A 72,089-nucleotide genomic window follows, 5' to 3' on the forward strand; every position below is an offset into this window, starting at 1 on the left:
TGCATTTGTCTGAAACTAATGGACTAATATAAGTGTTGAGCCCTGCCCACAAAGGGTTAACCTGTGTCACCTTTCAGGAGCAGCCAATGAACTCGTCCATTGATGGTTTACATTATTCCTACACATCCAAAAATGCAAACTCTCTGTAGAAATACTGTTGCGACTGTGGAGCATCACTCATTATTCCTTCGTCATAAAATAGAATTTCGAAATTAACACTTAGTTTATTTGATATATACAGACATTTTCATAATAAGCCTCAGTTTTGTTTCTAGTAAAAATGTTTTTATTTACCTAAGCATATAGTTTTAGGTGTTACGACCAAGTAAACCATTGATTTATAATCATTTTAGATAAATCAAACCATTTCGGTACTGATCGAGTAATAAAAATTTTCAAAGTACTAAAGACTGAATCAAAGATGAGAAAAAAAATTAATTTAAAAATACAGAAAACACATAAACAGGGTCAGGGTGTGAAATGGTACTTATCATTGACTAGTCCAAGTTGTTCATTAACGCAAGTCATGCTTGCAGGACCTTTTTTGAAATATGTGTGACTAGTAAAGGCACCATCGATGTCGCTCATTGTGACTTAATTTTTTTTTCTTCAAGTACTGACAAATATTTCCTTAATAATTTTGTAGACAATGATAATGCACAAAATTTATTTTAGTGGCTGATTAAAATGAAACCTGCATGTCCTATAATTTACAAGAGGTATGCAAAATTACTGGGTTTTGACAAAATCTGAGCAACATGAGCAATAAACAATTTTTTTTAGTACAATACCTGAGATGGGCAAGGATAACTAAAATTCAACAACAATATACAATAACATATCATGAAAATTAAGCTGTCCAATAAGTTGATGGACATGATTTCGTATTCATTCATGAATCAATGAGCCGAGGTCTATGCTTAATTTCAATGATACTTTGAACCAATATTTAACACATAATTATTTTGCATTAAACATATGCATTCATATTTCAACTTAAAATTTAAGTCGGGATTCGTATTTAAGCAACGCCGACAGAAAGTCCAGCTTGACCATGTTGACAGTCGCACTTCGGCAATATTTTCCCACGCTTGAACTCGGTGCTTTTTTCGCACCCAGAAACTTTCAGTAAACATATATACTGATAAAAAATGAATTGATATAGGGAAGTTAAAATAATTTCTTACTATATTTTTCAGCAGATTCTATCTTTCATATCTAAGCTTACTTGCTAAGTCCATCACCAACAGCTCGCACCTGTTTCCAGCAACAGCCATCGAGGAACGTCACGAGGCACGATTTCAAGCGCCGGAAGTACGCAGAGTGACAAGCATACAATGCATATAAATTCCACTTACAATGAATATTTCCCCAACTATGCAAGGATATTGTATAAAAACAAATTGAAATTAAATCTTTGAGAAGATTTTAAGCTTCATATTCATTAAATTTCTTGTCTTAACGAAGTTTATGAAATTCTACGTCATCTCATGAATAACGGGCGGAGCAAATGTCACAAAATAGGCCCCGCCTCCCTGTAGGCGTACTTAACAGTGCTGCGCAGGCTGTAATAGGCACTGAATGTCGCGAACAACCTGTCGATTTTAAATCACCTAACAGCTTAACTGAGGCCAAGTCCCTTAAATTTTAATTTGCATACACAAAATATTTGATATCATAAAAACCAGTACATGTATAATGTTAATTATTGAAATGTGTATGTTACCTACATCAATCGTTTTTAAATACTTATCTACAATAACAAATGTAGATCAATTTCGTTAAAATTTTTAGCTCTTTTATTTGATCCGCCTGTTCATTTATGACGCATCCGTGTTCGATGTGCACAGGAAACGTTTCCTAAATTGTATTGTCGATTTAATTTCCGATCATGAAGAAAAGGAAAATATTTGATTATTTTAAAACAAGAGACACGGAGGATGGCAGAAAAAGGTTTGTTTTTTACCCTTACATGTAAGAAATGATATATGCCTGAGTTTTTATTTTTTTTTTTAATTAAAACTTAGAAATAAGATACTGTACAACAGAGCAATGGCCTACAAATGTCGATTTTACAAGTTTCATGAAACTACTCATAAAATCTTGTATGCTTAGAGTTAGATTTTGGCATAGCAATTGCATGGTTACTTTATAAAGGAACCTATTGTTATGATTTTACACAAATTAAATTATGACTGTCCGAAGCTTTTACAATTTTCTCGCACATATTATATATAATCAGACGCACATCCTTTATTCACACACTGATTTTCACGCACACCATTTACTTATATTCGTTTACACAATAATTATGGTCAAATACTACATTGAAAAATCATAACCGATTCAATTCTTTGACTAAGTAATTCAACAAGTTACATTATTGATTAATTATTAAAGTATTTCCATTCATTACATTTATCAAGAATCAAAGTATTCCGGCGTACATTTGATGAACTATTCATTTTCTCGACTTCCAGAAAGAGTCTGAAATCTATATTGACTTTTCATTTCAGACTTTTATGCAAAGGTACAATACACCAGGGCCAGCTTGAAGGAGGCGGGAAACAGTGTGTTTGTATATCGGTTTATTTTCTTGCTGCTTTACGAATTCCACAGACTTCCTTGGAAATTGATAATCATTTAAAAGCAGGGACACATCTGTTTCATAAAATTTCCCAGCAAAACGAATATTTAATGATTACGGATCTTTAGCATGAACTAGTTATAGATGGAATTATACATTCATTATCTATCCTCGATCCAAAAGCGGGTTTGATCTCCTACACCAATGATTATCCCGAATCCCTTGCATTCACCCTGGAGTCAGCTATGAGATTAAGCTTTGAAAAGACAAATGTATGTTTTCTCACAGTTGGAAATTCTCCAAGAAGTACAATTGGAATTCGAAAAGATGGTACTTTGTACACAGTTTTTGATTCTCATAGCAGGGACAATGATGGCAGATGTGTTCCAGACGGAAAAGCTGTTGTACTCCAGTTCTCTAACTTATCAGAGTTGATAATCTATGTGAGAGAAATGGCGGGAAGTTTAAGTCAAATTGATCAACAGTTTGAAATTACCCCAGTCAAGTTTGTCATTGAAGAAGCTAATAGTGAAAGTTTAGACGCTGGCCCTACTAGCCAAAGCACAGATACCGAAGATTTGCCTACAACAAACAAATTTTGTAGATAAGCAAACAGAATATACTCAAGACGACTCTATCATTCAGACACAAGAAATACCTGTTGTCTTACAAACACAAGACGTCGCTGTTGAAGAAACAGAAAACACTTCTGTTATGAGGACTCTGGAAGAACCTTTAGATGTATCACATGTACAGTCTTCTGATTCCCAAACTCAACACGCTCCTGTGGCACAGACACGAAATGTCTCTTTGGAACAAATACAAAGTAATGTATCAGAGGATTGTTCAGATATTAACTTGCCGGACATAAGTTTGTGTGACCATAAAGCCAATGATCAGATGAAGTTTTTCTTTATTGACAAGCGTATGCCTGAACGCAATTTCAAGTTCCCGTCGAAACTCTACAAGGATAAAAGGAAAGCAACCGGGGAAATAAAACGACACTGTCAGCGAGAGTGGTTTAATATTTTCAGTTTTATGGGCTATTCTAAACTACAGGATGGCATTTTCTGCATTGCTTGTCGTTTTTTTCCGGACAGTTCTCATCGATGTGGAAAGAAATTTATAACGGAAGCGTACAGAAACTGGAAGGATGCGAAAGAGGATTTAAAGAACCATGCTGTAACTGAATATCACTTGTCATCAATGGCTAGAATGAGAGCTTTCGTAGATACATACCAAGCTCCTTCAAAACGTGTTGATGCTTCACTAGACGTATGCGCTGCTGAAAGAATAAAACAGAATCGGAAAATTCTAAAGTCGATTACAAAATCACTGATCTTTTGTGGTCGACGCGGAATCGCTTTACTTGGTCACAGAGATGACGACACAGAAAAATCCACTGATTACAACCATGGAAATTTTAAAGAACTTTTAGACTTTCGAATAGACTCTGGGGATCACATTTTAGCAGAAAATTTTGCAAATTGTAAAAAAAAAATACACCTCTAAAACATGCCAAAATGAATTACTGGGGTGTATTAAGAGTTATATCCAAAATGAAATTGTGAAAGAAATAAAACAACAGTCATTTGGACCACACTATGGACTACAATGTGATGAGGTAACTGACATAAGTATCTGGGAACAACTGGGAATCGTCTTGCGTTATACACGTGACAATAACCCTGTGGAACGATTATTTGAATTTGTGCAATGTGAAGGCACAAGTGGGTTAGAAATTTGTGACAATGTCATTAAATCACTTTCATCTGCTGGCATTGATGTGAAATGCTGCCGTTCTCAAACAATGGATGGGGCAGCAAACATGTCCGGAAAATACAATGGTTTTGTTGCAAAATTCCAAGAAGTTTCTCCAAAGGCAACATATCACTACTGCAGTAACCACGATTTGAATCTAGTCCTCTGCAAGAGTTGTCAGGTGCGGGAAGTGTATGTGATGTTGGATGCATTGAAGCAACTTGGAATTATTTTTCATTACTCCCCGAAGAGGAGCAGGCGTCTCGAACAAGCTATAAAGGAAGGCCATCAAAAGATGCCATTACAAAATCAAAAATGAAAATATTTTGTGAAACTCAATGGGTGGAGAAAATAACAACACTGCAGGATTTTGAAGACCTATATGAAGCTTTACTTACTTGTTTGGATGCCATTGGGTTTTCTGAACGCGGATGGGATGGCAAAGCGGTTACAGAGGCATATGGACTTATGAAGCGCATAACAGATTGCACATTTATTGTCAGTTTCCAAACAGTATTGCATTTTTTTGGATATTTGATGGGACTTAGTAAGAAACTACAGGGAACTGAAATGGACGTTATTCAAGCTTACAACATGGTAGAACTTGTAAAGGAAACCTAAAATTTGCAAGAACCAATGAAGCTTATTACAATATCATATATACAAAGTCAGAAAAAATGGCAAGATTAGCTGACATTACAATAGAAATTCCTAGAAGATGTGGTAGACAAACTAACAGAAGTAATATCGAAGCAGAAGATGCCAAAGAATATTTCAAACGTACAGTTTTTATACCGTTTTTGGATAATGTTATTCAGCAAATGGATATGAGGTTTGGTACTCTTGCTAAAGCAGCTCTTCGTGGATTTTACCTACTACCAAACAATCTTAACAAAATCACAGAGGAAACAGTCTCTTCTCTAGTTGATTTCCATAACACTGATTTACCATCCTCTTCTACTTTTTCTCAAGAACTGGAGCTCTGGAAGAGGTTATGGTCTAGCCAGGAAGACCGACCAAACACCATAGCTTCCACACTATCAGACAGAAGAACGTGTTCAACTCTATTCCCAAATGTTACAAAAATTGTACATTTTCTACAGCTAACAGCAGTTTCTTCAAGTGGAGTAGAACGCGGAAACTCAGCTTTAAAATATATCAAACGAGCATCAAGGAGTTCTATGGGAGAGGAAAGATTAAATGCACTTCTTCTTCTTTATGTATGCCAGGACATCAACATTGAAGTCGAATCCGTCGTTGAAATGTATGCCAGGCAGCAGCCACGAAGAATGCTTCTTATCAATCCTCTAGCAGAGAAATAACTATGCAGATTTTTTAAAAATTAATTGTTTTATTCTTATGTGATTTAAGCAATAAACTACAATTCAAGACCCCTGCCTCCTTTACTTAATTACTTGTTCTACCTATTAATGCTAATAAGACTATTTACATGTTGCTTAACTGAATCATTATTTAGTTGCTTACTTTGATAAGCAGATACAATATTACGTGTAACTGGCTAAAAATCAGAACCAACACTTTAAAGCATTAGCGTCAGACTGTTGATCAAACATTAAACATTAAAAATCCGTAATTTATTTTTTTTTTATGGAAAAAATATGAAAAGAAAAATGTTAACACAGTAGACCTCATTTTTACCCTACAAAATCTCTAGAATCCAGGAGCTTCCGGGGGCTTTGCCCCCTGGACCCCCACCAGAGCTTCGCCCTGGACCCACTGGGGGCCTCAAGGCTGCCCACAGACCCCCTGCCTACTTTGTGCGCCCCCCCCCCCAACTTCAAATCCTGGATCCGCGCCTGAAACCTCTCAGTAAATGGCTTCTTGTAAAACGTTTTAAAGACCGAGACAAGTTATCTACACCTGAATATGGGGAACACTTCTAGTATACCGGTCCCTATAAATATGGCGCTAAAATAGGTGCCGCCGAAGGCGGTGTACAATATAATAGGATCGCGTAAGCGATCGACAAAATCGATAAAAAAGGCCACAAATCGCAAAATTGAGCCAAAAATCGTGTTCCTTGTGAAAAATTGGGTTTAAACTGGTTTTTAAACACAGTCTTTTAAATGAGAATTAAAAGGTTTTGTAAAATAACGTACTTGTTTAGTAGATGAAACTCCATTTTGCGTTGTTTAGGACTGTGGTCACATGATCAGCTTTTGACGTAATCTCATAAATATTCATGACGTGCGTCACTTGTGTTTTGACGTAATGAAGACTTATGAAGAAGTAGCTGATAGGACTCAAAGTGAAATGCTACTAAAATTGCAAGATTTTTGTGAGAAATGCAGGGATTTAACAAGTGATAACTAATTACTAGTAATTGGTTGATTGAATTGTGCATCACCATTGATTTGAAAGAAAAAATATTCTGAATATGGACATTAGGAGGTTAGGATATCGAGCTAAGTAAACGGTAAGTCGCTTTTACCAATTACTTGCCAAAACTTAGCGCACAATATCGGGCACGTTTCAACATTAGACCAAGGCTAATTCATCCAAGTTTCGCAAAACTTTCCTGTTCTTCCGGTTCTTTGTAAGCAAAAATTGCATGAATAACTTCAATAAGCCCAAATTGATATAGATGCGAGAATGGGTGAATGTAAAACAGTTACAATATCCGAGCTTTATATACTCTAACCCTAATCCGTAGATCGCATACAATGCCATATTTAATTAACGGTTTGTTTAAGTTTTGCATGTTTCATGCTTTACTCCTATAAGATGGTATATCGGCACGGTTCGACATTAGGCTGATTCATGCAAGTTTTTGGTCACAAAAGGCACTTGGCAGTGCCTTTTGTGAGCAAAAATTACATGAATTAGCCCAAAGTCAGGAAGATTTAAGAGTGGATTTATAAAACAGTTCCAATCTTAAAACAATATACCCTAACCCTAATCACTCGATCGAATGCGTTTTGTTGAAGCGAGGGGAAAATGGCGGTTTGTTTACATTCTGCATAGCAACGGCAATGGAAATAACTGCTCATGCGCAATCGCGTGATTCTGGGGACCGGCATACTAGAAACTTCCCGAATATGGTAAAACTAGATCTCATACGTTCTCACACACAAGAAAAACGATATAACATTCAATATTTTGCTGTTGATATTTATTAAATACATCATCAATATTATTTATAATACTGATCACTATCAATATGACGATCTTGAAAGACTTAGTACCTATAACCTGTGTGCCAAGTTGTATTGAAATCAAACCAAAGTTGTTGGAGGAGTAGCATTTTGAAAATATTTCAAAGACATTTCTATTTTTAGTAACCGTTCATCGAAATCAGAAACCGATACACAGAATTATGTATTTTTAAGGAATGATGCATTATCCATATATATCGTCAACAGAGCCCCGCCCTAGCACCAGAACCCCTGACCCTGGGGCCAAGAATTTCACAATTTTGGTAGAGGGCCCAGTGCTTATTATAATCATGCCAACAGTTTGACTGCTTGATGTCTAAGACATAGAAGATGATTTTAAAGATTACATTAATTTTGATGGTTTTGGCCCCACCCCTCAGGCCCCAGGGAGGCAGGGGCCACGAATTTCACAATTTTTGTTCCCCTTCACCGACAGATGCCAAATGCCAAAATTGGTTGAAATTGGTTCTTTTGTTCCAGAGAGGAAGCTGAAAATGTTCAAAAGTTCACGACCGATGCTCGGCGGACATCGCACGACGACGGACGAAAAAGAGATAGGAATAGGTCACCAGAGTAACTCAGGTGACCTAAAAAATCATGCAACTTATTGTCAACATTTCTCAATCTATAGTGTAAATTGTATTTTCTCTAATTTATTCTTTATATTTGTTATACGTCAATTTCTTTTTATATTTCTTTAAATAAAATGGCTACCACCATCTGATTTCATTAAATGGCTATCATCATCTGATTAGATCATCTTTTCCTCACTGCTCGGTTAAGGCCCAACGATAAAGATTAACGTTAAGGATAAATTCAGGGTGTAAGGTTGAGGTTAACGGTTATAAGCTAAAATTTTATATGAAGGTGTCGGATTATATTTGTTGTATAGGGATTAAAATTTCAGTTAACGTGTTAGGTTACAGGTTTATTTTTTTATTGTTTATCTAGTAATTTACAATCGTTTATTTTTTTTCCTTAAGAGGGGGAGGGGGGGGGCACAGATTATCTGAATTAGCTTGTTTGATCTGGCTCCGGGGCCATAAAACTTAGACAAGCTGACCTTTGATCTCAGTCTCACCTTAACAAAAGGGATATATAGAGGAAAAAAATGAGACTGTAATCAAACATGAGCTCATCCAAGTTTTATGGCCCCGGGGCCAGGGCTTTTGGCTCAGATGAGCTAACAGGAGGGGATGGATGAGGAGCACCGCAATTATGACTTATTCAGTCATTACCTTTTGTGGGGGTGTATTTTGTTTCTTGTTTTTTTTTGTTTTGTTTTGTTTTGTTTTTTTTTTTCATGTTTTTACATACATGCATAGAAGTGTTAATCCTTTAAAGATATATTAAACTTTACTTTCAGAATATTAAAGCGTACGTCCTGGAGACCCCAGAACCACGGACTATTAACTCCCGCTATTCGGCCTGGGGAAAAACTTTTTTTCCAGGCTGTAGTTGAAGGGGAAATTACCACTATTTCAACTTTCCAGAAAGACCTGAGTCTTAAACTAAAGGAGAAGACATGCGTAAAAATACTTAAAGCTGCTGTAACCCCACAGTACGGCGTTGAAATTAAAAGTGATAGTATTGTACGTAGTTTTTTTTCAAACCAGTTCACTTTATGTTACATTTTTAATTTTGTTCAATTTAATGGCTTATATTTAACCACTTGTAAATCCAATAAACCAATTTATATATATATATATATATATATATATATATATATATATATATATATATATATATATATATATATATCATAGATAGATAGATAGATATTCTCCATTAAACTACCAAAAACTCAACTCATATGTTTCCTCCAAGTATGAGGCTACCACAAACACTAAGATAGTCCGTTTCTTTGAAGTTTCTGTTTCAATGACAAATATTAAAACTTAATTTATATCTTTAAGGTATAACTCACAGTTTCGGCATACCTTATAGAGAAATAACTTGGTAAAATTTATCGTTATTTCTTTAAATGAAAGAAATCTCTTATAGTAGGGTACAGGAACCTTAATTGATTATATTTTGAAATCCCCCTTGATGAATGAGTAAATAAGAAATGTTTGGTTAAACCTTTTGTTGTATTTGCGAGAGAATTACCATGTCTTTCATGGCCGTAGGAACCGGGGGGGGGGGGCCCCCCCCCCCCAATAATTTTGCCGATATATAGATTACTATACTAAACATAGATACTATATGCTTTTGCCCCCTCAATAAAATCGCCTGATGACTTTTTTTTTGCTTGCCAGAAAATTTTTGGTAGTGCCCCCTCGACTGTCAACTGAAAAATGTTTGGCTGTGCCCCCCCCCCCCAAACTGAAATTGCTACCTACGGACCTGTCTTTCTGTTCTTTTTCATCTCATCTCTTAGGTACACTGCTCTTGTTTGGCGTACTTGGTCCTTAAGTATTAATAAAATCAGTGAGCAACTAATAACCAAGACATGTGGCTTTTTACAGTTCCAGTTGTATACTGTAATATTTCTACTAGTAAATAATTTGGTTACTTGGAAATTTCAAGTTTTGGTCAAGAATCCGCTATTGTGGATATTTCCAACTAGCTTTGCCTCTTTCTGGGTATGCTTTCTATAAACTAGATGTTTATGGACCTGATATTTTTTCATCAATTTGTTCTTCAATAACTTATTGTTCATACGTCAAGCATTCTGGGTGTGCCTTCGACATAAAGCTCTACATCTGAAAAGAAATGCCTGATGACAAAGTAAAATAGATTAGTAAAATACTTTGAAGGACATATATATAGTAGTAGTTCTTTATACTATTTGGACTTGATATTTTTTTCATCAATTTGTTTTTCAATAACTTATTGTCCATACGTGAAGCATTCTCAACTAAGAGATATAAACCCCGTATGCAGGTCACGAAGGTATATTGATGCATAAGTAAGGGAAGTTGACGATTGAAAAGTTTAAAGTGATCACGTTTATCACAAAGCTTGGTTGTTAGATTATCATTAACGTCTTTTTCTGGTAAAATATCCAAATATGATAAGATCTATCAGATTCTGTGGTATCTTTTATTTCGAGCAAACCGCGATATATATCGTATCGTTATAAGAATGGAAATAATAATTGTTAATTGACAATACGTCGTCGATGTATCTTTGATGTCGAGTTGAAGGTCACAACAAGATTTTTCTTCATTTTACGTACAGGATTTTGAACAAATTCTGCTTCATATGAATACAAAAATAGGTCTGCTTAAAACGGGGAAAATTGATACCCATTGGAATTTTTGGTTTTTGTTCGTTTCTTTAACGTCCCTGTCGAGAATAGAGACGCCACCACTTGCCGGTGGAGAGATGAAAATTTTGAAATATACTCGGCACTCAGGGCCTTTGAGCAGTGAGGGATCTTTTTCGTGCCAGCATCTACTGCGGTTTATACGGTCTCATCCGATGGACCGGTCTCCACGTCCCACAGTGGGATTCGAACCCGCGACCTAAGGATCAACTCCTTACTTCGCGACTCTAGAGCATTATTGTGCGACATGGCGATTTTATCACTCTTCACGACAAATTCACGAACATGAAGAAGCTTTCCTTCGACATTTCTGCAATGCTTAGTTTTGTCGGTTAGGGTTGCAAGCGTTGCTCCTGATTCATCTGCAATACTGAAATTAAGAATGTCACCGTTCTGTCCATTTACATCTGTTAAACTTGCCCGAATGTTCTACTCCAACAAGTGTTACTGTTATGCTTGCTGAGTATGGGGTGGGTCGGCTACAGGAAAGAATTTGCGTGCCATCCTACAATGAAACAATATATCTGTTTAAAAGTTAACGTATTTAAAATGTAAACAAAGCAGTTTTTCAAATAAAGCATTCGGTGCACAAAAGAATTCAGAAGATTTATAGTGGAACTTTCATCTATACCCCCCCCCCCCCGCAGCATAGTTGGAGGGGATATAGTAATGCAATCATGTGTGTTCGTTTGTCGGCGAATGAGTTAGTGCTGTTTGAAACGGAATTGACGTAATTTGCACCATGTCGATATGCTCTTTTTTAGGGGAATGCTCCGCCTTGCGGTACTCTTTTTACTTAAGTTCTTAGAACTTGAGCAATTTCTGACATTTATTTCTTACAACTTAAAACAACTTTTTTGCCTTACAATGTCAAGATTTTGTTTGTTGTTTAACGTCCCTCTCGAGAATTTTTCACTCATATGGAAAGTTCAAAATTATAGGGAAAAAAGCCACACTATGTCAAGTAAATATGTAAGCATCCTTGGTTAGTGTAGATTCAAGTTATTTCAAATCATAACCCACCCATCCCCTTTTAGGAATACGTAGGGAACAATTATGAATTTAAGCTTTTTAATACTGGATTGATTTTTTTCATTTTTCATCTCACAGTACTCAGGTGAGCGATGTAGCCCATGGGCCTCTTGTTATACTTTCTTGCAGTGTATTACACCTTTATTGGTCTTGCTTTCCTTAGTGTACTCTTGACATTCGTCCATTCCTGGACTTTTTGTTGGATGACCCATCTGAACAGGATAAAATACCCCCCCCCCTCCCTTATAAAATATCAAAAAAAAAAAAATATCAACACTTATCTTTTCAACTGTGTTTATATAGAAAGGACAAAATCTCAAAAAATTACTGCAAATGTGTCAATTTTTATCTCTTATAAACAAACTCATTATACTTCAATCCTAGATAATATTTGAAACTTGTACCCAGAATTATAAAAACCACTGAATTTGTCAATTCTAACAGCTGCAAGAAAATCATCCATCTATTTGTTCGCTTCCGTGTTTTAAATGCTAGCAATCTGGGCATGGACAAAATATTTATAAAGGCACAGAAATATGTTTCAGGTATGATGAAGAGGAAAATGCTGACAAAAGTAACCTAAATGTAGGAACTGTAAAGGTAACCATATGGCTTCCTCAAAACAATGTCCTTCATTATCCTACATGAATTTCTACATGAAAAGAAAATCCTACATGAATTTATAAAATCATAAGGGAAATATTTTTCCAAAGGGATCTTCTCTCTCTCCTATAGGGAATTAAAATCCTAAAGGAGAATAAATTCTCCCATAGTAAATTATAATCCTGCAGGGTTTCTTAAATACCCTGCAAGGAATAATTAAATCCTGCAGGATTTTGATAATATCTCTCAGGAATTTTATTTTTTCTATGGGAACTTTATTTTTTCGAAGGGAATTTTCTTTTCAAAGGGGATTATCTCACCTGACAGGTGAGATTTACCAGTAACAAAAGTAGTTTTGAACTCTGTAAGTGATGGTTTACCATTTGGTATACATGAGTTTTATGGCAAATAAGAGTTTGACGGGCGCCAATTTGCCACTTTTGCACTGTGTTATACATATTGTTCAGTCACGTTTTTTTCCGCCGTCACACTATGTCCGCCGCCACGAAATGTCCGCCTTTCCGAAAAAATCATCACATTATGTCCGCCCTTACAAAATGTCCGCCAAGATTGAAAATAACGTCATATTTTATCATTTATATGTGTCCCGCTGGTATCCAACCTTTATCTTAATATGTCTTTTCGCGCAATAAAATATATGTATCTTTAACAACACTTGTAATAATGCCTGCCTTCAGATAAAGCCGCCAATTAGAATTTTAAAAAAAGTTTAAACTGTATATTGTTTTAATCTACACAATCTCACAAACTCGTGTTGATGCTGACAATGGGATATATTATTTCTAAAGTCTGAAGTTTGCAAGTTGAATTTGTTTGACGAGGTAAATAATAGACAAACAAGTTGATGAAACAAAATATCAGCAGTCTAGTTTAGAACTGGACAGGAAAAACCATGGGACTCCATCTTGCTATTAGACCACCATTAAATTGTGCTTAAATGTAAGCGTAGAAGATGGATTAACAAATGGAGACCCCTGTTAAAAAAAATATGTTTGATTACCGCGTCTTCTCATCACAGCGTGGCAGTATTGTATGGGTTGAGCTTGAAAATTCCTCATCAGGCTGTCAGTGGCGACATAAATATTCAAATCTATCTAAGGCAGACATTCCCCAGTCTTGGTCACCAATACTGGAGGTAACAGGATGTTTTAACATTCAGCATTACAAATCCTACAATTTTGTTAGAAGGCAATTTCCCCTACAAATGTCTGCAGCAAAGACCATACATAAAGCTCAAGGGTCAACTATGAATAGTGCTGTGCTACATTTCGGTAGCAGAAAAAATGATCACATTCATTATGTTGGTTTAAGTCGTATTAAGAACTTATCCAACCTCCATATCATGGAATTGAATGCAAAAAACAATTAGCATTTGTTCAAATGTCAAGGATGAAATGAATCGTTTGACGTCAACATCAAAACTGCAACTAAAATTACCAGATCTGCGTAACATCACCAATGATTGCACACCATATATTTTCATAACTATCATTCACTGAAGAAACATTTCAATGACCTGAAAAAAGACATAGTCTTGCAATGCATGGATATTTTAGCTTTGTGTGAGACAAGAGTATTTGAAGCAGATTTAGAACTCCACATTGAAGGACATTCTCTCTTTCGTGCTGATGACCAAAAGAGCAAACATGGTTTGACAGTCTACTACAAACCACATATCAACCAGAACCAAATGACTGCAACCTCAAGAAGTGGCATAGAACTACTGATTACTGTCTTGGACATTGCAAATATTTGTTTTATTTTTTGCCCACCTAAATCTGCTACCAAGAACAATTTTCATGATGTTATGCATTACTTGTAATCTGCCGTTAATTTCTGTAAACCAACCATTTTAATGGGAGACTAATCAGGAGGCATTACAAAATTCTTCCATTTTAGAACTTTTAATGCACAGATACTCATTTCATCAGTTATTAAACACTGTGACATCAGATTATGGCTCATGTTTAGATCACATTTACATAAATTTCCATAAGGAGCACCTAAATCTACATGGACCATTAGAATCGTACTACTCTGATCACAAACCAATCTTTTTTATCAGAGAAGTCAATAACATAGGAGTTATGATCTGTTGCAAAATTGTAATTAACTATTTCAACGACAGAAAAAAAGAACACATAAACTTCTGTTGTTCATATTTGTGACCGCGACTGGGAAAAAGGGGCCAGATGAGCAAAAATCAGATTTTGAGTTTTTGTCATTTTTTTAATTCTCATAATATAAATAAAATTTTGTCAGAAAAACAGAGTCATATCTTAAGTCGTTTTAAAGATATGACCAGATTTGATCATTAACCTTTTATTAAGTTATTTTATAAAAAGGCACTTTAAGGTTTCAAAACACACACTTTTCTTTGATATGTAAACACAACATTACCGGGGTACTTCCAGTCTAAAACCAAAGAAAAGTAATGACTTAAATAATTTTTTTTTTAAATAGAAATGCAATAGGAATTCTAGAAGTGTACAGAATTGTAATCATTGTTGTCATGGTAACAAAATAAAGAAGACTTCTTATCATTAACATAATCATATTTACACGAGTTCAAATACATTCGGTGTTCATAAAAGTTTCATATTTTCATACACATTCTGTGTTCATAAATCTTCAATTTTTACGGAAGCTTTAAACACTAACATAAACTGTTTTTGGACTTGGAGAAAAGTATGTCATATAAAGGTGTATATATTGAGTTTATCTAGTTCATTTTCATTATAAGGTACCTACCATATTTCCCCTGGAAAAAATGTTCAAAGACAATGAATTCTTAGTGAACAGAAATTACTGATATATTTATTTACATTGGGAAGACACATACAAATAATTTATTCAGTTACTTTATATTGGTCTAATATAATGTTTAGAATACTTTTGTCTAGTGCACATTGTGTCTTTCACTGTAGATTCTAGTTTATTCTAATCTTGCATCTAAGGGCAGATCACTTTAACTGCATAAAACTACCCTGGAGTTAGTACTCTTCAGTGTGCAGTGTTTAGAGCTTCCTTAAACAATTGGGGAAATAAATACAATAAACTTCCTGAGAAATAAAATGCCCATCACATTGCATAGTACACATAAGAACATGCTAAAACACAGATAAACATGTACATGTACACTCAATATGTATAATGTACTTAGTGATGATGTGGTGGTGGTACATAACTACATCACCACTTTAATACTAAAGAATGAAATTAAATAATCTTATGCAAAGCATAAGGCAATTAGCCAATTATCATATATGGATAAATTACCGTTCACGGTAGCTCAGTCGGTAGAGCGCTCGCTCCGTGATCGGGAGGTCGTGAGTTCGAATCTCGGCCGCGACAGACCTAAGTCGATAAAAAATAGGTAGCAACTGTTCCTTCGCCATGCGCTCGGCACTTTGAAGTGAAAGTTGCGGGTCCTTCGGATGAGACCTTAAAAACCGAGGCCCCGTGTCACGGCAGGCGTTGGCACGATAAAGATCCCTCACTGCTCAATGGCCCTGAGTGCCGAGTAAAGGTCAAAATTTGAAGCCCTTCACCGGTATATGGTGACGTCTCTATATGAGTTAAAAATTCTCGAATGGGACGTAAAACAATATACAATCAATCAATATATGGATAAATTACAGATTGGCAGATAATTATGAAAGTGTTACTAGGTAAAATGAATAGAAACCTTTTCATGTTACAGCTGTACATTGTAACTTTGTAACTCACTAAAAGCATGCGTTTTGGTAAAGCATGTAAATTGACAATTACACAATGTGAAGAATTTACCATCAGTGAATCACAAATTGCCTTACTTTAAACAAATCATACATGCTCTGATAAAACAATGTTATTTACATGTGTATGACACAATTCATACATATAGAGAATCTGACTTGACCAGATAATATGTAAAACAATCAATTACAACTTTTGTACATATTAAAAAAAAAACATAAATGCTTTGATAAAACACTGTTAAAACATCTACAAAACACATGTTAAAAAACAACCACATGTACAGAATTAACCAGAGAACATGTAAATCTTTCCTATAAACTTTAAGCATTAAGGCAAACATGTTTTAATAAACTGCACATAATTAGAAACAGTTCATACATGTTGAAACATGTCACAATTAGTGAATTACAAGCTTAATTTAGTAAAGCCTTTTTTCTGCCACCTTTTGGTTTATATTCTTCAATGCATTCTGTCAAGTCTATTTCTTGTTTGGGAACAGTAGGTTTTGGACATATACATTCTTTTGCCGTGTCTGAATAGCAGTGTTCTCTGATGTGGTCAAATAAGTACCATTGTCGAGCAGGTTCAAGGCCTTTAATGGCTGATGGAGAAGGAAGAACACCTGGAATGGGAACTTTACTTTTGCTTTTCAGTAACATGAAAGTGACAGCTTCTGAGGAAGCATTTTGCCGACATGTAATAATTCCTGGATTCTCTGAATCCATGTAGAAATGGTGGTAGCGGGTTAGGTACTTCAGAGGTTTAAAGTACTGTTGTAAATAATTCTTCCATTCATAGAACAGGACAGGATCTTCACCATTGCCTACAACCTGTGGTATATTGTGACCACTTCTACTGGAAGTCCAAACGGATTCTGCTACCTAAAACACAATCATAGGGAAAATATGTTATAAAAGACACCAGAAAAATGAAATAAAATCTCTTATTTTTTAATCATAGAAAGAAAACTTTATCAAACAAATATATTATGACTAGATTATCATAGTATTTTTCATGTACCTGTAAATAAAAGTACCTGTGATATTGTTTCAGCATTGGTGTTTCTCCAGTGCACCTTCCAAACACCAAAATGCCAGTCTGGCTCAAATTTTGTATGGCCAGCTACCATCATCGAATATTCTATGTTTCTTTGTTGTTGAAAACATGATATCTTTCCTTTCATGAGATGCAGTTGATATATACTGAATTCATGTAAAGTGTTCATTACACTAATAAACTGGTGTACTGTAGTACACAATATTACATAAATTATAACAGTTACAGCATCAACCTACCTGTCAACACTTTCCAAAGACCATACCATAACACAACATTGTTTTTATTTTGTCCTGTACAGTTATCAAAGTGAACTTTGAGATCTATTTAACCATGCCCAAACTTATCAAAGTAATGATGTACCATGCTTGTAACACTGTTAGCTCCTTTCCCAGGATTAGCGGCTTCATCAATGAGATAAAAGGTCTGTTTTCCTGTAAAATAAGCATGTGCATGAATGAAAAATAAACAAACAGGTATCCAAATAAATAAATATGTAGTGGTGATAAAGCAATCACTTAACAAAAATTTCTCTCTGTGGAGTTCTCATTTTAAATTCATGTATCATATAGATATTAAAAATTATAATCATATAAATTAAAATCAAAGATGTTACATGGTAAATGCTAAATTATAATTGTCTTGAAAGGGTATCCCCCCCCCCCCCAAAAAAAAACACATACATAATGAAAGGGTAGACTCAGTATATTTTTTGAGTATATTGCCTTAAATGTAAATGAAATGAGTTAAAATAAATGAAGTGAAAAAAAGGATTTACAGATCATGAATATCACCAAAAGGAAAAATATTCCTTAATTAAGACAATTTCTATGATGAAAATTACCTGATCCTTCTGAGCAGATACCAAAAACATGGCATTTACGAGGGCTTTTGAAGTAGATTGGGCCCACTTGTTGGGCATGGTGTGGAATATGGACCTGCTGGGCATAATCCCAGAAGTAGTGCAAGGTGGTTTGAACTGACTGTGGTGGGTTACCTATTAAAAAATTGAAAGAATTTTGATATATATATAAAAGAAAAATCAGCAACAAGACTGGTACAATTTCAGTCTGACAAAGCTGAGATTTAACATATTATTAAAATAACTATTACAAATTACCTGCTTTAGCTCTTCATCACATTTAGAGCATTGAAGTCCATCAGAATTTCATAGAATGTCATACATGTTTCTGTGCCATTAATATACATATACATTATGTCCTACATATAATTTTTAATGGGTTACAAATATTTGTTTTGAAAACTTACCTGAATCTTGAAGAGCAATTGGCAATTCCAGAAAATTCTGTTTAGCTAGTTTGACCTGCTCACGATAATAGTCCCTTTGTTCTTTGGCAAGCTGAACATGTTTATTGTACTCTGAAAGTAATTGCTCTTTCTCTTCCGCAGCAAGATTACCACTTTTCGAAATTCTATTTCCTGACATTTCTGACACAAATCAGTACAAGGTTTTGTAATAACTATATTTGGACACAGTTCCTGCCATTGTCTTTGAAATGTTCGCAGACTTATGCTTCTGTATTTCATTTCTTTAGCAAGACTTTCATATTCTTGGTGTATGTCTACAGTAGATTTGTCAGATGGTAACAAAAGAACTTGATGATTCTTGTAATTGGGAAGTCTACCTGGCAGAGGTAGGGCATTGTCCGTGGCGAATTTCATCAAAAATGTCTTGATCCTCACTGAATCCAGGTAGCTCAGTGCATGTTTTGAAGCTTTACCAGTCCCACCATGAACTCTAGGAGACAGTCCATCAACATCAAGAGAGTGTGCGATGGACTGCAACTTTTTCCTCTCTATACCATGAATAAAACAAAATGTCAATCTACATACCCGTTTTCCTTTGAAGTAGAATTCTTGATAGGGCCGTTCTCTTTCTTTTGTTCTGTGTTTCTTTGCTTGTGTATGAACACCTGAACGGCGATGGGAAAACAGTTACGCTTTTATAATCGGATCAAGTTCATCCTTGCTGATTTCTTTACAGTGTTCTCGGAATTCGATTGCCGATTCCACGTCAATAACTGTACTGCATGGTTCACCATAGAACTCCCTACATCCACATGCATCACTTCTAAAACGGGCCTGGGCAACATACTCCCGTGTGTCCTCATCTGATGGTTCAATATTTACAAGGTCCACGTCTTCATCATTGTCGGAATCAGATTCAAAGTTTTCGTCAGAACTGCTTTCGTTTTCGATCACATTATTATTTTCATTAAAATACAATTCATCTACAATGTTTAATTCTTCTATGAAACTAAGATCTTGGTTATCTAAAATTTCTTGTGGTATAGAACACGTACTTCTTGTCTCCTGACTCATCTTTTCTCTTTAGATTGACCGCCATATTAGATCACCAATGAAAACAAAAGGGGAGTAAATCGGAAACTTCCGTTTCAATATTTTGGCGCTTAATTTAAAACCAACGAAAGAAAAAAAAATATCATTGACAGCTTTTGGATCAGACGACATAGCTGATAATTAAATTACATTGAAATAAGTGAAAAAAAAACAAAACAAAACAAACACGTGTCTAACGTTTTTAGCGCGCCTTGCTTGTTATTATGACGTAAGTTTGATAGCCAATTTCTCATTATGACGTTTGCCGCATCTGGCCCCTTTTTCCCAGTCGCGGTCACATTTGCGAAGGAAGAACTATTTATAAGCTTTGATTGAAGCAAAATTACATTATTGTCGTTCTGTACAATATTAATTTCTTGAATAATACTATATATTTAATTGTATCTAAGAACTCTTTCTACTGAAACAATTTTAATTCTTTATTTTAGTCTAATTGATCATAAGGGTTAAATTACATATAAAGTTATCCTAATAACACATTTTAAGGTATGTCACTCGTGAAATTTGTTATATCAAGGATTTTTTTTTGAGAAGTATATTTTAGATAAGTACTCGTATAGCATGACTCAAAATTGCAAAGACAATGGACTGAGCTACGGTACAATTAAGTTGACCTTTTTGCACTTAAACTGTAACTTTAATCTTTATCCTATTTAATCAGATGTAATTAAGGCAATAAATATAATCTTATTTTACGTAAAATACTTTGAATAATATTTATGATTGAACAAATCATACAAAATAATGCGCATAAATTGTGTGACCTTTTTGCACTAAAAAAGTATCATGTTTGGGGTATAAAAATCTAAAGAGACAGTAAAATATTTACTTTATGACTTAAGTGCAGACAGATTGGAAGTATCGTGTTGTTTAAAATAATGAAAGAAAAAGTTGGGGTCAGTGATGTAAATTTTGAGATATTGGTCAAAATGTGTGATTTTCAGGCAAAAAACTGTGTAAATTTTACCTCGACTTCTTTAATATATCTTCATTTCTTGGCAAAGTCTGTTCAGTGAGTGTGTAAAAGGACAAGTGCACTTACGCAATGCTAAATGGGCCTTTTTTCAGTGCCATTTTACTTTAGCACATATTACCAAATTGTTCTGTTTTGGTAAACACAAGTGGATATTTCTAATTAAAATCACGTAAAAACATCACCTAAATCAGCATGGATTTGAAACAAATGAAGATTTTTAAATGCCAAAAGATACCCCAAATCCGGAAAAGTCGTACCGAACCTATTTTGAGTTTCGTTTATTAATTCAAGGGGAGGAGACATTTAAATCGGACACTTGAACAATCTGATGGTGGATCATTGACAGGCGCCTTTTCCGAATGATAATCTTGCGCTATTTAACCTGAGAAAAAAAAATTGGAAGTTGTATAGATGCATGTAGGCATAGTGTTCAAACTAAGAAATTTGCACGCTTACATTTGAAATAATACAATAAGTATTAACATTAGTTCTTTTAAATTTTGAAATGAAAAAAGTGTATTTAGGTGGCTTTCATTCCCGGTACCATTGTCTTGCATGAATGTTTAAAATGTTTGACGCTTTTATGTATGATGACATTTTAACGACACTAAACTCTCCTAACCCTCCCCTTTTCATAAAACCAAATACATACAAACTTCTCTATGCGGCACGACTTCGATATAATGATACAGAACATGGCTATCTTTCACAGTGAGCACCTTTGAGGAATATTTACCTGGGTAGAACTTACCTGACTACCGGTATCTTGAATAATTTATTCCATGGGTGGGTTCAGCAAAGGTCATACAGGTAAATAGCATAGCTCTCGTTTGCTGTAGAAAAAATATTGAACTTTTCATACATTTTTAGCTTTTTAAGTACAAGCCTAATATTGTACAAATTTCCTACTTCCACACAAGTTTTATAAATGTATAATGCGCTTTTTGTCGTTCGCACAAGTTTGCACAACGTTAGGCTGACAGTAAACAAAAGCTTTGAATTGAATGACCGTCCTCGATTTACTATAGAAAATAATGAATGTCGGCTGACCCCTACCACATTGTAAGGCTTTGCTCTTTGTATATTCATGAATTTCAAAGATAATATTTGTTGAATCTTATGGTTTAGATATCAATTGTACTGCCCCCGTAATGACCACAAAACTCGGCAGCTAGTTAACGGACTTTATTTTCATCAATAAGATCGCCGTAAGAACTACAACAAACAAGAAACGCTAATAAGCACTAGCATACACACATACACTAACACACACAGACTCAATAATTGATTTATGTGGCGAGGCTCAGAGTTACAAACTACAGAAAATACCAAAACAAAGGTTGAGGAAATTCGAAATGACTACGAATACAGGCTTTAAGATAATCAACTTTGCGTAGGCATCTCATATCAATATGCGTAACTTTAGCAAACAATAAGTAACATGATTATACACTTACAACAAGGTGCTTGACCAACTTTCTCCGACGCAGTGTGCTCAATCACATGTTGGAACAAAAACAAGCGTGCATTCTTTGCGCCATTTCCACACAACGAACGATAACTCTAACTCAGGATGTAGAATTACAAAAATAGATAACTCGTTCCACTACACTCCTCGCCAGATATTGTAAAATATCTCCATTTTCACACAAATTCACAAGTAAATCAGTCATTGTGCAATCACACAGAACTAGTATAAAAGGTCATATACAGACAACTTGCACGCGCGACTCATTCCAGTTTGACAAAACAACCAGATTACATACTAACAATGAAATGACTAGAATACAAATACACTATCATCTCTAGACTAGGAACAAAATGTAAAAAATAGTAAATGACAACTGACTAGAATTGTAAGTTGTAGACTAGATACACAGTCAATTCACTAAGCTAATGAGTTCGGATATAGGACGTACTAGAGTTGTCGGTTTCCCATCCTTGGACATGCGAATTTCCACTGTGCGAACATTACCATCACCCTTGGAAGGAAAGACCTGAAGGATTAGAGCCAAGGGCCACTGATTTCGACAAGTTGTGGAATCACGTACTAGAACTACATCTCCTGGTTTCAAATTTTCTCGTTGTTGGTTCCACTTTCTGCGAGTTTGGAGACCACTCAGGTATTCTCCCTTCCATCGTTTCCAGAACATGTTGGACAACATACAAACACGTTTCCACCCTGTCTTGTAAAGGTTCTTTACGTCATCGTCCAAATCAGGTACAGGGTCAAAACCGGTTTTTTGAGTCAGCAGCATGACTGGACTGATGATGATTGGATTGTCGGGATCAGTTGAAATTGGAGTCACTGGCCGAGAGTTTATTATGGCTGACACTTCATACATGAATGTGTGAAGGACTTCATGGGTAAGTTGGCCCTTGTGTTGAAAAAGCATTGTGTCCAGGATCTTGCGGGCCATACCTATCATCCTTTCCCAAGAACCCCCCATATGTGAAGCATGAGGAGGGTTGAACTTCCAGATTATTCCTGACTTATGAAGAAAATCCTGTACTGGTCCTTGTTCTACAAACACACCATCCACTCTCAGAGCGTCTAAAGCTCCAACAAAGTTAGTTCCACGGTCAGAACAGAATTCCTTTACAGATCCTCGTATACACACAAAACGGCGTAAAGCGTTTATAAAGGCGGAGCTGGTCATCTCCTCTACGAGCTCAATGTGCACTGCTCGTATAGCCATGCAGGTGAACAGGATGGCCCATCTTTTACTATGAGCAAGACCACCTCTCGTCTTACGAGCTACTACCTCCCATGGTCCGAATGTATCAACACCGACAATGGAAAATGGTGGTCCCGTGGAAGTGCGTTCCAGAGGAAGGTTGCTCATTATCTGTTCTTGGAATTTTCCACGCAGTCGCCTGCATGTAATGCAGTGGTTGATGACTGAGGAAACCAGTCGTTTGGCTCCCGTGATCCAGTAGCCATTACTTCTAATGGCTGCCTCTGTGAACAGCCTCCCCTGGTGTTTAACCTCTTCGTGATAATGTGAGACCAGAAGCCTTGACAAAAAGGATTTCTTTGGGAGTAGAACTGGATTTTTCGTTCCCTCTGGAAGGTCGCTTTGGTTGAGTCGTCCACCGACTCGCAATAACCCAGAATTATCCAGATATGGGTTAAGGTGCATAAGAGGACTTCCTTTGGGTAGTGGTCTGTGATGTTGTAGACACCGCATTTCCATTGAGTATGCATCTCTCTGAACCATTGTAATGATAAAATCTCTCGATTGCTCCCACATTTTCTTTGAGGAAAGTCTGATTTTCTCCTTGAAGATCCTTCCTGCTCTCTTTAACACAGTGACAGCAATTACTAACCTCTGCCAGCTGGAGAATTTTTCAAACTTAGATAATATCTGACTTGATAACTCCTCTGTGGAAGTCTTTGTGGTTTTGACACATGGTCTTACTTCACAATCGTTGTCTGGATCAAAAAGCTGGTAAGTATCTGACCTTGCGCATTGATGGTCGTCATCATTTTCGCTAAGAGGAAGTCCTCGAATCCAAATACCTTCCGCTAGTTCCTTAACGCAGGAGACGCCTCTTGTCCCAACATCAGCAGGGTTCCGAGAAGTTGAGATGTACTTCCACTGTTGGGGCTGAGAGCGCCCATGAATGATTGCGACTCTATTGCTTACATAGGTATAGAAACGCCTGGTATTGTTGTTCAAGTACCCTAAAACAACTTTACTGTCTGTGAAGTAATTTATGTTCTCCATTGGAACATCTAAGTTTTGTCCAATGATGTCTCCTATCTCTGTTGCCAGGACTGCGGCACATAACTCAAGGCGCGGTATTGTGTGTCCAAGTTGAGGTGCAAGCTTTGCTTTACCTAAGATGAAGCCTTATTTTCCACTTTCAGAATCCTTAACAAAGGCAACCGCTGCTATTGCTTTCTCAGAGGCATCTGAATAGATATGTATCTCAGGTTTGTCTGCCTTGCTGAGAGAATCGAGCATGAACATCCGAGGGATACTAAAGTGACTAAGGCCATGCAGAGATTGTTTCCAATTCTCCCACTCCTGCCGGTAAGTATCAGGTAAGTCATCGTCCCATGCAGCGTTTGTACTGCAAATGTTCCTGGCCAAAATTCTCCCTGTGATGACTAGGGGTGCTATGAAACCCATCGGGTCGAATAAACTATTTAGGGTAGAAAGGAGTCCTCTTTGGGTGAATGGTTTATCTTCTAATTGGCTGTTAAAGGTAAAGGTGTCCGAGTTGAGATCCCATGACAGGCCGAGGCTTTGCTGTGCTGGTAACGCATCCGATCCAATGTTGACTTGGGATAAGCTCTTCTCCAAGTCCTGAGTGGGAAATGCATTCATAACTGTTACACTATTAGATGCGATTTTGTGTAATCTAATGCTCCCTTGGTCCTTCAATACTTGTTGTGTTTTCTTCACTAGTTCAATAGCTTCCTCTGTGGTTGGAACAGAAACCAGCCCATCATCAACATAGAAGTTCCTTTCAACAAAATCCCTAACATCTTTATCACTGTTTTTAACAGCCTTACGTAATCCATACGTAGCTACAGCTGGTGATGGAGTGTTGCCGAACACATGCACTCGCATGCGGTAGTCTATCAGCTCATCCTCTGGGTTGTTGTTGCGATACCATAAGAATCTCAGGAGATCGCGGTGCTCTTCATTTACATAGAATGAATAGAACATTTGTTCTATATCGGCTATCACTGCTATCTGATCTCTGCGGAAACGCAGCAAGACTCCAAGCAGACTATTCGTTAAGTTAGGACCTGTCAACAAGACGCTATTGAGTGACATTCCTTGGTACACCACTGAAGAGTCAAAAACGCCTCGAATTTTATCAGGTTTTCTGGGGTGATATACCCCAAATAAGGGCAGATACCAGCATTCTCTGCCTTCTGAAATCGGTGGTGCGACTTCTGCTGCTCCTCTACCTATAACGCCTTTCATGAAGGAAACCATATGGTCTCGCTTAGTGGGATTCTTCTTCAGGCTAACATCCAAGGAATGGGCTCGTTTCAAGGCTAGGACTTTGTTGTTAGGTAAGACAGGTCGTTGCTCCTTGAATGGTAAGGGCGCTGTCCAATGACCATTGCTGTTCTTCTTGAAGGATTTGTCCATGAATGTCAAGAACTCTCTATCATCTACAGACAAGCCTAACTTGTCATCATCCTTGGTTTTGACAAATATACCGCTATTTGTACCAAAATGCTCTTTGGACAGACCGCCATGGATTTCCTTGATATTCAGTGTGTTTTCACAAGGTTGTAGAATAGTTTGTCTTCTATCCTTAGACAGAAATGTTTTGGACACTTGGATGGTTCTGGATGAATGAAATCGTCCAAGGCACACTTCACCAATTATCACCCATCCCAAAGGTAATTCTTGTGCGAATGGTGTTTGCCTGGGACCAATTGCCTGACTCTTTACATGATGAACCTCGGGCAGATCTCGACCAACAAGGAGGCTTATTTCTGCTGACTGATCCAGTTCTGGTATATGGCATGCAATATGATGCAGATGCTCATAATATCTGGCTATTTCTGGTGTTGGGATTTCTGATCGATCATTGGGCATATTGTCACACTCGATCACTGGCGGCAAATCAAATGTCTCTCCACCATCACAAGGCTGGATACAGAGATCATTAGCTCGTCGTGCTGACAACAGAACCTTTCCAGCACAGGAAGACAGCGAGTATTCGAACTTGTCATCAGCAACACCCAGCGCATCAAAAAGAGCTGAAGTACCAAGAGTCTTGTTGCTTTGGTCATCTAGGATGGCATATACTTTCACTGCCTTGTTAGGATGTCCTTTTGGAAAGATTTGTACTAACACAGTCTTAGCGCAGGATCGTCCATTAAAGTTCTGACCACACAGCTGGGTGCATTTGGAGACAAGATCATTGGCAGGCTCCCCGCCATGCTCTTTCTCGGGTGTGACATGTAAAGACTCTTTGACTGCTGTACTCTGCACTTGACTTACTTTGTTGCTCTCAACCATATGAAGTGCTGTTGCATGACGCTGACTTCCACAGTCTTCGCAGCGAACAGAGGCTTGGCAGTCCTTTGCTGTATGAGTTGTGGTCAGACAACATTTGAAACAGATGTTCTTGTCACGTATGATCTTCTTTCTGTCTCTGAATGGTTTTTGAGGAATTCTCTACATTTGTTCAAAGAATGGTTGGAATGATGAATGGGACACTTCAGTAATCGCCCTTGTTCCAAATCTCCCTGCACTTCTGTTTTCCTGGTGTACACTGTAGACTGTTTGCGGATTTCAGTGAGTGGTCTGGTTGTTCTTGACGAACTAGAACTCTCCGTACAAAATGTAAGGCCTGGATCATTTAACATCAAACTCATATCTTTGATGAAATCACAAAACACATTGAATGGTGGAAACCCTACATCGTGTGCCCTCTTATATTTCGTTGCCCTGTCGCTCCACTTTCCTTGTAGATGGACAGGTAATTTGTGTACTATTGGGATGATACCAGCTGACGAATCATAATAACTCAGAAGTTGTTTGTATTTTGGATCTTGCTTCACTGCTTCTATTTCCATCAGCACATCATAGAGATCATATAACTTCTTGCTATCCTTTACTGTTATTTTAGGAAAGTTACCAACCTTAGTCTTTAATGACATCTCTACCATCTCGGCAGCCCCATACCTCTCTTCTAATCTCTCCCATATTTTCGCTAATGCCCTCCTAGGATCCCCTATGTTTGATATTCTTATGCTTTGTGCAAATTTGGACGACTCCGGTCCTAACCACTTAACTAGTAGATCTGACTATTCCAGAGGGGTAGCTTCTAACTCAGAAGTCACAGCTTTGAAGGAGGTTTTCCAGAGAGAATAATTTTCAGGTCGGTCATTGAAGTTGGAGAATCTGGACGTAAGTAGATCTTTTTTCAACAAAAACTTGGTTAATTCACTGGCCATCCCATGATTTTGATAATTGCTCTGTGCAGGTTCGTGGATGAGTCTAGATGGTGGCAGTTCTGGCATGAAAGAAGGTGCATGAGGATTCATTGGAGTAGATTTATACTGTTTAAATCCTTGTTCTGGAGGAGGAGGCGAGATGTCAACATGACCTGGGATAGGCATACTAGCGAAACTAAACTGGCCTGGTAGAGGCCCTTTCATGTCAACTTGGCCTTGCTGAGGCTCAAGCGATTCAATGTGTTCTGGCATAGCAGGTGTATTTTGGCTTGGAGTATGCTCACTTGAACGAAGTGCATGATTCTGTTCGTTGATAAAGTTCTTTGTTCTCTCTAGTTGAATTTCACTCAGATCTTCAACGCTGGATCCTTCAACCTCTTCAAGCATGGCATTCAGTTCTGCTTCAGCTATAGCTGCTTCTTTCTGGGCCGTGAGAACCAGGAGCTCCCTTTGTAAGTTCGCTTCTTGGTTGACAAATTTGAGTTTGGCCTTTGCTGCCTCAGCCTTTGCCTTTTGTTGCATTATCAAGCCAGAAGATGACAAAGAACTGAAAATGCTTGAGCTGCGTTTGGAACGTAAAGACTTTGCTGCTGATCCTGGAGCCTTTACCTTAGATGTCGTCACTATGTGCGATTCAGGATCCGTCATCGTTGACTGGGGTTCAATTTTGGGCTTTACACTTGGTATGGTTTCTAGTTGTGAGATAGCAAATTCTGGGTTTTCAGGTGTTGGAGGGTGCAGTCGTTTAGTTTTCGATATTGTTTCCTGAATATGCTGCAATAGGATTCCAGTTCTTGTAATCACGGTTTCTCTAATGAAACGTTCTGTTGATGCTTGTGTTAGTGTCTCCTCAGTGTTCGTTCTGTCAAGATAGTCTATGAAGTCCTGCGAAATCATTGAGTATCTTGATAAGGCTGACTCAGTTCTCCTTAGGCACTGGTGAAGAGTAATCACATCACTCTTGTCTTCTAGCTCTTGAAATATTAATTTTTTCTTCTTCTATCATGTATTTCACTTCCTTTAAAGTTCTCTCGAACTTCCTTACTTGTGTTGTGTGGTTTTCCTGTCCTCTCTCTGTGAGTACCCGTGTTCTCTTTCCTGTGGTAGGACTGACTGTTCCTTCCTTTTGGACATCTTCGAGATTCTGCATCTTGAAACCGTCGACTTGTTTTCTTACTGTACTGCCCCCGTAATGACCACAAAACTCGGCAGCTAGTTAACGGACTTTATTTTCATCAATAAGATCGCCGTAAGAACTACAACAAACAAGAAACGCTAATAAGCACTAGCATACACACATACACTAACACACACAGACTCAATAATTGATTTATGTGGCGAGGCTCAGAGTTACAAACTACAGAAAATACCAAAACAAAGGTTGAGGAAATTCGAAATGACTACGAATACAGGCTTTAAGATAATCAACTTTGCGTAGGCATCTCATATCAATATGCGTAACTTTAGCAAACAATAAGTAACATGATTATACACTTACAACAAGGTGCTTGACCAACTTTCTCCGACGCAGTGTGCTCAATCACATGTTGGAACAAAAACAAGCGTGCATTCTTTGCGCCATTTCCACACAACGAACGATAACTCTAACTCAGGATGTAGAATTACAAAAATAGATAATTCGTTCCACTACATCAATTAATGATCTGAGATGAAAAATTATGCTTAATTTGATTCTTCAATTTTTCACATTTTACCGGGGCCCATAAGTGCACTCGTTCTATGTTCTAAAAATATAAATTGGGACCTATATTTAATATTCCTAGCATGAAATATATGGAGATAACGAACAGTATTCAAGCTCAAAAGTCCATTAATCAATACAAAATAGGAGCAGAGCAAACACGGACCTCCAAACATCAGAGGTGGGATCAGGTGCCATGGAGGAGTGAGCATCCCCTGCCGACCGGTCACACCCGCCGTGTGCTCCTTGTCATGATCGGGAAATAACGGAAAAATCCGTCGACAATTCAGTGTGTAAATAATGGCCTAACAATTAGTGTGAAAAACATCAGTCAGCATTTGACTCAATGATAAATTGTATTTGCTGACAAGGTCATTGTATCGACCATAGAACTTACAAAATGATGACTTTAAACGAGACAGCTGATATTCTTTTTTCATCAACTTATTTGTCAATAATTTACCTCGTTTTAGAAATTGTACATACGTAGAGCATGCTCTTGCGTATCGAATCAACTGAGAGATATATACCCCGTATGCAGGTTATGAAAGTATATTGCTGCATAAGTAAGGGAAGTTGACGATTGAAAAGTTAAAGTCATCACGTTTATCATGAAGCTTGGTTGTTAGATTACCATTAACGTCTTTTTCAAGTAAAATATCCAAATATGAAACAGATGTGTCAGACTCTGTGGTATCTTTTATCTCAAGTTCACAAGGATATATCGTATCGACATAAGAATGGAAATAGCCATTGTTAATTGACAATACGTCATCGATATATCTAAATGTCGAGTTGAAGGCCACAGCAAGTGTTTTCTTCTTTTCACGTACAAGATTTTGGACAAATTCTGCTTTATATCATAACGAAAATATTCTCTAAGTAAAAGTATGAGGGGCTTAAGTTCCAAGATAATAAATTTGACAAATGTGTAGATTTGAAGAATTTTCTTCAAAATATCCTTCCACCACAAGAAAAAGTCCCTCATAAATCTTGCTTCTTTATGAATTTGAGAGCAGTTTTTTAATTGAATGTTGAATAATTTGCATTGTTTCATTTAAATATGTTATAAAAATTGAATTGTAATAAATAGTTTTGAAGTTAAAGGTTCTGAATGAACTTTTCTAAAAAGCTGACGAGTGACACACCTTAAAGGGTTTTTATCACGTATCTAAATTTCTTAAAAATGAAACACTATTATATTCTTGAAACATATAATTATCGTTTAATTTTTGAAATAATGTTGAAAACAGCCGTAGTTTGACGATAAAACGCCCGTAAAATAGGGTCCTCGAAGTAAAAATTTCCACTAATTAGATAGGGGTCACGTGGTACTGAAACGTCATAGGTGTCAATGGTCAATAGAACTCGTAAAGCTTATCGTAAGAAAAAATATAATGAATAGATTTTTACGCTAAATAAATAGATTACACAATATGGCCGGTTAAAATTTTGACATCGGCTATATTCCTTTGGTTATGGACGGTCAATCTTCTATGTATGAACGTCCAGCAGAGAGAAATAATACCCCAGGGGGTAAGGAGGGCTGTTCTTCCTCCCATGCATATTTGGTCTTCTCTTCTTTTCAACCCGCTAGACACTTGCGTGATATCTCCGACCTAAATTTTGAAAATCTGTATTATACACATATTCCAGAGAGAGAGAGAGAGAGATTAACTTACACTTTTCACTTGTACGGGAGCAAGTGAAAGTCTTGGGCCATTTGGCAGGGCGGAGGCCTCCGACATGGAGTAAAGCTTGGGCTCGAAAAAGTCTTGTACTGTTTTTTATTCAGCCTCGCTGTGAATGAGTCTTTAAAAAAAGTAACTTCTTAATTTTGTAAGGTAGGAAATAATGACGAACGAAACTTTTTTCGAAAAATTTAAAGAGTTTAAAATAAACCCAGTAAAATGAATATTTTTAAGAATTGATGTTTCTGGTTGGTTTTGTAAAACACATACCATACAATCAGCTTTCAGCTCATGTCCGATTGATTGATTGATAAGTGCTATTGATGATTTTATAATATTTCCCAGCTTTCATTTTATCTGCTGTGTCTTTTTAGGTCACCCGAGTCACTCAGGTGACCTATTGCTATCCTTTTTTGTCCGTCGTCGTACGTCGTTCGTAAACCTTTGAACATTTTTATCTTCTTCTCTAGAACCACTGAACCAATTTCAACCAAATTTGGCATATAGCATCTATGGGTGAAGGGGAGTAAAAATTGTGAAATTCATAGCCCCTGCCCCCCAGGGGCCTGAGGAACAACTCCTTACTTCGCGACTCTTAGAGCATACGCTCTACGCAGGACTGTTAAGGCGTACTACAAAGAAAGCAACGGAATATTAACATGCATATATATACATATACCTTTTTAAACTGAATTTATTTTTGTAAAGCTATTATATTATCACATGACTTTAATTTTAATTGAAATAGCATTGTATTACCCGCTCTGTACGGAATTCGGTTTGGTCATGTTATTTGACAGTCACGTGATACATGCATGTAATGTGTACTGTATATAGGTCATAAACGAATTTCAAAATCGCAAGGGCATACCCTAGTTAGAATTAAAAATTTCAGTAATTAATTGTTTCTACTACATAACATGTGGTTTATAAAAAGTGCTGCTGCTTTAAATAGAATTCGCCTTTTATTAGTTTTAATTTCAAGTTATTTAGCTCTAGTCGAAATATGTTTGACCTTTACCAGGTATTTTAAATATTTATTCAGTAATGCTCTCGATTTCAGGAAAGCAGCAGCACTTTTCAAGTTAAGGAATGCTTCCGTTATGCATATTCAAAAAATGGTCAAGGTCTACAAAGTGTATGCCCTTGCGAAAAGGCGATTTAATGAGGCACCTCGGCGTGAAACATGCACAACATGTACACAAAAACACGGTAGATTTAATTCAATAGATTTCTCTATTAAGATTCGAATGTAGACGTTGTGTGAGAACGCTGAATAGCGTTACTCGTTAAGAAAGGAAATTCGAACCAAAGTTGATGTACAGCTCGTGGTTATGGTTACATCCAAATACAAGATAGACTGATCATTTTCATTGGTTCTGACTTGAAGCGTCAGATGTTATTCCATTGGTTGAATGTATGTTATTAATATTCATGAGAACGAGAGAAATTTGAAGGAGGCAGCCACGGGTTTGTGGAAATAGAATGGACACAAAACCCGTGGCTTGCGACGATGAAACAAGATATAATAACATATTTTGGTGACATGTGGTAGGTACATGTATATGATATTTTAGGCCTGATATCCAAGAGGGGTCCAGTGTTAACAAATGGAAGTGACTTACCTTCTCTATTTCATAATACCGCGGGTGTGGTTTTTGTAATAAAACGTTAATTCTACGTTATTTTTATGGATTTTTCATATGGAGTACATTGTAAATGTGTACTAGAAGATTAATTTATGGAAAAAGACGAATAAAAATATTCTTGGACCCCGGGGTGTATATTGGGGGGGGGGGGTCCTGTCCACAAGCACCTGTGCAGCATTCAAGCTTAAAAGACCATTCAAACAATACAAATCAGGAACAGTGCAAATCTTTTGAAATCAGAGGTAGAATCAAGTGCCATGGATCTGTCATGTTGTAAATTTTGAACTTACCGGTTGTCAGTATTTACTGCCACCCGGTAAATTCAAAATTTATAGCATGAGAGATCCTTTTCACGCTAGCACTTACCCCGACACGAGACCTTATACGGTCTCATCCAAAGGACCGATCTCCACGTTTTACTACTTATCCAAACTGAGCATAAACATTCTCAATGAATTTTTTAATCATTATGTTGAACCTAACAAATTATTCCGACTCGCTGTATGATCTGAAAAAACATGGCTGAACTTATCCATTCAGAAACTCACAGACTGGGATTGCTTTTAACCAGTGTGTGTTATGGCCTTGATGCAAGGTCATTTGGTCGAGTCAAGGTCACTGACAGAGAAACTGTAATTTCGCTACCGTATTTGTACTAGTGAAACATTGCTGGTATCATGCAGAGTGTGACATGGCCTTGACTCAAGTTCAAGGTCACTAAGGATAAGATGTTTTGACTGTATGTATGGACTAAAAGAACATGACGTGTCACTGTGAACTTTTCAAGTCGGTAACACACAGATTGGGTTTTATGACGAGACTGTGTCATGGTTTGACACAAGGCATTTGGAATGTTCAAGGTCACGTACATTCCTTTACAGTTTTTCCTAGCGAAATATTGTAAGTTGCTTCCCCTTACAAGATTGCTTACATGTATAACTTTAGAATGTGGCATGACCTTGACTCAAGGTCACTACTTCCTTCCGCAGCTCCAACGGAAGACCTATTCGTTGCTTTGCAACGAGCTCGCTCTAGTTACTTTTACATTCCTTTCACATCACATGTAGATTTATCAGGGGCGTAGCTGCCTATACGCCAGCACGCCATGGCGTGCACATCTTTTAGTGCAAAAAAAAAATTACTGTGCATTTTTATAAAATTTAGTATTAAAAAAATGATTATATCGTCATATAAAAAATTAAATTCCTAAAAGATTCCGTGTAAACTTACTATGCCTGCAGGCCTAACGTTATATATGTAATACCTATAGTTAATCCGGATTTACAAACTGTTTTCATAAAAATTCCAATTTAAATGCGCGTAACTGTATTTCCGATAATGAAATGACTGGCATGGTACGTATTATACAAACTAATCAATAATGTCAAAAACACCCGAAACGAAACCCAAATCAAAGCAGTCGAATCAAACTATAGACCGGTTTTTCAGTAAGGTTACGAAACCGGTTTCAACACCAGACAAATCTGAGCAAAATACATGTATCCCCGATAATGATTCAGGGGCATCAACCCCTTCGAAGGAATCACCTCCATCATGTTCATCTTCGACGATTTCTGCAAGCCTCCCACCCTACCCAGATATTGCCACGTTAGACGACTCCGAACTGCTTGTGAAGGAAACAAAAATGAAGATTTTGACATGTAAATGGGAAAATCCCCACACTTTCGACTTTCCTGCAAGGTAAATATTAAACCAATAATGAAAAAGATCTCTTGACAGTTGTAGGGAAATAAAAAGGAAATTAAAGATTGTTGACATTATAGTACATGTAACCTGAATATCTTCGTCATTCATTTTTATGACATTTCTAAAATAAGTATCTACGTTATGGTACTAAGAAATCCAATGCCAGTGTGATTTTTTGTTATTGCTTCCAAAGGGACTTTGGAAATCGTCGACGCCGTTTATCTGCTAAATGGCTTCTAGATCACCCTTGGTTACGATACAGCATTCGAGATGATGCCCTATACTGTGGTCCATGTGTTTTGTTTGGCCGAAAAGAATGCAAAGAAAAACTTTTCATAAATAAAGTTACAGATTGGTCAAACTTACCAGGTTTCATCAAACGTCACCTTAGGGAAAATTCACCACATTACACATACCAAACAATGGCCGAGGAATTCATACGAATTTACTCTAAAGATGGCGATGAAGAGCCCATCTTGTATAAATTATCAACATTTAGAAAGGCCTAAGTTTCAAAAAATCGTCATATTTTGAAGAAAATTATGGAAGTACTTCTGCTTTGTGGAAAGCAAAATATACCCATCCGTGGACACGTTCTGGAACGCAGTAATTTCATAGCAATATTGCATTCTATGGCGCAGGGTGATGAAATACTTGCTGAACATCTTTCAGGGAATCGCAAAACTCTCTACACATCCCCTGACATTCAAAATGAAATTATAAATTTGCTAGCAAACCAAATCCGAACTGCCATTGTTGCTGATTGCAACAAGAGTAAATGTTTTGCGCTCATAGCTGATGAAACCACAGATACTGCGACTCGAGAACAGCTTTCTGTTTGCCTACGTTACTTGGTTCGGGATCAAGTGAGCAATGAAATATCTATTAAAGAGGATTTTCTTGACTTTGTTACGGCACGTAGCACAGAAGGTGAACATCTAGCCGAACTTTTGATTCAAACTCTTCAAGGGGCTGGTATTGATATTGCAAAAATGAGAGCTCAAGGGTATGATGGAGCAGCCAATATGTCTGGAAAGTACAGTGGGGTACAGGCAAGAACACGGCAGGTTGTACCAGGTGCGCTATATGTACATTGCAAATCCCACTGTCTGAACTTAGCCGTTATGCACAGTTGCAGTAACAAGTCGATTCGCAGCGTAATGACCACCGTTCAAGAAATTGCATTTTCTTTTGATTATTCATCAAAGAAGCTACAGGCTTTCTTTGATGAATTGGAAGCAGACGAGGCAACGAAAGAAAAAATGGAAAAGAGAACTAAGCTTCGGACTTTATGTGAGACAAGATGGACAAGTCGTGCGGATGCTTTGTTCACTTTCAAGACATCTTTTCCGGTAGTTGTACATGCGCTTGAGAGTTTGCACGACCAAGGTGATGATAAAGGAGGACAGCAGGTTAACGCAGTTACGAGATTTGATTTTATCATTGGTCTAGTTGTTGCCGAGCACGTCCTACAAAGCACTGTTCACCTTTCTCTTTTCTTACAGGGAGTCGAATGCTATCTACTTGAGGCAGTCAAGGAGTGTAGAGTTGTTGTTGAGATGCTGAGGCAGGAAAGGGAAGATGATTCAGTTTGGGACGAGTTGTATCAGGTGGCATTAGATTTAGCTGCACCGCTACAAGTGGATGGAAGTATGCCAAGACGGTGTGGAAGACAGACAGGGAGAGTCAATCACCAAGCTGATACTCCCCGACAGTATTGGCGCATTTCATTGTATTATCCATTTGTGGATCACGTTATTATGGAACTCGATTCGCGACTACTTAAATCCGAGGATCGTTTCATGGCGCAACACCTTCTTCCCATATATTTAGAAAATATTACCAATGAACATATTGCAGCCATATACAATGCCTTTCAGGACGATATCATATTGTCTTTGGAAGAGTTTAGGAGAGAAGTTGCCCGTTGGCGCACAAAATGGGGATTGACGGCGCAAGATGAGAAACCGCGCACACTTTGCAGTACATTAGATTCTATTAATTCAGCGCTATATCCAACAATAGAGTCCATTTTATTCATATTGCTAACCATGCCGGTAGCAAGCGCAACTGCAGAGAGGTCCTTCAGCGTTTTGCGGCGACTGAAAACGTACGTCCGTTCCACTATGATATGTGACAGATTGTCATCGCTTGGACTTCTCCATATTCACAGAGATTTTAAAATTGATATAGAAAAAGCAATGGAACAATTTGTTAATGCTAAATTCAGAAAAATGGATTTTGGAGAATTTTAGGTAAAGGCTAAACGATAAAACACGAAACATGACGCCGCGCGTTTTGGGGAAATTAAATTTGCTGGATTGAAATTGTTTTGTTTTATTTTCATTTTTTAAAAATTAGACAAAAAATGGAACTAAAAATACCTTTTTAAAGTAATCACAAAAATTCAGACAATGCACTTGATTTTATTAAAAAAAAAAAAAAAAAACAAATAATTTTTAAATATTAATAGATCTATTATTTTTGGTGTCATAAATCAAAATATCGCGAAGTTGACTTCATCTCGTAGCATACGTTATATATTTAAAAATACCGTAAATTTTGTTCAGTCTAAACGTGAAAACCCAGGAGCTTCCGGGGGCTTCGCCCCCTGGGCCCCCATCAGCCACTGGGGGCCTCAAGGCGGCCCCCAGACTCCCTGCCTTTTTTGGCGTGCACATCATTTTCGTCTAGCTACGCCACTGGGGGCCTCAAGGCGGCCCCCAGACCCCCTGCCTTTTTTGGCGTGCACATCATTTTCGTCTAGCTACGCCCCTGTTTATTTTACGTTGATGTTTAATTCATGTGTTTTGATTGTTGTTTTAAGGCTGTTATGATGGTGAATATTTGCGGTATAATATCGTTATTGCTTTCTCTTGTATAACATGTACGTGTTCAAACAATTACAAAAAAAGATTGTGAAATGCCCCCCTTTACGCGTCCTTAGACCGAGTTAGAATTTATAAATCTTATATATATTAGATTGGCATAAGTGAATAATAAGGATTAATTGAAGATATTCTGTGTGAATATATTAGAATAATATGTTCTCTAACTGAATTTTGCTGGGGGATTGTAAGCAATTTTTCCCATTTTGTATAAATTGCGATGAAGAGTGGAAAATGACCCCTTGTATGTGGGTAAGTTGAATTTCTCGTGAAATATTTTCTTAAGAAATAAAATTCAGACTTGCCCCCAGCACTTTATTTACACCCAAGAATACGTTTGATTTATGTAACAAGCTGTTCACAATAATTTTGTTTTTCACTTGTGCCGATTCGATTTTTGTGCAACATTTAAGAAAATTTATAAGTGTCCGTCACGTGATCAACACATGTTACATCACAAAAATGCTTTTTTATAATTATAGTTGTAGTTGATTTACCCCCTTTTTTTTTTACACCCACACATACAAAGAAATACACGTATCTACTGTAATCAGTTAACTCGGTTTTATTTATTGAAGGTGATCGTTGTATGGTTGACTACTTTGAGCTGTATTTAGCGTCTCTGGGGAATACCGGTGGATTTTACAGACGGCCATTATCTCCCACCGACGAAGTTCAGATACATTTCGGTCAATAGTTGGTTGGAGTAAATAAGCTAAAATCATTCATGAAAACAATCGCTGAAAAGGGTGAACTGAAAGGAAATTTTAGTAACCATAATGGTGAACGTACCTGCCTCACGTAGTTATATATAAGTGGAGTTTCAGAGCAAGAAATCATGCGCCGCACAGGGAATAGATCCGAGAAAAGTCTAAGGAAGTACAAGCGCAGTAGTGAACAGATTGATGTTGCAGTGTCAAAAATTTTGGATCCACCCCAGAACATGTCCGTATGTGTAAAATCGGAAAATGATGTTGAGTCCCCAAGAAAGAAGGTGAAATGTGAAAGTGCATCAGAGGAAAATTGTTCTAGGGATTCCGTGTTCTGCAAGACCTTCTCAATTCAAACAAGGCAGTTTTTGCTAATTGTAGCTTTAATTTTAGCATTGGTTTGTTTGTTTATTGTTTAACGTCCCTCTCGAGAATTTTTCATTCATATGGAGACGCCACCACTTGCCGCGGTGGAGAGCTGCAAATTTTGACCTATACTCGGCACCCAGGGCCATTGAGCAGTGAGGGATCCTTTTCGTGCCAGAACCTACTGCGACACGGGACCTCGGTTTATACGGTCTCATCCGAAGGACCGGTCTCCACGTCCCACAGTGGGATTCGAACCCGCGATGTAAGGATCAATTCCGTACTCCGCGACTCTAGAGCGAACGCTCTAACCACTGCGGCACGCGGGCGACGTTTAGCATTGGCAATTAAGCCGATTTTTTACAGTGTATTTTTTTTACATTGTCTAAAAAAACTGTTCGAAAAATTGATGTTACTTCAGATTCTGTTGAACTTGTTTGCCAAATAGCTGCATTAAACATTTAAAAATTTTCACAGGTCTCTTTCTTTACAATTTCCGCGAGAGGTTGGCAGTGATCAAAAAATTGTTCGTGCTGTATCAGAGATATTTTACATAGATAGACCACTTTTGTCCTCATTTGCATAAAATACGCCCCTCAAAAGTGTACTGTATCACAGTTACAGCACAGTCAATTTCTATACAAAAACACCAAAGTCGTGTCACAAGATATTTTAATCAAACTTCATATGGTGATACATACTGAAGTAAGCTATCACCTGCATTAACATTTTTTGACCCTGACTTTGACATTGACCTCACTGTTCTTAAATTAGTATTTAACGCAGTTTTAAATAAACCATTTATCAATCTTAAGAACAGACGATACATACTTTTATCAAAAATCTGGAAAATAACTTTAGTCATGGTTTTTGAAGTAAAATAAATAAGTTTAACCGCATATTTTTCAATTGTTTTATTAAAAATTCACAAAAATTGGATTTAAAGTGTCAAAAAGTTGTATAGATTAATAAGGATGGTTGCAGAAGGGTAGAATATTGAGCATCATAGAAAGTTTACGATTTCTTAACATTTTAGAAATTTATTATTTGAATCATTTACAACCCAAATAGTTCCAAAAATATATACCAATCCAGGCATCCAGATTTTTGTATCATCTGTCCTTAATATGCTGATACATACTGAAGTAAGCTATGCCACTGCATCAACATTTTTTGACCTTGACTTTTTTTTACTTGACCTCATTTTTCTTAAATTTTTGTTTAGATCAGTTAATAAAAACGTTCATGATATCTTTATCAAACGTAATATGCTAATACAGGCTGATGTGACTTTTTCAACTGATCAACATTTTTTTTTTTTTACCTCGACCTTTCCTTGACCTCACTTTTCATAAATCAGTGTTTAGCTCAGTTTTTAATAAACCATTCAAGATATTTTATCAAACCTCATATGCTGTTGCGTATTAGGAAGAGCTATTCAACTGCATCAAAAAAATTTGACTCGGACTTTCCTGTGTCCATGACCTCACTTTTCTTTAATTTGCAGTTTTGAAAATATTTCAGATATTTTTATGTAAGCTTATGCACTAAAACATAATTTTGTGACAATTTATCATCTATATCCATTTTTTTTTAGATTTCAATTTTAAAGAAAAATCTAAACATGGTCACTTATATTAACAAACGGAAAGGCTTTCACAACATCCCATTTTGCAAAACTGATGTTCAGAAAATTATTCTAGATCTCTTTGACATTGATGGATTTTCCTATCACGAAAGACGCAAGTTAAGTGTCGCCAACTTGTTCAAAACAGCAACCCATTTTCAGACAGCCTCAAATAGCTAGTGAACGTGATTTACAGACACAAAACCCTTGCTACCATTCCGTCAATTAAGGAAAATTATATTGTAATTATCATTATGTTAGGTTTTCAAAATGTATTCTTTTGGAATTATTTTCCATCGATACTTATTTTAGAGAGCATTTATGTCACCTTTCTTGTAAGCTGCTTTAAAATGAAAAGTGGTTGAAAGATTTAACATGTAAAATGTATTAAGTATATAATAATTAAGCATAATAAAGTATGTGTGTTTTGGTAAGAAAAAAATGATATAAGATCTTGTTACTAAAGATTGATATGTTTGTTTAAATATTGTTTTATTATATTCTTCCAATTGAATAGAATAGATGTGAATATCTTAAGGATTTATTCGTCTTACTTAAAAAAAGGGGAAGATCCAGCACACATCCTACATACCTTTTTATTTTAGCTTATCTTATTTTTTGATGCTTTAATGAATACAAAAGCACTAAATAATGCCATAGTTATAGCAGGAATGTCAACGGAACAAAAACGTAGAATGTGCTGTATCCATCCAACAAAGTAAACAAAAACAGAGTTTACAAGTCCGTCATTAAATTCATTTCATTAAGGTCATCATCACCTTGAATCACACTCATAGGGCAAAGTATTGAATCCAATATGTCTTCAACACCGTCATAAGACAGATTTCTTGCTGCTTTCTCCATTACTGTGAGAGAACAAGAATTGCATGGACAAATTGTTTCACAAATTGTCACAAGTATGTTTTCCAGTATTCTGCACAGATTTTAATTCCTTGTCTGATAAAAATGTTTTAAGTAATTGAATTCTTCTGCACTCTGTTGATGTTAGGTAATTTTGTACATCCTGGTCAACAGTTCTCAATTAGAGTCCGTAATGCAATAAAATGGCACATAAATATTGCCCATCTCGTACAACTTGCCCAGTTTCCTGCATGAAATCTATCAAACTATATAATAACTTTGTGACAAGATGAGACATTTAATCCCATTTCTAATGCACTAGTGGCAACAACAACCCGCAATGCACTCTTCTTGGTTAAATTTTCAATTTTGTCTTTTTCTTTTCCTCTGAAGTTTCTGAATGAAACATTTCTCTGATTTCATTAATATTGTATATATCAGTCAATTCAGTGTACAAGAAAGTTGGAAATCTGTCCAATATCTCTGATTAAGTTATAATATATTACTGTGCGGGGAAAGTACTCCTTCGTCTCACAAATAGTGTCCACAATCCATGCCATTGAACATTCAATATTCTGCTCCACCTTTTTCACAATATATTTTATGTTGTTTTTTTTTTTGGGGGGGGGGGGGGGGTTAACCTGTGATATACTACTCCTTCGTCTCACAAATAGTGTCCACAATCCATGCCATTGAACATTCAATATTCTGCTCCACCTTTTTCACAATATATTTTATGTTGTTTTTTTTTTGGGGGGGGGGGGTTAACCTGTGATATACTACTCCTTCGTCTCACAAATAGTGTCCACAATCCATGCCATTGAACATTCAATATTCTGCTCCACCTTTTTCACAATATATTTTATGTTTTTTTTTTTTTTTTTTTTTTTTTGGGGGGGGGGGGGTTAACCTGTGATGTACTCGTATTCCTTAAATCCCAGAACTTCTGTAACCCTTTTCTTAATTGTATTCATACAAGTAGCACTCCATGCCAGGAGAAATGCGTAATAAAGTATGTGTGCTTTGGTAAGAAAAAATGATATAAGATCTTGTTACTAAAGATTGATATGTTTGTTTAAATATTGTTTTATTATATTCTTCCAATTGAATAGAATAGATGTGAATATCTTAAAGATTTATTCGTCTTACTTAAAAAAAGGGGAAGATCCAGCACACATCCTACATACCTTTTTATTTTAGCTTATCTTATTTTTTGATGCTTTAATGAATACAAAAGCACTAAATAATGCCATAGTTATAGCAGGAATGTCAACGGAACAAAAACGTAGAATGTGCTGTATCCATCCAACAAAGTAAACAAAAACAGAGTTTACAAGTTCGTCATTAAATTCATTTCATTAAGGTCATCATCATCTTGAATCACACTCATAGGGCAAAGTATGGAATCCAATATGTCTTCAACACTGTCATAAGACAGATTTCTTGCTGCTTTCTCCATTACTGTGAGAGAACAAGAATTGCATGAACAAATTGTTTCACAAATGGTCACAACAAGTATGTTTTCCAGTATTCTGCACAGCTTTTAATTCCTTGTCTGATAAAAATGTTTTAAGTAATTGAATTCTTCTGCACTCTGTTGATGTTAGGTAATTTTGTACATCCTGGTCAACAGTTCTCAATTAGAGTCCGTAATGCAATAAAATGGCACATAAATATTGCCCATCTCGTCCAATTTTCCCAGTTTTCTTCATGAAGTCTATCAAACTATATAATAACTTTGTGACAAGATGAGACATTTAATCCCATTTCTAATGCACTAGTGGCAACAACAACCCGCAATGCACTCTTCTTGGTTAAATTTTCAATTTTGTCTTTTTCTTTTCCTCTGAAGTTTCTGAATGAAACATTTCTCTGATTTCATTAATATTGTATATATCAGTCAATTCAGTGTACAAGAAAATTGGAAATCTGTCCAATATCTCTGATTAAGTTATAATATATTACTGTGCGGGGAAAGTACTCCTTCATCTCACAAATAGTGTCCACAATCCATGCCATTGAACATTCAATATTCTGCTCCACCTTTTTCACAATATATTTTATGTTTTGTTTTTTTTTTTTTTGGGGGTGGGTGGGTTGGTTAACCTGTGATGCACTCGTATTCCTTAAATCCCAGAACTTCTGTAACCCTTTTCTTAATTGTATTCATACAAGTAACACACAATGCCAGGAGAGATGCGTCTGGAAAATATGATGGTATTTCTCCAATGTGTCGAAACCACTTTCTGAAAAATTTTTCATATTTATCTGCTTCTAGACCACCCTAAATTTGTTATAAAAAGAGTTTTTAAAAAACGTTTTAATTAAAGAATTTAATCATTTTCTTTTTTTATACTTGCTGGTGTTATTAATGTGACACATGACATGAAGAGTAATCTATTTAAGAGGAATATAGTTCTCGAGGCTAAGGATAGAGAACTTGAAATTTTACCGAACTCCAACATCAATGCTGTAATTCTTTCTTATCATAATTATAAAAGTTTGATTTATTTTAAAATAAATAAAAAAGACTTATTTGGTGGCTACTGTATGGAATTGCAGTTACATGCAGGATACGTCTCCAATGGCTATCTCCAAGGACTCTGGTGATGCATAAATTACACGTCAGCTTTTCCAGCTTTTATCAAATCATCTGTCTCTTTGTCTTTGCCTATAGCAACCATTGAACTGTTAATCCGCTAGCCATAAATGATATAAGCTCCAGCAAGAGCCAAATATCTCTCTTATTAATGTACTAGATCATCTCGTTATTTGAGCACTATACAAGTAACATATACTAACATCCTTTACGTTTACATTGGCAGTGTATTAAATAGGTACCTTATAGACTCGATTGCATGTATATTGTATCGATTGTTAACTTACCTCAATGGCACCTCAATGGACTTCGGGTTTTGCCAATGGTCAAAATGTCCAAAAATGTATTTTTACAATAGCTCCAAAACTATGTGCAGTATAAAATTAAAACTTTTATATTTTATAAAAGATATCATTGATTAACAGATAGAAAGTGTCATTTGAAAACAGATATTTAAAAAAATATTTTTTGAGAAAAAAAAATTCAAAGAAGTTGCATATTAAAAATAAAATGCACCTGCTGAATTCTGTAATTTTAATGAAAACCACCATTGCAGAAATAATATATGTTTATCAATGAAGGGCGTGAATGGTCTCTGAAAGGCTATTATTGAAAGCATGACATGTATAAAGACAATACCCCTATAAAGTCCGCCATTTGCAATGTACTTTCGGTTTCAAATCTTAACATTTGGATAACATAAACAGGGAAACAACTTTCCAGAGGCTATCGAAGTCCAACTTGCCCTTCATTGATCAACATATATTGTTTCTGCAATGATGGATTTCCTCAAAAGTATCGAATTCATTAGGTGTATTTTTTAAAAATATATGCATTTTTTTTTAAAGAAATTTTCTCGATAAATATCTTTTTAAGTATTCGTTATTAAGTGATACTTTCTATCTGTTAATCAATGATATATTTATAACCTGTAAAAGTTTTGGAGCTATTGTAACGACTAACAGCTTCATGTCTATGGACATCTTTAATACACAAAGAATTCATGCCTTTTTTTATTGTTTTTTTCCCCGGTTTTTGTCTTTTCAGACTCATAGAAAATACAAATAATGTTAATTTTGTATTTAAATCACAAAACTTAGGAAAGGTGTATTGTCGCAGTTACGACTGCATGAAATAGAAAAGCTAATATATATCCTTACAATTGTGCTGCATGAAATAGCATAAGAGACAAGTCTATGATTTGCTTCGAGGTTAGGTACATATCGTCGCTGAAAATAACATTTGCAAAAGAACAATATCTGCCGTCATCCCCCCCCCCCCCCCCAAGGAATGTCCTTTCAGATGTGCTCTTCCAACTGAGCTATCAGGTCATGGTTATAACCATTTTCATTTAAATTCAGTTCCAGGGAAAAAGAATGAAGTTATACATACTAGCAAGCACTGAATAAAGAAATGGCATGGAGCGAAACACGTATAAAATTACTAATGTGAACTCTAAAAGCTCTAACTACAATCAGCTTCATGAGCTAAGTACACCAGAGAAGTACACTGGAAAACTAACTGTTCAACAAGCAAATTCCTCTTCATCCAACATTTCCTTATGGAAGAGGATGGAGGTCCTGAATCAGATTATCGGAGTACTCTGTGGTATATATAGCATTATATTTAATACTTACCTTTATTATGTAGATTTTTATGACTTCAACGTTATTGTAGGAAAATCTGGAAAAATTCGAGTCTAAACTGCTATATTTTTGATTTATTAAAAAAAATCTCCATCCATACAACATATTGATGTTCACAATGAACACCACCCAAAGTATGGTTACATATTATATATGTAATTATAGGCATACCCTTCTATATTCTCACCGTTCTCAGTCGGTAGAGCGCTGGCTCAGTGATCGGGAGGTCGTGAGTTCGAATCTCGGCCGCGACAGACCTAAGTCCATAAAAAATGGGTAGCAACTGTTCCTTCGCCATGCGCTCGGCACTTTGAAGTGAAAGTTGCGGGTCCTTCGGATGAGACCTTAAAAACCGAGGCCCCGTGTCACGGCAGGCGTTGGCACGAAAAGATCCCTCACTGCTCAATGGCCCTGAGTGCCGAGTAAAGGTCAAAATTTGAAGCCTTTCACTGGTATAAGGTGACGTCTCTATATGAGTGAAAAATTCTAGGACGTAAAACAACAAATAATCATTCTATATTCTCAGCTGTTTGATGTTGCTGTGGATCAGATTCCAACGGATGGGAAGGAGAAATTCACGAACCCCTCTTTGGAGGATATCTCCACAGTGAAAACTATGGAGAAGGGAGAGCGAGGGAGCAGTGGATGGAGCAGGTTTAGATCCATCAATCACCAAAATATATAATGCTTTCTTTTTTTAAAACTATATTAACAAATAAAGCAGTAGCACACTCGTGTTATTAAAGCACACTGCATTAAACCGCACTCTCTTTTTGCATAAACCAGGTAATGACTCCAGACATTAAAATTAAAACTACTACTGATGATTAAAATAATCATAAAAAATCGGGGGGGGGGGGTTGTTTGTATTAGTTTTTCTTGTTTAATCAAGACAAATCTTAAGCAACAAAGAATTTGCACTGGGTTTTTTTAAATATATCCTATCACTTTCTGTAAAATTTTAGGTTTCATTTAAGTATGATGACTTTTCAATCACAAGTTAAAGCATAAAAATTCTAATTTTCTGATCCTAATTTGACAACACGACCAGTCCTCTGTACTTATTTAACCATTCTGTTGGTCTTTCCACAGTATCGCTAAGTGGAGGAAGTACTACTGGTGATACATGAATGTCCTTATTGTAGCCATGTTAAAAAAATTGAATGAGCGAATACTCTTTCAAGGCAGGGAACCTAAAATACAAATTGACGTGAGACTTTGAAAATGTAAAAATGATAAAGATTTTTAAGTTCACATGTGAGTTAAGGTCAAGATCTAGTAAATGAAGAGTGCCTACAAATTTCTCAAATTTAAGAAACAAATTCCCTTAATAATCTATTACAATTATAGCTAAATAAATTGAGGTGTATCGGGGCATAATTTTTAGATAAACTCAACGAAAAAACATATTTCAAACTGCCCTTTTCAATGAAAAATGAAGAAAATCAGGTATCAAAATAGGAGTTTTCTACATCTCAGACAAACAAAATGTATCGATATTGCCTACAGTCTCTCAGTAAATGGTTTTTCATATCTTCTTGACCTCATCTTTAAAATGATATTAAAATGAATATAGGTATCGGGGTTCCTTTTAAATGATTTCAAATTGAATTCCATGAAAATGTGTCATTTTCTATTTAATTCTGTTACAGCCGTAAAATGATTAAATCAATTATGACGTCATAATGGATATAGCACCAAAAGACAGGCTAAACTCATTGACTAGATCTTGACCCTAGGGCTAGGCATAGGCGTTTCTATGCAAATGAGCTAATAAAAACGCATAAGAGGTATATTTATTATTGCTAGAAAGTTTGATTTATTTTCTTCTGCATCCTAAGTACCCACGACATGTTATAGTCAGTACTCATTATGACGTCATATTATGACGTCTCTGATCTTGCCTACTAGAGGTAATAAAACACATCAACAAAACAGCTTCGGCGCAAGGGATTACCCTATTTTTTTTTACATAAATAATACATAAAAATTGTATAATGCTAAGAAGAATATTCTATAGATTAATAAAACTGCTGCACAAATCCTAGGCATTTTCTCATTTGAAGGGTATTTGAGGAAACTTATACCGGACTGTACATTTTTACCCTTATTCAACTTAAAACTTCACAAATAGAAATTATACAACTGAGCTGGTGAAATTTGTGCAGCAATACCAGCAAACTTTGGAATAGTTTGCATCTAAATATACCTTGTTTCAGTTAAATAAAATAGAGCATGCCCTTGCGCCGAAACATTTTTGTTGATGTCCATTATAATATTGTATAGTAAAGAACAACTAGAACTGTCCAAAAGGGACAAATACCCCGCTGGGTTTTTCAGAGAAGGTACCAAATCACTAATGTTTTCTAGATGTGAGAGGTGTTCACAATTTGCTTAAACATTTAGAGTGAAAATTTGATTACTCATTATATTATTTTTAATGAATGAAACTAAGGTGCAACCTAATAAAACATCAATACTAATAATTACAGTGTTTTTTATTACACTGAAAAAATAGTTTGCAACTATCTGTCATCTTTGTGAGACATGACACTCTGCAAATTGATTGTTGAAAAAAAAAATTATCATAATTAATTATACAAAATCAAATTGATCTTAATACCTTTATATCAAACTCATTTTAAAAATAAAAGGCTGGTTCCAGTAACTATGTATTTTGACAGACATAAATTACAATTAAGAGACTTAGACAACAGAGATCTTTATTTCTTTCTGCCCAATTCCCAGGAGATATAGATAAGACCTGCTTGATCAGAGATGCCCTAACAGCTTCCCACACTGAACTCATTAATTAATCTTTAACTGGATGCATGTCCACTTATTACTCCCAAGGGACAAATGGATTTACACTATCTGCTGTGTAATGTAAAATCTGTTTTTAATACTTTGTGATTTTTTTGTAGTTCTAATGAGTTGTTTTAAGCTGCAGTTAAGTTTTGTACAGATGTTCTAGATTCTATGTCTCAAACCTTAGACATGAACCCGAAATGATTAAGTCAATAAAAATGAAAAAAAAAACACCTGTAAAATGCAGAAAAATTATCAAATAATGTCGAAAATACCAGGTGCACATCTTCATATGGTAAATAATAAGTATACAAATTTTCATACAAATCTATGCAATAGTCTCTGGGAACAGATCCGGACAAAACCAAAAAATGAAAAATGAAAAAAAAACCGGTAAAATGCAAAAAAATTATCCAATCATGATGAAAATACCAGGTGCACACCTTCTTATGGCGAATAATAAGTGTACATATTTTCAGACAAATCCTTGCAACAGTTTCCAAGAAATGGTCGAGACAAAATCTCGTCTACAGACAGACGGACAAGCTGATTCCAATATACCCCCCCTAAACTTCGTTTGCGGGGGGGGTATAATGACGTCATAATGTGTACTGGCTATCTCATGTCGTTGGTACCAAGTATATACATGTATTAGACAATAAGTTTTAACTTTCTTTGTATAATAGATATAGTCCTTAAGCATTTTAATTAGATTATCTGCAAAGCAATGCCTATACCTAGCCTTAACTCACCTGCGTTAAAGTCACATATAACTGTATATGTTTAAGACTTTCATCCCTTTTTTATCCTAGATAAATTTCAGTTGACAAACCTGAGAACAAATCTGCAGAGGAAAGATCAAAGATTCTTGCAGGAATTAATCCAATTGACGGCTGGCTGCGCCATGTTCTTTGGTACCCACACACACCATAGTACTGGATTGATTGATTGTATATTGTTTTATGTCCTGTTCGAGAATTTTTCAATAATATAGAGACGCCACCACATACCGGTGAAGGGCTTCAAAATTAGACCTTTACTCGGCCATTGAGCAGTGATGGTTCTTCATCATGCTAACGCCTACCGTGACACGGGACCTCGGTTTTTAAGGTCTCATCCGAAGGACCCACAACTTTCACTTCAAAGTGCCGAGCGCTTGGCGAAGAAACAGTTGCTACCTATTTTTATCGACTTAGGTCAGTCGCGACCGTGATTCGAACAAACGATCTTCCGATCACGGACCACAGTACTGGAATACTGTAATAAACGTCCCCTGCAGTGCTCTATTTGTCCTAAAATGGGAAGTGTGCATAAGAGCAATTAGAAAACAAGGTCAAAAGTAGTGTTCATACACAAGAAACGTCCGAGGTTGTCAGATCTGACAATTTCATCTTCATTCAAGGCCATTTCATAGACCCTTAAGTGGCATATTTGGTGGTTCTTCATCATTTCCATGTAGAGAGTTGTAGGGGTACATCCAGATCTGACAATTTCCATCTTCATTGAGGGCCATTTTACAGACCCCTTAGGGACATATTTGGTTGTTCTTTATCATCTCCATTCATGTTTTATGAAGACTGATCACCTCCGGGGGGTACATCACTTATCTCTTGCAAGGAATGATCACCAGCAGCATTCTGTCTGTGTCTTTCATTGTCATCTGTCATTGTCATCTGTGTATCTTAAGGAAGAGATTGCAAGGGTCCATGAAAAAAATCTGCTCTATGAATTTTTCTCATTTTTACATATAATTTGCCTTACGTTAATGGTATCATAATATGAAAATGTCAACCATGGTCATCAGGGTTATAAGGAAGATATGGTTGCCATGGTAACCACCGTTTTTCAATATTTTGATATTTATATAATGAAATTTTAAGTAAGCCATACAGGTATCAAAATTGAAACAAACTAAATAATTTTCACCAGATATTAAATAATATGCTTTATATTCATTGAAAATAAAAATTGTATCGGAAACTATTGTTAGATGTAGCAATGCCACAATTGCTTTGGGGAGTAGTCATTGTAAATTTGCAGTAATATTTTCACCCCAAGAGCAGTTTTCAACGTCTTGACAAAAAATTGCCCAATGAATTTTCCTAAAATTAATATATTTTGTAACAATTATTATAAGTGACTTATGGTTAAAATATGAGGTGGGGTCATCACATTCTTTTTTAAGCTACATGCATTTCAATACCCCCCCCCTTTCCTAAAATATTAAAAGATTTCATAAATTTTAATCTGACGGTTTGTTGCTGAACCTTTAATATGTATAATCTGTTTAAAAAAACTATACAAAATACGTATAGATTAACTTTTTTTTTTCTCCTGAAAATCTTGTGGTGGTTGCTCATTTTACACGAAGAGCAGAATGATAAAAGTATCATGTACACAAAAAACAACAATATGCATATTTTTGTTTTATTTTCCCATCTCCAAAATATTCATTCCGTTTTTATATCAGTATAAATATATACATTCTAAACCAGTGCACAGTGGTCTAAAGGCCAAATTATTCATGCTCTGAACACTCATCGAGTTCTCTGCACTGTGACTTGGAATCGGAAAGGGGGGGGGGGGGAGGAGTCACTTGAACACATTGAATGAATAGGTTATTTCAGAGAACTTGTACCTGCAATATACACCGTATATAAAAATCCTAGTTTTTATCTTATTTGACAAATTTTAGTGATTTGTTATTTAATATTTACATTTGCAATTAAGTATTTTTCCTTCAGATTCATTGCAAGTTAGAAAACAATTCATTTTCTCATGGACTAGGTAAGCCTACATATATCCTTTGTGACGTCATAATGCCACACTTGACGTCAAAACTATAGTGCAAACTGTTTTGTTTAAAAAATAATCGTTGAATGACATTTCTAAATTTGCTCTTCATGCTCACGCGGTTCATGAAATATGCTGAGGTGAAGTGTCTTTGTTCTTGTCTTCGTGAATTTTAAAAAAATTAAATTCATTTTTCAAATATATTCCCGTGAGCATTATGATTTGAAAGACTTTTTTTATGTATAGGCCTATGCTCAAAACAATTTTCCCTCTCTGGTATACCTTGTACCTCCGTAGTACCTCGATTGTCAGAATTAACCTCTCTTAGTTTCGTCTGTCATTCTTACACGCGTATTTTTTGCTAGACATGTGAAAACTTGCAAAAAGAAAGTTTTCTTTTCTGTCAGAAGAAGTGTGTTAAGTTTCAATTTTTTTTACCAAATACGACGCATAAAACATTTTACCACGACAAATATTTACGCAATATAACGTTATGTGCCGACGATTCAATGTTTATATGGTCGATGTAAGAGTTGAAAATGCTAGAGAAGGTCTTACAGAGGAAAACCATTTCCTCTGCGATATTTTTTTTAAAAAATACGTTCATGTCCAGCATGCGACCTCAAAATGGTCTATACATGTATAACGTTATATGAAAATCGCATTCGTTTATCTATTCGTCCATATAGGCCTACATTCATTATAATCACTGAGAAAATCACGCCGTCTGAAGCTTCTAGGAAATGAATATCTATTCATAGATGTAGATCATATAGTAAAGAAACCGAGCTCAAATAAAATTCTGATATTTTAAATAAAACTAAAGGATATAAAGATCCAGATATGAATTAAATTTATTCATGAAATAGATTTCAGTGTTCAGAACTACGACAAGGTAGACGTGTCAAAACGAAAAAAAAAAAAAAAAAAAAAAAAAAACAAGAAAAAAAAAAAAAAAAAAAAAACAGAGAGATAAAAAAATCTGCGTCGACGCTCACCAACACTCTGCAAAATCACATCATTATCTTATTCTTTCTCTGTTTTAAAAATATTGCCACGAAGACCTTTTGTCATGGGCGTCATCATAATCACGCTCCTTATTCAGCTGTTATTCCGGAAATGGTTACCGTAAATCTTCTTTTTTTAAACATCACATGAGTCGATCACGTGACGCCTTGCAATCGCTTCCTTAATGACAGAACAACAGCATATAGAGTTCTCTCGGTCTGGTATCATCTGCGTCTTGCAAGGACTGCTTACAACCTTAAAGCAGATTCGGTGGCTTTTGAACATCTAGGTCCTGAATCGATTGATCACAGAAAGATAACTTATTTGGTTGTCCAGTTTGCCAGTACTGGTTGACACTTGAGGGCTTTTACAGTGGTTCAGTTGGTTTTGGCAGTGCAAGGGCTGATCACCAGCAGAAGTTTGCACCAGCTCCCCATAGTCATCTTCATTCAGTCTGAACCTCGGGAACCAGAGATAACCAGAGATCAAATATTATTTTAGTTCGGAGGAAGATAATACTTAAAATAGATGGAAAATGACCATGCAGTAAAGCATTATCATGCTATTACTGTGGAAAAGTACTGCGTCACCGAATCAAATGGCATCTGGAGAAAAAAACATGGAAATTGAAGACTTGTAGCAGAGGCACTGTGAAAAGGGCAAAAAAAAAAAAAACACCTAGACAAGATTTATAGAATTAGGAAATTTTAAGTTTAATTTTCAGGTTCTAAATGAAGGGAAGGGTTCCTAATTAGTACGCCGAAGGAAATCATTTTGCAAAAAAGTATATTTCATGCATATACTGCTTCGGCTTTTTCTACAAAAAAGAGTGGTGGAGACATGGAAGAAGTTGCCTTTGGAATGATTCCAGTCATCAACATGGAATCATTACAAGGTCTAGGTTGCCTCTTACAGGAAATTAAAGACACAATACTTAGTAGGATGAGATCTACAATGACCTAATCAGTGACTTGATCATCCAATTAGGAAAAGTTCTCATTAATTAGTTGGGGCGAAGGACCAATCACATATCTTAAAGAATGAGGCTGTTAGCAATGATAAAAATCCAATCGAATCAGAATGAGGCTAATACAAGCAAAGGCATCCCCCCTGTCTTTTGACATGATTGTGGATGCTGAGAAGCAACTTGCTGGTTTTGCTACAAATAAGCAGCAAATTTTGATCTTCAGAATTCCTTTATTAGCAATATTTATAGGCCACTATCTTGGCAAAGCTGCAGAAATTTTACGAGGAGTAACTTTACGGAAAAATGACGTATATGTAAAAGAAAAAAAGTGGAGATGACTCTGCCACTGTCTTCTTCTGTATGGACAAAATCCACATCTTTAATTGTTTTGGCGTCTTCTAGGACAAGCAAATTTAATGAGCCTTCTGGTATGCCATTTACCATCGACTTGGTAAAATTGAAACTCCATTTAGACGCAGCGATTGAGGATGATCAAAGAGGTAGAGGAGAGTCCAGATAACACTGCATGGAGGACCTTGGCAAAGGTGACCATGGCCCCAGTAAGAAGAGGCAACGAAATATCAAAGCTTTTGAAATTCAACAGCCTGAGCTAATTTCATCAAGCCGCGTATGGAGATACATTACCACTATCTAACAGTAGCTGCACTCCAGGCATCTAGTTCATGATATTTACATCCCAAAAAGCCATTACTAGCAGCATTAAGCAGCTATTGAAACTGGTGAAGTGAGAAGCCTGCTATTGGCTGCAGATGAGAGACAGTGTGTAGGTTTGCCGGGTAGAAGCTATCAGATAATAATGTTTCAGGTGTGTACTGTGGAAATAAAACTTTAGGCCTCCTTGTTGAAGGCAGCTTTCTCCTTTGTCAGACAAGATTACTGAACATGACTTACTGAGTAGTATGAGCAGGCTATGTCTGAAATGAATTTTACATAGAATTTTGGAAATTTATATGGCACACACAATTGCACACTCAACCTACATAATGTTGGCCTCATTTTAACAGCCTATGTTCGGACCATTGTAGACATGGTCCTGTTTCCAATTTGAGGACATGAATAGTTCTGGATTCTGTTCATGGAACAGGGGATGTTTGCCTGCAAATAATGTGGATGGTTCAAGCATAAAAACGACTTTATCTAGATGCATTATATTTTCAAAACTTTTATGGAAGAAATAACAAATACTAGTAGAAAGACTGTTATTATCAAACAAAGAGCTCCGAGCATTGTTGAACATTGAAGGTGATTTGGAAAGTATATCGAAAGTACATAGGATTGTTCGTGGTTATGTGGTATTTTACAGTGAACATTACAGCCGGATGAAAAAAAGGATTGCATATGTTGTTACAACTGAACCTTCAGACTCTGGAATTAATCTTGCTGCAGTTCACTATTTTATCCTACACCATGCAACCAACAAATGTTTTTCAGTAATTCGCCCTCTTCAAATCCATGAAGACAGCCCATATGTTCTAAATGGAGTACACCATCTTGTACGAGTTGAGAGGAGAGGCCCCCAAGAGAGACTGATACTTGTCGAAAATATTCGTGAGAAAGTTCTTGATGGAAACAAAGATTATGCTTGCATTGCCCAATTGCCAAATTTATATGGATTATGTTCCTAAACAATTACCACTTTCAACCTTAAGTGCTTAGCAATAGAATAAAAACTTTTTAAAGGGCTCCTGCAGTAAGAATTGAGAGTTCAAGAATAAATTCGTTTTGTTAAAATTTTGAGAACGCAAAAAGCTGCACCGAAATCGGTGCACGGGTAACGGAGTTATCCCGCATTGAAAATGCTCAAATTTACCTGCCCTGGAAATCTAATTATGCAAAAATAGAAACAGTCTAAAACGAGGCTGGGAAGCCGTGACATCACTTAATGAACCGAAAGGCGGCCATAATGGAGAGACTGAGCGACGATACGTGCATTGAAAACGAAGAAATGGACCTTTACATGTCAGATGTATCATCAGATTCAGATGATTCTAGTACAACAACTTATGCTTTCGGCAACCAATTATATCTTTTTGAGCCGGAGGCCGATTCAGACGAAGAATTTGTTCGGGAAGACAGATCCTCTGACACAGACCGCCTCGACAATAATGACTGGTAAGATGAACGGAATATTAATTCATTTCTTTCTCTAAAGGATATTTTCAACTTGAAAATAATAAATAGACATTTTTATCATGTTATAACATGTTATCATGTTATAACTGATCATTATCAGTTATCATTTTATCAGGACAGTCGATATAAAACAAAATGAATTAGGCTTAAATACATGTCAAACACGATATCCAACGCGGTACCAACGCAACACAGGCAAGGATGGCTAACATAATGATGGCTAACATAATGTTTTTATGTGGAAGGATTATTGATATACTTCATTTATACGACCCTTATTGAGCATAAATTAAATTGTATTTAGGTTATGCATATTTTAAACTAGTATCTATTTAAAACAGAACATTGCCTGTAAAAGCGACAAAAAATAACCTAACTGTTATGCATGTGCTATAAGTTTTTTTTTTTTATTCTCCAAAAAAAAGCATTCCTGTATTTCAAATTTGGAAAAAGAGATTTGAGAGATTTTTTAAAAGAATGCCACCAAATTTTCACGAATTCTTAATTATCTCCCCTTGAAAGAGGGCGCGGCACTTCTTGTGGACAAACTTAAATCCCCTTTCACCCAAGGATGCTTTGGTTGAAATTGGCCCAGTGGCTCTGGGGTAGTCGAAAATGTGAGAGATTAACAGACTACAGACAGACGCCGGACACTCTTCGATCAGAAAAACTCGCTTGAGCCTTCGGCTCAGGTGAGCAAAAAGTAGTGGGATATGAAATTGCTGGTGAGTTGTATAAAAACAACGATGAACCGGGAGTGTGCAGAAACTGCTATTCTAAAATACTCAAGTTTGATCATTAAAGGCTCTGCATTGCCTTTCTTGTCCTTTGAAGCAAGTGGTGTAAAAAGAGAGGAATGCTTTCCCCACCCACACCAAAGTCTGTGAATATTCCTTGTATTGATTGATTGTATGTTGTTTTACGTCCCATTCGAGAATTTTTCACTCATATAGAGACGTCACCATATACCGGTGAAGGGCTTCAAATTTTTACCTTTACTCGGCACTCAGGGCCGTTGAGCAGTGAGGGATCTTTATCGTGCCAACGCCTGCCGTGACACGGGGCCTCGGTTTTTAAGGTCTCTTCCGAAGGACCCGCAATTTTCACTTCAAAGTGCCGAGCGCATGGCGAAGGAACAGTTGCTACCCATTTTTTATCGACTTAGGTCAGTCGCGGCCGAGATTCAAACTCACGACCTCCCGATCACGAAGCGGGCGCTCTACCGACTGAGCTACCGTGAACGGTCCCTTGTATTGAAAGAGGAAGCTCCAGGAGACAGTTTAAGTTGCTATATGCTATAACCTCTACAACATTCTTCTATTAAAAGTCAACCTTTAAATACAAAGATATATCGAAGTATCAGGTAGATTAAAAATTATTCAAATCATGACCCTTCGGAAGGGGGGGGGGGAGAGAGCTACAATAGGTGATCAATGTTTCACAAAGGGATACATAGTGACTTAATTTTTATGCAAAAACAGCTGGGCCTTTAAAAGTCTCAGATTTTTTAAATTAAGGTACAGAGTAAGCAACATGATTCAGGTGAGCTTTCTGGCCCATGGGTCCACTGACAGAGCAAAACATTAACTATAATGTTCATTGCATTTCTAATAAAATGCAGGGATCAAATGGAAGAAAAACAGTAGCCCTTTACGAAGGGTCTATTGACTCAATAACTAACATTTGTAACCCAAAACGTGCTCCTGGTTTTCTGGAGGGTTTATCTGTAGGCAAAATTGACTTGATCCAAAGCCAGTTCCAAGATTTTTGCACGGCAAAAGGGGTGTTGCGGTATACAGACAGATAAGCTGGTGGTTCTTAAACCAAAACAAAACAAAACATCCCAGGAAAAAAGTAGAGGACATGATGTAAAGAATTCTTGATGCAAAGACCAAAAGAAGTTATTACAGTCCACGGGATGAGAATTGCCCCATTTGAAGTTTCAAGAAATGAACTTGAAGAAAAAAAATATGATTTACTTAATTCTTACTTAATAATTTAAAAAAAATGTTTTAAGGGGGAATGGTCTTGGTTTTATTGAACATTTTTCTCTCAAAAAATATTTAAAACAGAATTTAAACTACCAAACAAAAGCTAAGGGGTTTTAAAAGCAAAGACATGATTCTTCTTCATGTCACATATAAATACAAGTCTACAACTCCTCTTCCGTTCAATAATGTGTTGAAATTTAATTTTATGCAGTCTATAAGCCAGATAGAATGAAATATGGCATAAATTCCAGCCTTGGAAACCTTGTAACTTTCGTACATCCTCGGAAGATCTAGATCTCTCCGAGAAGTGTGTGCAATCGGTCTCCTGATGACGAAGAGGCAGTACTTGTCAACGCAACAATTTTAGTCATGATACAAGATAAATAATCTCGTCATGTCGAGATAGCTATTGCAAAACAATGCGATAGCTTATCTTGACTAGATAGAAGTTGGTGTATCTCGACAAAACTAGCAAGTTATCTTGACTTGACGTGATAATTATTTTGCCTTGACGCGATATCTTATGTTGACAAAATTTATTAGGATGACATAAATATGCCACCATTAATATAATATATGTAAAATTATTCTTAATTCGTTGATTAAATGTAATGTGCAATTTCATTGGTTCTTGGATTTTAAATTCAACCAGTAGTTGGAAGTTTAACTAGAAGCATCGATCGCGGTAATGGGACCGAAAATTGTACAATGTGAATAAAGTCTAGAAAATCAAAATTGTTAAAGTTGTCGTTCGAGGTATTTATTCATCCAGTTATTGGAAGATTCATTGGAAATATCGACTGTTGTCATAAATGAAATTGATGAAATAACAGATGAAAGATGACGTGAATTGATAAACAAGTGTCAACGGCTACCGTAAAACTGTTGGTAATTAGTAACATTTGTAATTTTTTTCCCTTAAACCAAAAGATAATTTCAGAGTGGAAACTTAGTGCCAGGAAATGCTCAGAATGTAGGATTTTGCACCATTTACCCCAGAGCTTCTGGGCGCCCCCACAGACCCCCGGCCTATTTGGGGTCGTCCAGATATATCCGCTTTTATCAATTGACTTCAGAATCATGTCTGGAAAGGGAGGCATCACCTTTTTTAGGCGACGAACAATAGGTAGGGATCACCTGAATACCCTCAGACAGCATGTCATCCATTTGCTACTAATGAGTCTGTAAACATGTTTAACAGTTCTGTTATTAGTACCTCTCCTAATCCAGTGTATACAATTTATGCCAAAGATAGGGTGGTTGGATCAACATCATCAGAAATGACAAGAAAGTTCATTGACTCATTCACAAATTCAAAGAAATTAAAAAAAACAATCGCAGCTTCCTAATATTTTATAAGGAGCAAAGGACATTTATTTTGAGCTGACTGAAACTTAGATTCAACAGATGGTGTAATAAATGGAACTTCGTACAAAAATAAAATCACTTGACATCATGGAGAGAAAAGCCAAGCATATTGTGTGATACGGGTAAAAATATTATGCCCCTTTAACTAGAGCCAAGTAAGAACAGACAGGAGACGGCTCTATCGCTCATGCCATCAAAAGCAGTGGACTCCAAAACAGTCAGTATTGAAGCAATATGCTGCTGGACACAAGAGTCAAGCACAATTACAAAGGTTCAAGTTTCCGTTGAGGGCAGCGTATGGAAAAACCATCCATCGTTCTCAAGGAGATACATTGTCCAATTGTAGAGGATCTGACAACGAGAAAAAAGGTTGATCGTATGCATTATGTTGCACTAAGCCGCTGCCAGTCGCAAAATAATCTTTTCATACTCAACCTTCAAGATGATAACAGTGTAGACAAGAGCGCTCTAACAGAAACTAGATGCTGTCTTAAAGGGAAAGCTCAGGCAAAGAGAAAAATGAATTGGAATGAGAGAGCTTATTATAAAAATTATTTTAATCATTTGCAATTTATTAACATACACTCAATTAAGTTATAATCACCAATTTAAAGTCACAGATGACAATCACATGCAGGCTGCCATTTTGAAGTTCTTCAGTGTTAGAAGATAAATATGTCGTTGCTTATCATCGGGTTTTATCTCGGCATCCCGATCAGTTCCAACTGGTTTGTTACATCAGCATACCGCTTTCACCAATTCTTATCTGTCTGTGCTGAACTGACATCTTTTCACAACGTGTGTAGTAGAGTGATGTTCTCTAAAAATGCCTTCTCGTCAAGCTTTTAATTGTACAAATAAGCAAGGACAGTGCAAGAAGAGTTTGTTGTGATTCCAAACCCTGCCAAAGATGCTACAACAAAAAGAAGATGCAAACAATGAAGTATCTGACGAGACTGTAGCTCTACTTGTTGTACTTTGTAATGAGTTCTTTTGGATTTTGTAGAGTTGGGAAGGAAAACAATATCAATCAGAATAAACAAATAAATTTATTACACAAAATAAATAAAATAGAAGACAAATGAATTCTATGTCACTCACTCACTCTCACATACCTGCTCACACACCGAAAATGAAATTAATGTAATAGTAAACTGTTAACTCAGTTTTCACCAATTCCGATACTTTACATTAATTCAATATTAACTTATACAATTCTGATTCAGTAAGTATCAGATATTATATCAAATGAAAACTTCACCAAAATTGACTTAATTAATATTCCGAAAAAGGTCAAATAATTTTAGTTAATAATTATATATACTTCAAAAAATAATTTCCTTTTCTTAAACGGCTGAAAGTTACTCAATAGTTACTATATCACAACTGCTTATAAATGTTCACCGAAAGACACACCACACGTGCATCCGCCATTAGCACTCATCTAGGAACGTCTAAGTCCTGTGCCGTTCTCTCGTCACCACGTGGTAGTTGCTTTAACCGTAGCCCCGGGTCTATCGCCTCCCATTGCGGTTTTCCTACCAACATCGGTTCCTGTTCAGCATCGACGATTGGACATGACACGACTGGCCCTCCATCCAACGCTCCCCACTGACCTCAAACGCTTATAACAGTCGTCAACCGACCCTCAGCCCGTCTTCCAGGTGCACAATATTCTCTCAGCACCTTACGCACTGAAATGAATTTACATTTACAAAAACCAAACCTATATTACAACTGAAAACCGGAAATTATAACAATAAACCAACTATTTACATTATTCGAACTCTCTTACCGGCTAGAACTGCATACACACGCTGCAATTATCCACCTAGGCATGTTATATAGCTTCCCGTAGAATTCGGTTATATATCTCACCGAAATATATTCGCCACTTGTATAATCATGCAGGGGAAAACAACAAACGTGGCACACCTCCGGCTGGTCACTCTACCGGACACCAAACTAGATCTGACCACTCTGACAAAACCGGTCCCTTTATATACTCGTAAAAAAACCTCAATAGTAAGGAAACCCGTTAAAACCAAAATTAAAACAGTATATACAAAAAAAATCAACTTCGTCACATACTTATAAAGGAAGATAAAAGTAGCACTTGGACTTGAAACTTTGCAACATCAATAAATAGAATAATGATCCTTGGTTTTTGTCTCTTTTTGTGGCAAGATTTATTGCAATCATCCTAAAACTGTAGGAGGAGTAGCCTTTTCAAACAATTTTACAGAAATTTCGATTTAAGTAACCATGGCAACATCATTCAACAAAATATAAAAAAAAACAATAAAGACAACGTATATGTCAGTGAAGGCTACTTATATGCCAAGTTATACTGAAATCAGACAAAAAGTGTAGGAGTAGTGTTTTAAATTTTTTCACAGAAATCTATTTTTAGTAACCATGGCAACAATAATCATCGAAATCCAACACTGGTAAAGAGAATTATGTATCTTAGTGAAGACATGCACTCTAATATATCCTTTTTTGATCTTTGCTGCTGAACAATGACAGAAGACCAACTGACAATGCCTAGTTTCTATTTTTCAAATCTAAATGAACCCAAAATGAGCAAGTCAATTAAAATTAAACAAAAACACCTGTAAGATACAATTATCCAATCATAATGAAAAACCAGGTGCACATCTTTCTAAGGTGATTAGCAAGTGTACAAATTTTCGGACAAATCTATGCAATAGTCTCCAAGATCAGGTCTGGAAAAAGGCACATCTACAGACAAATGGACATGCTGATTCCATTGTACATGTAACCCCCCCCCCCCTTTCCCAACTTCGTGTGCTGGTTTTTCTATGTAAAAGTGAATTTCCCTTTTCACAACTTTGGAAAAGGCATCCTGTCTCATTATCATCATGCATGCACTTAATTTATATGCTTAATATGCAGGAGAAGAAGGTGCATTAAAACTTGCTTAATCAGGCCACACTGGTTCCATAGAAATTTTCAGGATTAACATTTTAATCAATTGGAATAACTGAAAGGGAATTGAAGTTAATATCTATATATATAAGACAAGATTTCGGAATACACAACATCCAGAATAGACAAGTTTTACTGTACATATTTTCGTCGCCCGCGTGGCGCAGTGGTTAGAGCGTCTGCTCTAGAGTCGCGGAGTAAGGAGTTGATCCTTACGTCGCGGGTTCGAATCCCACTGCGGGACGTGGAGACCGGTCCTTCGGATGAGACCGTATAAACCGAGGACCCGTGTCGCAGTAGGTGCTGGCACGAAAAAAGATCCCTCACTGCTCAATGGCCGTAAGTGCCGAGTATAGGACAAAATTTGCAGCTCTCCACCGGCAAGTGGTGGCGTCTCCATATGAGTGAAAAATTCTCGAGAGGGACGTTAAACAACAAACAAACAAACTGTACATATTTTCACTTCCTTTGTTTGAATAATACCGAGAAGAAGATTTTCAAAAAATTAATGCATTTCACTGTATATAGTCAATAGAGCCCCACCCTAACACCAAAACCCCTGACGCAGGGGCCATGAAATTCAGAATTTTGGAAGAGGCACTCTTGCTCATCATAACTATGTACTTAATTACTTTATTTAATACCCAGGAGGAGAGAAGATTTTCAAAGAATTAATGCATTTTCACTATATAATCAATAGAGCCCCGTCCTAACACCAGAACCCTTGGGCCATGAAATTCACAATTTTGGAAGAGACACTCTTGCTCTTCATAACTGTACTTGGTTACTTTATTTAATACCCAGGAGCAGAGAAGAAGATTTTCAAAGAAATAATGCACTTTCACTATATGATCTATATAGCCCCACCCTAGCACCAGAACCCCTGACCCTGAATTTCACAATTTTGGTAGAGGGTTCAATGCCTATTACAATCGTGTCAACAGTATGACTGCTTGATGTCCAGGAGTGAAGAAGAAGATTTTTAAAGATTGCATAAAATTTGGTGGTTTTAGCCCCACCCCTCAGGCCCCGGGGGGGGGGGCAGGGACCATGAAATCAACCATTTTTGTTCCCCTTCACCCATAGATGCTATATGCCAAATGTGGTTGAAATTGGTTTAGTGTTTTAGAGAAGAAGCTAAAAATGTTCAAATGTTAACGCACGACGCACGCCGACGGACGAAAACGGATACCAATAGGTCACCTGAGTCACTCACCTAATAAATTGAAAACTGGATCATGCAAGATATCTTCTAAATGTAAGACCAGGGATCTTGTGTTCAGCATTGAAATAAGAGTGGATTTATGGTTAACATCCAATGCAAAGAAGGTTTCACTATCTAATGATTTTTTTTTTCAGCTAAACGTTGCATTTCTTGTAGTACCTCTTTATTAGCCACGATCTTTTTTGGTTGAAAATCTGAGATATGAAGTCCTTGTAGATTTTTGACTCTGCTGAGAGACACATAAGCCTGTTCATCTGTATAGTGGTATTTAAAACCGATCCTTTGCCATAGAATTGACATCTGACTTTTAATATTTTTAAATAAACAGACATTTTTAAGATAAACTTCTTTTTTTTCTTGAGATTATTTCATCTACAAAATTAAAATATAATTTTATATCATTGATTACAAGTCTGGTGTACACTTTTAAAAGATCGGCATCTTTTTAAATTTTTTTATTTTTTTGCATCCAAGCGCTCGTCGGGGGGGGGGGGGGGGGAGGATGCGACATTCGCTACAAAGGAAAAAAATTATGCGCTTTTCAGGCGGAAGCGCCTGTTATAAATGCGTTAATGGCCTACTACGTCAAGGTCATTTCAGCCCCTTGCTGTGGTACTCCAAATATATATTATTTAGACTAAGGACATGAAACTCGCTACTTAAGCTGGTTCACCTGTTCTCATGGATTTCTTAAATCATCAAAAAAACTTTGCCATTAATCTCATGTGTTGTGACGCATGGTCCTTTTTTGTTACCATAATCGCTCCTTATCCATGATTCTTCAAGTGCACATATCAGCTCATCCCCTTGTGAAACAAGTTTAACCTCATCTCTAATCATTATTTACCGTTCACGGTAGCTCAGTCGGTAGAGCGCTCGCTCCGTGATCGGGAGGTCGTGAGTTCGAATCTCGGCCGCGACAGACCTAAGTCGATAAAAAATAGGTAGCAACTGTTCCTTCGCCATGCGCTCGGCACTCTGAAGTGAAAGTTGCGGGTCCTTCGGATGAGACCTTAAAAACCGAGGCCCCGTGTCACGGCAGGCGTTGGCACGATAAAGAACCCTCACTGCTCAATGGCCCTGAGTGCCGAGTAAAGGTCAAAATTTTGAAGCCCTTCACCGGTATATGTTGACGTCTCTATATGAGTGAAAAATTCTCGAATGGGACGTAAAACAATATCCAATCAATCAATCTAATCATTATTTCAAGAACTTCAACTAGTTTGGTATTCTCTTCAATATTTACTCTTCCTGCTACTTTGTCAGCCTTTAACTGCAAACTTCTTTTGCTTTGTATCCTCAAAGGATCTGGAGAAGAAGATTCAGCTGTAGTCTCGTTACTCTGCATACCAGAAGAATGGACATTTTTGTTATGTTTGGTTAGGTATTTAAGATTGATCCAATCTAAGTAATGCGAAGAAGGCCAAAAGTCACTCGTCTGAAATTCTTTAGGTCTTCTAGAAATGTTGAGTTCTCCTTTTCCTTCTCGTATGTAAGTCATCACCTTATCACATAAAGCATCAAATTTCCTCTTACCAGTCCTGTTTATTGCCTCATTAAGTTCTGGTACTGAGCTGTGTGAAAGGTTGAGTAACACTAAGGTAATTGATTAACTGTACTCAAATAACTCTGGTGAGAAATTATATATCATTAATTATTTATTTTATCAAAGATTATCTGTAATAATTATTTTCAAAATTAAAAACGTAAGCAACTTAATGGATAACAGCAGCAAGTAAATTGTAAAGTAATCCTTGGCAAAACTTTACGGTATTTTGTTACTAATTTGACTATATTATATTAATAAGCATCATATCAAGCTCCAGAAAAGAATCATCTGTTATACCGGATACCGTTACATTTCGGCGCCCACGTTGCCTTTGAAGGACAGGACAAGAAAAGGCATTCCGGGAAAGAATGTGTATGACCCGACTTGTTTCTGGACATTACAGACTTTGTTTACAACCTCGACTTCCGATATGTACTCACCATATGGAATACACATGGATTCAGAGGTTTGACTTGAAGACTGTGCATTTCACCGAGACTTGTAAGTTGAACTGTTTATTTATATGTATCGTCTGCATTGATATCAAAATGCTGAAAGTGTTTACTATCTCGTAATGTCTGTCATTGACGCTGAAGCGCAACTTTGACTTTGTGTCAGACTGTTAGTGAAATTCAAAGCAGTGGTTCGGACTTAGTTTCAGGTTCTTATTTTAACCATTCGTTGACTTCACTTTGTGAAATGAACTGATTCTTTCATTAAATTTTGATTGAATAATCATCTGATTTTGACATCAGGTATTATTTGAAGGTACTTTGATAGACGTGTATTTGTTTGGAACATAGCCTTGTTTAATTTTTACCCATTTGAGTTGTTTCACTAGACCTTTCAGTGAGTCACATTGGTCAAAGTACACCGGAAGTAAGAATTTCCGTATACAAGTATGTGTCAATGCTGCAAGTTGTTAGTCGATAAGAAGTAAACCATTTTGATAATTGTCAGAAATACGGTTTAAATATTTCACGTTCTCAATATCCTGTCGAGGGATAATCCCTTGTAAAATATGGTGAAACAGTTGTATCTGTTACTAACTTATATAAATAAACTATAATTTAAGATTTAAGGCAATAATGCCACTTCATTCTTCGAGTTAAAACGGAACAACCCTCAGTGTATACCGATGGTGAGGTATTTCTAGTGACCCTCTTCTATTTCTTTTCGCAGGTCATCATTGTTAAGATCAAGTTTGGTGAAGTGTTCTCCTCCTGCAAGGTTTGAGAATATTTTGTCCACCTTCGAGAGTTGGTACTGGTCTACATTAATACATTGATTCAATGTAACTTTAGTCACCACATATCCGAACTGTGTTATCTTTCTTTGGCACCACGACTATGGGGGTTGCCCACTCCACTTTTTCCAAGATTCCTAAGCTGAGGAGTCTATCCAGCTCACTATCCACAGCTGGTATAAAAGAATGCGTCACAGGTCGAGCCCTACAAAACTTTGGCATCAGGTTTAAGGGAGAATTTGATCTAAATATTCTTCAAAGTACCTAGATATCTTCTTTGAAAACTGCCTGATATTTCTCAAGAATGTTCTGAATCCCTTGTTGAGGTGCTAGTGATTGAGAATCTACATAATTCATAACTGAAATCTGAACAAGTTTAACTTTTTTATATTTATTTTATTTAATTAAAAAACATTGATTATAATCGATTATAAATTGCCCAGTCGATTACCGATTAACCGATTCTGATGTTTTCCCGATTTCCCATCAATAGTCCCATTTTGCTTCTAGATGTAGTCGACAAGGACATTTCTTCATTGTATAACTGCACCACTGCATTGGTGATCTCCAAATGAGATCCAACAGTTGTTTCACCTTGGCCATGTCTCTCCATAGAGAAATTCCGCTAGTTCCAATTGCATCTCGCAACTTGATGCTTCTTAAAGTTGTTTATTCTCCATTTACTTTTACAGTTCTGTTCATCTTTGTATGTGCATTATGTTCCTGGGGATGGAAATTGCTTTTTTCATTGTTTGAGCCATGCACTTCAAATAGTGGGGATCTAGACAGACTCTTAACCTTCTGGAGCTGAGCTTTTCAGTTCTAATTGATCCAGTTTGTAGGTTCTGTGACCCTTGTAATAACACCGCATTGGCTCTGCATGTAGTTTGTAGCGAAGAGCAAACGATATCTTTCGCGTAGGGTTCACTACAGGCATTGCATTCTCGTCAATGCGTATTTCGGATATGCCAGGAAATAGTCCGATACCTTTAAAAATTAAATTCTGCGAGAACTGAACGAGTGTCAAGGTGTACACCTGTCTCGCGCGTTGGTGACTTTGAGGGACATGACTCGACGGACGGCCATAACTAGCTGAATCAGTTTCAGATCAAAATAAGATTTCAAACCAAGAATAGGTACAGATTCATTTTTAACAATGAAAACAAAATCTGCATGAATGACAGTGTCACCATGTGCACTTAACATATTTGGCTCACCCAACGTTTCTAACCTTTGACCCACCGTATTCTTCGAATGTTTTATAATTACTATTTATATTCTCCTGCTTGGGACGGATAAGGTTCTCGGTACCATGCTGCATTGGGTAAGTGGTTCTGCCTCCACCTGATTGTGCCTCACAGCCTGGTCTCTGCTCAGTTCGCGCACGGACGGCGTGGACCTCTGGTGAGTTATTTCAAATGGATTTGAGCTGTTCTTGGGACTATTCCAAAATCTGGCCAATCTCTTTGGCTTCTACTAAGTGTCGGGTCCTTCCCCACGTTAATGATTTTTTTCTCATATATACCTGGATGACGCACAAAACACGATCCTGTCTCAGATCTACACACCGAATTCCCTCCATGATTCTGACACCAAGTGAAATTGAGTTACGTCTGGAATTATAACAAGAAAGCGCTCTGTTCTGCCAACATGTGTATTAACTATAAGAGAAAAGTAGGTTTGGAATGTGGGATTCACACAATTCAATACAATGTATATATAGTAAGGTATACAGGGGAAGTTTCAATAGTCATTTTACCTGATGTCACACTGAAAAGCAGCACACTCGATGACCTTTCTGATGAATCGGATATTTGAGACTGGTATATAGTTACTAAAAGTATTAATATCCCGTTTCGGCCTTTTCAGACGTTGTGTTACAAGTTCACGTATCAGGTCATTTGGCTAAAAATCGACTTTTATTGTAAAATCTTTATAATGTAATCGTTTATTACTAATGTATGCCCTGTTCACTGATTGTATTGTTCGTTGATATCTTAGAACGATCGCTGTTTGTTAAATTCACTTTTTCACGTATGCAATTGGCGAGTTTTTTCTTCATACTAAATGTCATTTTATTGTCTAAATATATAACAGTTTTGTTTACTTTGATCATGTTTAATTGTAGACAAGTTACTGAAACTACAGGTAAAGTTGAATGAATGCAAAACTTGTTTTAAATGTTGCTCAATTGGGTAAAGTTTCATTTTTAAAAATTTCTCGACACACTGAGAGTTCAAATTCCTTCGGATTTTTATGTCGTTAGAGTGACCCATCCTTCTGTTTCTAATAATTTCAATAAAATTGATTTAATATATTACTAAATTTATAATGAACCTGACCATATTTATCATTTCGACTGTATTAATCGTTTCATTTTCTTAGCCTACAGCATTTATTTAAAATTATTTCGTCCGTTGCACAAGTCAAATCCCATGCCCCATGCTGCATAATTTGACTTACCATGAAATCGCTCTTTTCCTTGCTCAAAGGCAGTGAATCACTTTTCAGTTGATTTGTCACCAAGAGCATTGTGAAGTTTATTTCTGTCTTTTTTTTGTAGATAGTTTATTCACTTTTCTAGATGAAGTAATGTTTTCACAAAGCTCTTTCACGTCTATGTTTGACTGTTCAAAGCCCTACAAATCTGAATTACTTAGTTCAAAGTCAGTTTGTCTTCTCGTAAGAGTAGTTCTAATAGCTTGCCAGTAGCTGTAAATACAATTTTGTCACGCACCATCCCCTCCTGTTCCATAAAAATAAACTACATGATGCTTCACGTGTTCATAGTTCTATTTCTGTAAGAAAACTCTCAAAATGTTCCTGATATGTAATTTTCAGAATCTGTGAGAATTTAACACTCTATTGGAACGAGGGTTAGAATGAGCTGGTAGCTTCTAATATAACTTAGCAGGGTCATTGTTATGAGATTCGTCCTCCCACTGGAATTGATCATATATCTCGACTACATAAGGTCCAAAACAACCCAAAATAATTGCTACTTCTGTCGATTCCTCCTGACGCGGACATGCAAACTTCAACTTTTCTTTTTCCACTTTTTGTAGTTCTCGGATACATTTCCAGAGGATAACTCAAGTTGAGGTAATCTAAACGGACAATTGTACACTTGTACAGGTCAACAGCTTGTTCCTTATCACCTATTCCAAATAAAAATCTGAGGCTACTGAGTATCAAATCTGAATCCAGAATGGCGGCTGTGTACAGGGCACGTGTTGACAACAAATTTTAAAGTTTGACGCTAAAAACTGCAATAGTTCACGGAACATTACTTTCAGGGACGACCTGTAACACTAACAACAAGTTTGCACCGCTGCCACCATGTTAATATGCATATTAGGGCGCATAATTAAGAAAAGTTACTGCGAAAAACAAGCAAAACACATTTGAAACATTTTATTCACTTTATGGTCTCGCATGAGGCATAAAAGTACAACAAGAAATAAATCAAGAATGAAAAGGAAACAAATGAACAGAGGATTAACATATATACAATATTAATTTAGAGGTATTGGAAGGAATTTCAAGAGTGAAATAAAGACATTACAATCTTACAAAATTTAGCCAAGCCAACTAAGGTAAATTTATCATCACTGTTGAACAGGTTAGCAAAACTATTGATATTTTTCACTTTGTAAACTTTTTCAGGTATGTACTTTCTTCTTTCATCATTGAAAAAATTGCAATTAAAAATATACAGAGATCACATAATCTATCTGCTCTATCTATATTTAAAAACCTTCCACATTCAATAGGTAATCTGTGACTAACACATCGAAATTTGCTTAAACTATAAACAAAATCAAAGGGTAACAAAGAAAAATATTTCTCTAGACCAAAGTTTGTTTTGTAGATCCTATAATTAACACATATAGGAGAATTAAAAATATATAACTTCCAGTCAGATATAAAAGTCTTTAACCTTTCTAGATATACAAACATTTTTTGGAACAAATTGATCATTCCAATAATTTCCGAAATTTGATCAGTACGCCACTTACACGTGACAACCTCTTGAATTGGAAAATGTCCTCTTTATGAAGATTATACATAATTTCATATAACATTCGAGAGATCTTTACATTTTTTTCACTTTTGATCTCAGTCTTACTTTTAACAAAGGAATTAATAATGGAAAAGTGAGACTCAGATCAAAAGTGAGCTCATCTTAGTTTTATGGCCCCGGGGCCAGATAGACGATGCTCGTATTAATTCTTGGCGCGAGGCAATGCGCAATGCAAGATTAACGCAGGGACAGTCCAGTGTAGGGACTTCAAGGAGTTTAAAGAGGGCAACTACCACAGTACAACCATCGCCATCATCAATAGACTTTGAGGGGCTGTGAATTTGATGAAGTTTAAGTATCTCCAGAGATTCCCTGTCCTCCACTCCAATGTAAGCTGCGAGGGAAATCAAAGAAACCCATGGACAACCATTCAGATCAATAGAGTGACATGTCAGGTAAAAAAAACTGTGATTTTTTTCTGTCTCACTCGTGAAATAAATTCCTTACTCATCCATAAAACATTGAATATCCTCTATATATGCGTTTCCATTTTAAGTAAAAGAAAATCCAAAATTTTACCGATATCCTTGGTTTTGGGTTAATGTGCTGGTCAGTACTCTGCCTGGCCGGTTTTGATCTAATTAGTAAAAATTCCCAGGCAATGAGCAGCCTGGAAAGACGCCAGTGGCCACTTGACTATTTATAGAGCCATTCTCAGTAAGAGTGAAATGTTTATGTTAAATACAATTTTAATACAATTATTAATCTCTAGTATAATAGTAAATGTAATATTTAATCATTTTCCACATGTTCATTTAATAGATTTGATGAGCAATCTCGGTCTTAAAGTTTTATCTTCATCCTGGGGACATCCAGGGTGTGCTGTGCAGCATTTAGAGCTGTGTTGGGATACCCCCATTCAACTTTTTACGAAGTGTGGGTTCTTGAGTGAGTAATATTTGTATTCTTATTCACTTTGTAGTTATATGTATTTGTGGAAATTCAACAAGAGAAATTAAATTTATGTATTGCAGAAAATCAGAAAAGCGTTACAAATTACAAACGGAAGGGGCGCCAGACGAAATCTATGAAGGCCATTGCTTTTGAAGAAAAGCTCCCAAGACAGCTACCACATCCATTTACTCCATGACTTGATGGTTGAGGAATCAAGGGGGGTGTCACTAGTGTCAGTGAGCCACTTCCTTAGTTTAAGGAGAAGTGAAGCTTCCTATATAGCCATACCAAAGACTTGATATTAATTTCTTCAGGACTTTGAATTCTGTTATAAAGATGTAAAATGTAGTTTTTCATAAACTTCTGAATTTTTGCTTTGTTTAATAAAAACCGATTTCCAAGATGCAATGTGTGTCCAGAGATCAAAATTAAACTTAAGGAAACCACAGATGTACGAAAAAGATTGTTGCTCCAAGAAAATAGACAATAATCTTACAAACAGAAGCAAGTTTAAAGAACTGTAGGAATTGATCAAGCTTTCACAAAATTTCATTAAATAAAAAAATCTTCTTTCCGTTGTTAACATTTTTGTATATTTATAGTATAGGGAGACAGAATTATTATAAGCACCAACAAAAGGACAAAGTGTTTCCAAACAAATATTTATCGCTAATTATTGACGGAATGGATCAAAGCCAGAATTCAACACCCCTTTTCGTCCATGCCAGCAAGTTCACATCTACGATGTGGAAGTAACAAGTACATCTAATTGGTGTTATCTGTTCATGGAATAGGGATATATGTTATTTTCCCCGACCTATTTCCAATACAGGTAAGTTTTGTCTCTAAACAAGCTTTCCTGATAAAAGAAAAATTCTCTATACAGAACACGGAAGTTATTGCGTAGCGATTTCTCAGAAAAAACCTCTACAGAATTACTTTTCTATTCTTTTATTCATTCGCAGTCATTCTACAAAGCTTACAATTTCCATCCTTCTGAGTGTGCTCTTCTCCATGAAAGATTTTTTTCCCGTCCCGAAATATGGCTAAAATATTGCCCACTCGGCGTTAAACAATAATAATCAATCAATCCTGACACCCTTTACATACAAATGGACGATTGTGCCTGGAAGGAAAAGAACAGATAAATCATCCATGAAGATCAGAAGTTGATCATATCTATTGAGATTAATGTGTTTATCTTGTGGGGATCAGCCTGTTTAGAAAATTCAGAATTTCTTTCTTGATGGTCGGTCATACGCACGAAGATATTGATCAGGTTTTTTCCAAGCAAGACTCTTATCGTATTAGTGTGATTAATCACTTGATGTATTAACAACATTGAATCTCAAAAATAAATTATACAGTTGAGCCTCGTTAATCCGAACAACTTAATGAAGGTTCGGATACAAACCATTTAAAATGTAGGTACAAAATATAATATTTGTTAAATTCTGTTTCAGATTTAGTCAGTGGCTAAGTCGTCATGCGGCTATGACAATAAAATTTCTAGAAAACACTAGGGCATTTGTGCATTTCATTGATGTTGATGATTAATGCTTTTTTCCAAGAGGTCAAGCCCAAAAAATGTTTCTTGCAATCAATGTATTTGAAATCAATTATTACCAAGTCGGTAAAGAGGACATTGAAAATGCCAAAATTTTAGAGGCTGTACTTAAAAGAGGGGTATGACTTCATATAGCTAAAGTATCTCGAACCGTTTCTTGCAGCAGAAAGGCGCATAAGGCTGCAAAACAACCCAGAAAACAAGATAATGAGGAGGATTTTTGAGCTTTTTGTCTTATATCTTCACTAGTGGAGGGGTTGGGAAGATGTTTGAAAGGATGTTTATAGATATTCAGAAATAAGGCAGATCAGCCGTTGTACCCAAGCAAAGTGCATTGAGAATATATGTGCCTTCACAGTCAAGAATTCACCTGAGCATCACAGATAAAATACAGGATGGTTAATATCAGACCTTGGCTTTGTGTGTCGAATTCTGTGTTGATTCCACTCTTGAGCGCATTTATATAGATCATCTTGAACAAGTTTTGTGAG

At 36.4% G+C, this 72,089-nt stretch overlaps 4 protein-coding genes across 4 annotated transcripts; 1 reads left to right on the forward strand and 3 right to left on the reverse strand.

Moving 5' to 3' along the window:
• Window positions 1-16,597: 16,597 nt before the first annotated feature.
• LOC133200071 (uncharacterized) lies at window positions 16,598-17,339 on the reverse strand. Its single transcript, XM_061335811.1, has 2 exons — window positions 17,229-17,339; window positions 16,598-17,073 (listed from the first exon to the last, which is right to left on the reverse strand). The coding sequence occupies exons 1-2, from the start codon at window positions 17,322-17,324 to the stop codon at window positions 16,606-16,608; spliced, it is 564 nt and encodes a 187-aa protein (XP_061191795.1). The 5' UTR covers window positions 17,325-17,339; the 3' UTR covers window positions 16,598-16,605.
• Window positions 17,340-21,751: 4,412 nt separating this feature from the next.
• LOC133199968 (uncharacterized) lies at window positions 21,752-24,337 on the reverse strand. Its single transcript, XM_061335748.1, has 2 exons — window positions 22,064-24,337; window positions 21,752-21,821 (listed from the first exon to the last, which is right to left on the reverse strand). The coding sequence occupies exon 1, from the start codon at window positions 24,335-24,337 to the stop codon at window positions 22,487-22,489; it is 1,851 nt and encodes a 616-aa protein (XP_061191732.1). The 3' UTR covers window positions 21,752-21,821; window positions 22,064-22,486.
• Window positions 24,338-24,463: 126 nt separating this feature from the next.
• On the reverse strand, window positions 24,464-27,258 carry LOC133199970 (uncharacterized). The gene is made up of 2 exons (XM_061335749.1): window positions 26,769-27,258; window positions 24,464-26,673 (listed from the first exon to the last, which is right to left on the reverse strand). Exons 1-2 carry the CDS (start codon window positions 27,256-27,258, stop codon window positions 24,464-24,466), a joined length of 2,700 nt encoding a protein of 899 aa, XP_061191733.1.
• A 7,669-nt stretch (window positions 27,259-34,927) lies between these two features.
• LOC133199971 (zinc finger MYM-type protein 1-like) lies at window positions 34,928-36,550 on the forward strand. The gene has a single exon (XM_061335750.1). It carries the CDS (start codon window positions 34,928-34,930, stop codon window positions 36,548-36,550), a length of 1,623 nt encoding a protein of 540 aa, XP_061191734.1.
• Window positions 36,551-72,089: the final 35,539 nt, after the last annotated feature.

Source organism: Saccostrea echinata, unplaced genomic scaffold (assembly GCF_033153115.1).
Source record: "Saccostrea echinata isolate AGI-Se365-2 ecotype Australia unplaced genomic scaffold, CSIRO_AGI_Sech_v1 ptg000036l, whole genome shotgun sequence".
NCBI lineage: Eukaryota > Metazoa > Mollusca > Bivalvia > Ostreida > Ostreidae > Saccostrea > Saccostrea echinata.

Excerpts from the sequence above, each read along its gene's own strand:
- LOC133200071 (XM_061335811.1), bottom strand. The coding sequence starts at position 17,324 with ATGATGGTAGCTGGCCATACAAAATTTGAGCCAGACTGGCATTTTGGT. Across the intron at positions 17,074-17,228 it reads ATGCTGAAACAATATCACAG|GTAGCAGAATCCGTTTGGAC; the intron begins GTACTTTTATTT and ends ATTGTGTTTTAG.
- LOC133199968 (XM_061335748.1), bottom strand. The coding sequence starts at position 24,337 with ATGGAGAACATAAATTACTTCACAGACAGTAAAGTTGTTTTAGGGTAC.
- LOC133199970 (XM_061335749.1), bottom strand. The coding sequence starts at position 27,258 with ATGGTAGAGATGTCATTAAAGACTAAGGTTGGTAACTTTCCTAAAATA. Across the intron at positions 26,674-26,768 it reads CAACCATTCTTTGAACAAAT|CAAAGGACTGCCAAGCCTCT; the intron begins GTAGAGAATTCC and ends CAACTCATACAG.
- LOC133199971 (XM_061335750.1), top strand. The coding sequence starts at position 34,928 with ATGGCGCAGGGTGATGAAATACTTGCTGAACATCTTTCAGGGAATCGC.